This window comes from Tasmannia lanceolata, unplaced genomic scaffold (genome assembly GCF_043159265.1).
Source record: "Tasmannia lanceolata isolate RefF3 unplaced genomic scaffold, GAP_Taslan_0.1 ptg000015l, whole genome shotgun sequence".
Lineage (NCBI taxonomy): Eukaryota > Viridiplantae > Streptophyta > Magnoliopsida > Canellales > Winteraceae > Tasmannia > Tasmannia lanceolata.
The window spans coordinates 41739715-41794040 of record NW_027518692.1 but is presented as its reverse complement, the minus strand read 5'-3'; the positions used below and the strand labels follow the sequence as shown (position 1 = coordinate 41794040).

At 39.2% G+C, this 54326-nt stretch overlaps 3 protein-coding genes across 4 annotated transcripts; 2 read left to right on the top strand and 1 right to left on the bottom strand.

Annotated features, from left to right (window-relative positions):
* Window positions 1-12831: 12831 nt before the first annotated feature.
* On the bottom strand, window positions 12832-16454 carry LOC143845524 (UPF0481 protein At3g47200-like). Its single transcript, XM_077353901.1, has 2 exons — window positions 16021-16454; window positions 12832-14834 (listed from the first exon to the last, which is right to left on the bottom strand). The coding sequence occupies exons 1-2, from the start codon at window positions 16396-16398 to the stop codon at window positions 14088-14090; spliced, it is 1125 nt and encodes a 374-aa protein (XP_077210016.1). The 5' UTR covers window positions 16399-16454; the 3' UTR covers window positions 12832-14087.
* Window positions 16455-23967: 7513 nt separating this feature from the next.
* Window positions 23968-36432, top strand: LOC143847313 (snurportin-1 protein). 2 transcript variants are annotated; one of them, XM_077356107.1, is made up of 8 exons: window positions 23968-24504; window positions 28456-28642; window positions 28755-29005; window positions 30308-30422; window positions 33471-33563; window positions 33977-34120; window positions 34585-34847; window positions 36234-36432. In XM_077356107.1, exons 1-7 carry the CDS (start codon window positions 24149-24151, stop codon window positions 34699-34701), a joined length of 1263 nt encoding a protein of 420 aa, XP_077212222.1. In that variant the 5' UTR covers window positions 23968-24148; the 3' UTR covers window positions 34702-34847; window positions 36234-36432. The 2 variants fall into 2 exon arrangements, with proteins under 2 accessions (XP_077212222.1, XP_077212223.1); XM_077356108.1 differs by lacking the exon at window positions 36234-36432 and adding an exon at window positions 34934-35151.
* A 1950-nt stretch (window positions 36433-38382) lies between these two features.
* On the top strand, window positions 38383-51242 carry LOC143847312 (mitochondrial import receptor subunit TOM20-like). Its single transcript, XM_077356106.1, has 6 exons — window positions 38383-38630; window positions 38946-39024; window positions 40848-41017; window positions 41206-41253; window positions 44476-44559; window positions 50806-51242. Exons 1-6 carry the CDS (start codon window positions 38532-38534, stop codon window positions 50929-50931), a joined length of 606 nt encoding a protein of 201 aa, XP_077212221.1. The 5' UTR covers window positions 38383-38531; the 3' UTR covers window positions 50932-51242.
* Window positions 51243-54326: the final 3084 nt, after the last annotated feature.

The window sequence follows — 54326 nt, the reverse complement described above, 5'->3', positions numbered from 1 at the left end:
GAGACGTTTCTATATTATGCCCTCCATTTTAAACCTTTATATCATATGGTTAGGTTCATCTGATAGAGAAGATTTTTGGGACACGAACAAACTACATTAGAGTCCAAATAATCCCGTTTTTAAAGTGTTTTCCTTTCATGTATCCAACAGGTCCGTAGTTTTACATGCACGTAATATAGGAAATAGATTCTTGTTTCTTCACTTTCTAATTTGATAGAAAAGCGAAACAGTAAAAACAGGCTTGTCTTTAGAAAATTCAAATGTGGTCGAGATGATCTAAACCATTCATTGTTGTGCCTTGACGTAGATATGATGTGACCCCGAAATATATCCATAGAAAGAATCTGAGAGGTTTCTATGTGACTGTTATGCCGTTCATTTTAAACCTCTACATTTCATATGGTTAGGATCATCTGATAGAGAATTTTTTTTGGGAATAATCAAATCTACGTTAGAGCCCAATATATTGAATGGTCTGTATCAGCCAATAATGTAGGGAAGTCCTTAAAACCACTTCCCTCGTTGGGACGTTCCCGTTTTTGGAATATGTTGGGGGCTCTAAGGGGGGTTAGTCCCCCATTAGTTCACGACTAACACAGAACTTTAAAGTCCTGATTAGTTTGAAATCCCTACCAAAGTTCCTGTTTGAAGAGTCCCATGCATTCCAAGAAAGACCCTCGATCCACTATACATTCCTAGAGTGAACAATAGTCCAGAAATTCCTCAGGGATTTAAAATCCCACGCGACCAGAGACTAAGTCAAGGGGCCAATCCTCCCCCGGCAAAAATAGGAAGGATTTTCCCCCGTAGGTTAGGGTTTTTTCATAAAATCCTTGTATTTGCCCCCTTCGAGAAATAGAATTTTGTCGTAAATCCCCTATACTGCAGGGTTTTCTCCACCAGTCAGCTCAAATTAAGTTTCTATATTACATTAATTCCTAGATTACGGATTTTTTTTTGTCCATGACAGCAAACATGCAACCAACAATAATAGCAGCCCAAATTAATGTGGAGTAAAATGGTGGGGCCCACCCCTTGAAAATGTAAGGTTTAATGCATAACGTCACTTAATGAGGAATGATAGATGAATGGGCGACCTTGCATAAAGAGCTGGAAAAGGGCCCTTGATTGGATCCACGTCATGAAGTGTAACCTTTTAAAATCGGTTGAGAAAGTCAATTAGGTTGCATTTCATGATGTGGATCCAATCAAGGGTTCTTTTGCAGCTCTTTATGCAAGAGCGCCCTTGCTTCTATCATTCCTTCTTATTGAGGAATGATATAAATTTAGGGGAAGCGATATATGCGCCCCTTTTGATTACTTGGGACACCCAGCAACAGTGTATCAATGACTGCAGAGGGAGTGATGTACTTCACGTCATAAGGATTCAGTGGGGCTGATTGCCACGTACATTGCTGTTGGGCGTCAACAGGCGACATCAATCTTCTCTCGTCTCCCATCTACAATTTTGAGGAAATCCAAGATTCTAAAATTCGCATATCCAAACGGGGCCGTTTGGATACACGGATTTTAGAATCCAAGTTGTTAGTTTGAAAACAGTGTAAAAGAGGGTTCATAATCAAGCTGTTCTATGTTGTCAAAACATATCATCCCATGTTTCAAGGTTTTAGAAATCTTAGGATGCGGGAGAGATTTCAAAAATATAGTGAAGTCGTCTTTCCCAGTCTTTCTCCGGACCTTGCTACTAAGAAAGACGTTAAGAAGTAATTGATTGAGCCCATAACAGGTGATCCAAGGAGTTATATAATAACTTCTTCGGAATGCTAAAAAAAAAATACTTGATTTTGTTTTCTTTTATCTAAGAAATGCCCATAGTACTCTTCCTCCAGTGATTATTTTCAACAAGAAACGATGTTAGGACAACATATATCAGCTTGATCATGAACCCTCTTTTATACTGTTTTCAAACTAAAAAACCTGGATTCTAATATCTGTGTATCCAAACAGCCCTGTTTGGATACGTGGATTTTAGAATCCGAGATTTCTTCAAAATTGTAGCTAAGAGACAAGAGAAGGAGCGGACCAACCGTCATTTTTTACTCGTTTTTTACTTCTTGCCCTTCTTTCCGTCAGCAAGAGAGTAGCAGATCCTCCCATATTTCTAGGTTTTAGAAATCTCAGGATGCAGAGAGATTTTTAAAACCTGAATTTCTCACCTAAAATCCAAAAAACGTTGTCCTGTCAAGACAGCATACAGGAGCTTGATCATGAACCCTCTTTTACATGGTTTTCAAACTAAAAACCTGGACTCTAAAATTCGTGTATCCAAACAGCCCCATTTGGATATGTGGATCTTAGAATCCGGGATTTCTTCAAAATCGTAGCTAAGAGAAAAGAGAATAAGCGAACCAGCTGTAGTTTTTTACTCGTTTTTTACTTCTTGCCCTTCTTTCTGTCAGCAAGAGAGTAGCAGATCCTCCCATATTTTCAGGTTTTAGAAATCTCAAGATGCAGGAAAGATTTTAAAACCTGAATTTCTCACCTAAAATCCAAGAAACGCTGTCAGGACAGCATACAGGAGCTTAATCATGAACCCTCTTTTACACGGTTTTCAAACTAAAAACCTGGATTCTAAAATTTGCGTATCCAAACGACACCTTTTAGCCATTACGTTTACCAAATTGCCTTGTTCTAATGATTTCTCGGTACCATTTGTAAACCTTCTTTGGGATTTAGGAAGAAAAAGAATTAACAAGAGAGAGAATTGCTATACAAAGTGCAAAAATTGTGAAAAACACAACTATGCAAAACCATACAAGCACTGTGGAAGAAAGGTTGAACTACTCGCTGATAAAAACGTGAAACGAGCACTCTAAATTTTTATTCACGTCAACCATCTTCTATATACATCAAGTAATTTGATTTGTTCGTTTGGATAACCACAACCCTTTATCCCAACCTATAAATTATCTCTAATAGTTTCCAAGATAAATAAACCTTTTACTAAGCTATTAGAAACCCAACACAAATACTACTCTATCTAATAGCTATCCGATTCAACCTATTAAACCAAAAGCAAGGACTCTTAAGAGAGAGTCGGTGGTGAATAGTTCACAATTCTCCCCCTCAACACCGACTCGCCAAACTACTCAAACCCGTCATGAATCAACCCCGTCGGCCCGGCCCCTCCGACGCCATGCACGAATCAGTGATGACTCTAGCAATCCCCTTCAACATTAACTCTTCACAAGCCACGCTAAGTTGCTTCTGAGAAAATTTTCACGATCTATCAATTCGCCACTCCTTGACATGTTTTGTACCTTCTAAAAATGTTGAATCCTCCACCTCACAAAAAAGCCAAATTTGCTAACTTCGGGTTCGCCTTTGGAATACGCGTCGATCTCCGTGGCTTAGACGCACTAAATTCATGCAATTCAAAATCTTCAAGTTGCGATGGTCGCAACTCTTCTGGTGAAGCTATAACATCTTTTTCACGCGACGGACTTTTTCCATTCTTCCATGGACTAGAGCTCTTGTTCGTCAAACTGAAATTTTGTGGAATTGCCGTCGAACCTTGACGTGGTGCCTCATGTTCCGACTCTTACACATCTCCATCCATCTGTGAGAGATCAACCGTGCTTTTCACCCATTGGATCGAATCCGGATTTGTTACACCATGATTTTCCTATGGTAGCACAATCGAAACCAATCTCTCTTCCAAACTGCCAATCAAATCTGTTGAGTCTAGCATTGCGGTGTTTTCTACGGACCACCAAGATGACGCTTCATCGAACACCACATCTCTTGACACATAGACCCTTTTCGTACATCGATCCAAGCTTATAACCAATGAACGTGGTTCGAACTGCCGCTTTCTCCATCTTTGTCCTCATTTGCTTTGGCACAAGCACATAGCAAACACAACAAAACACTTTAAAGTGTCTAATTGATGGCCTTTTCCGGTGAGCTTTTGGTAAGGCGACTCATAACTAAGTCGTTATTGCGGAAGACGATTAGTTACATATACGGCCACGCGTATACACTCCGTCTAATATTAAGGACGGACATTCCTCCAATGTAACATACTCCGACACGTCTCAACTAAGTGCCTGTTCTTTCTTTCTGCAACTCCATTCTGCTGTGGAGTTTCAGGACAGGTGAATTGCTTTTTAATTTTGTGATCCCTCAAATAAGTGGAAAGTAACTGAGAAGTGTATTCTCTACCATTATCGGTTCTCAATCAACCGATCTTAAATCCTATTTCGGCTTCTACACATGCACGGAAATCTTTGATCTTTTCAAAGACTTCAGATTTCTCTTGTAGAAAATACACCCAAACATATCTCGAAAAATCATCAACGAATATAAGAAAATAACGGTTTCCACTTACAGACTTCTGCTTCATTGGACCCCATACACCAGAGTGAACCAACTCCAATGATCTTTTTGAGTGAAACTCTGATCGAAGGAAAGGTTGATGGTGTGCTTTTCCAAATTGACATCCAGCACAAATCGTATCTCCCCCTTCTCGAGAAGTGGTACACCGTCTCCATCCGTTTCCCACGCATGATCAGATTGCAAGAAACATCCACTTTCTCGAACACCTTTACATCATCACGTCTAAATAGCACATATCTGCCTGCTAATGTGATCTGCGCTACCGACACTAGATTCTTCGCCATACCCGGTACATGATACACATATTTGAGAATGCTATTTCCCTCACCACACCGCGAGGTAACCGTCACATCACCCACATCCTTCGCAGCATGGACAGAATTATCCGTCGTGACAACCGCATGATTTCCATCATATTTTCGTAACCGCATAAACTTATTTTGATTTCCAGTCATGTGGTGCGAGCATCCAGAATCAATTAACCAATCATTCTCGTAGTCAATACTTTTCTTTCCTGAAGAACTAATTGCACACACTTGACTCTTCACAATAGGAGATTCTGTAACATTCTCGTAGTCATATTCCGTAGCAGTCTCTTCCACTGCCACATCACAAGCAAAAGAAGCTTGCATATCCGATTCACCATCGTCATCCTCCTCCTTGTCTTTGGATTCGACGATAAAATTCCCATCATCGGTCTCAATCATAGCCCTATAATTTCTTCTAATATAACCAGGCTTACCACATCGATAACAATAAAAGTCACATTTTTCTTGTGATTTTTCATTGTTATTAGCCCGGTCATCTCTCTTAAAGCCATCCTTTGGCATCCTATTTTTTCTGCCAATTCCGCTTGCCATTCACCGCAAGTGCTTCCTCACTTTCTTTCACAGACAATCCGGCTATCTGCTTTGCCAACATCTCTTGATTAATTAAAAGATTCTCCAACTCCAGAAGAGACAGTTGTGTTGGCCAACCACGAATAGCAGTGATGAAACCACTAAACTCAGGCCTCAAGCCGCGGATAATCATTCTCCGCATACGGCTTTCACTAATCTTAGACTTCTCGTCTAATTAAGATATCTCATTACACAAGTTTTTAGCTTTCATAAAATAATCAGAAACGGATAAATTACCTTGTGTTAATGAGCCGGTCTCGTTCTCCAAGAACTGCAACCGTGCATCATTCGCCCGTGAAAAGAGAGATGAGAGTGCATCCCACGCTTCTTTCGGAGTTTTCACATATCTAATATGCTCAATCAACTCCTTCTGTATTGACACCTTCAATACATTCAACGCTTTTCTGGCACGAATCTTCCACTTCCGTAGCGTATCCGCTCTCTCTTATGTTACCTCGGTGTCGTTGCCATTCACTTTCTCTCATAAATCCTGGCCTTGAAGATACGACTCCAAGCATGACTTCCAATAGATATAATTGGTATTGCTGAGCTTTTCAATCCCGACCAACATACCAATACTTTTCGTCATCTCTTCTTCCAACCTTGATATCACCTCAAAGCAACCAAAGAACAAACCGGTATTCCCACTTCGATATCCCCTCGAAGCAAATCTAAGAACACACCGGTATTCCTATCGAACACCTTGCTTTGATATCACTTGTAAACCTTCTTTGGTGTTCTAGGAAGAAAAAGAATTAATAAGAGAGAGACTTGCTATACAAAGTGCAAAAATTGTGAAAAACACAACTATGCAAAACCGTACAAGCACTGTGGAAGACAGGTTGCACAACTCTCTGGTAAAAACGTGAAACGAGCACTCTAAATTTTTATTCACGTCAACCATCTTCTATATACATCAAGTAATTTGATTTGTTCGGTTGGATAACTACAACCCTTTATCCCAACCTATAAATTCTCTCTAATAGTTTCCAAGATAAATAAACCTTTTACTAAGCTGCTAGAAACCCAACACAAATACAACTCTATCTAATAGCTATCCGATTCAACCTATTAAACCAAAAGCCAGGACTCTTAAGAGAGAGTCGGTGGTGAATAGTTCACACCATTGTGGTGGGCCAATCCTTATAATTATCATCATATTGGGTAGTCTGAGGCAGGTGTTTTCATAGAGATGACATCAAGGCGGATATGATGTAATGTTAGGGTGTGTTTGCCATGTAGTAAAATAATTGCTTCATTCTCTGTTTTAGGTGATGGGGAAAAAAAGCTAAAGAATCCCTAAAATCACGTCTGGCATCCCCGACAAGCAAAGCCTGATTTCAGATTTTCTCAGTTTTGCATGAATAAAAGATGACAAGATTCTATATAGCAACTTGGAGTCACTTGCCTTGACAATCACGCTGGACCCCACCTTCTGTCTTCATTCATTGCCCGCCTGGAAGGATACTATTTGTGGGTCCCATGAGATGATTTTGATGTGTTGTGTGTTTTTAGACCGATGGCAAAATTGGGAGTATCTGAACCTTGGGACATATATCACACACATGATCCCAAATCCTTATTCCATAAACAAAACCATGAGGTTTGAATTAATTTTTGGTTTGCAAAATATAATCAACGAGTCACATTTTTTTCTTTCTTGCGTAAGGTATTAATTATTGGGATTTGCTAGGGAATTTCACAAAAAGGCATTTGGCGGCTGATTTTTGCATGAGAGAACAGCCACACAGGCTCACTTTCGAGCAAATTTTCACTTATTCATTTAATTCATCTGAGGTGTCTGTTCTCTCATGCAAAAGTCTGATAGTATATCTTTTCATAAATTTGTATTTTCAAGTTTTTTTCTCGAATTTTTACTACACATAGTTTTTCCCTAATCCAAACTTTGTAACTATGCATATGAAAACACCATTAGAACTAATTTTGTGGTTGTGTCTAACTTTTGTTTGTAAAAGACGGGATTTGCTAGGGTCCATCACAAAAGGCATTTCTCAGCTGGTATGTCGCATGTCAGACCAGCCACACGGTTAATGAACACAAAAGCTTTTGTCTTCATTCACTCTATGGCTGGTCTGACAAACTTGTTGTCTTCATTCACTGTGTGGCTAGTCTAACATGCGACAGACCACTGTGAAATGCCTTTTGCGATGGACCCTAGAAATTATTATTCTGTTTTAATCTCATGTATTCATTGAATCAAACTTCAACCAATGCGTCTACTACCAGCTTTGTCACGATTGAGGTTGATTCTTTTTATCCACTCATTTTAGTAGGAAAGCTGGGTTTTGGCAAAACTTCGTACAAAAATCTTTACGCAATTAAATTATTACATTAATTAAGGCCTTGTGTGGCAACCATGAATTTCTTTTTCATTGAATATTAGTTTAAGAGAGGGGGGATAGGTCGAGAATTGAGAGAGCACGAGTGAGGAGACGGTATGAAGTTCTTGAAAACAAGTAAAATTATTTTTCCCTAAATAGGGAAAAATATTTTCCCCTCAACTTTCTTAAATTTCCAACTATAAGCCTGACTTGTAAAAGTCACCAACTTCACCCCCTGAGTTTCAATTTATATAAGGTAGATCCCCTCAGTTGACGGTTCGTCCACAGATAGAATGATTAGGATGATCATATGGAGCTGATTTTTTGGGCACACCCTATCTATATCGAGGGCCATCAAATGAATGCTTTGGATCATCCAAACAATGTGGGCCCACTGTGTTTTTGGTAGTGTTTGGATTCAGGTATGGGGTTTGAGGTCTTCCTTAGCATTGATAGTGTATCAAAAGAGGGGGTCTACCTTATACAAATTGAAACCTTGAGGGTGTAGTTGGTGACTTAATAGTCAAGGTTAGAGTTGAAAATGTCAGAAAGTTGAAGGGGTGTAAGGGGTGTAACTGTATTTTTCCCAAATAAATAAACTATTTTGAATAGCATATTTCTTTTCCTTGATTTTTTAGCCAATTCTACTTCTCTCCTCACTATGACTTCTCAATTTTCTTCCTCTCTCACACCATTGGATAAACTAATATTCCATGGATAAAATTTTCAAGCATGGCCTTAGGGTCTGCTCCAATGACTTAACAGAGTTGTATACCATTCGCTTATTGTCAAAGTAAACACTTTTCCTCATTGATTACAACACACTTTTTTTTTTTGGGTAATTTTGGGTTAGGCAGACCCCCACCAGATATATTGAAAGAGAAGAAGAGAATTACAAGCGAAGGTAAGGAACCCCAGAAGAGTCCTCAACAATAATTACATCCAGCACAAAAGGAAAATCAGAAGGAGGGATGTTGGTCTCTTGAGTGGGAAAGAGATATTTTTTTTATTTAGTAGGATTTAGTTTCTTATTTTCTTTTATATTAGATGTTGTAATATGTGAGTATCAATCAATCAATGGAATAATATCAAAGACAGTTTTGTCTCTCTATCTCTCTTTTCTTCTTCCTCCTAGTGGATTCTAGGGCCTACTTCGGATCGTACGCTTCGGCTGCGATTGTCGTTCGGATCGTACACTTCGGGTGCGATTCCATGTTTGATCTGCTGCGTTAAAATTCAAATGGCGTCGGGTGAACTAAACCATTCATTCGTTGTGCCTTAGACTTGATTATTATGCTGTGAACCCAAAAAAATCTGCATAGAATGATCCTCACCCTCTCATCAGAGAGGTTTCTATATTATGCTGTCCATTTTAAACCTCTATATCATATGGTTAGCTTCATCTGATAGAGAAGCCTTGTGGGGCATGAACATTCTACATTAGAGTCCAAATAATCCCGTTTTCAAAGTGTTTTCCTTACATATATCAATAGGTCCGTAGTTTTACATGCAAGTAATATAGGAAATAGATTCTTATTTCTGAGATTTTATATGGTGTAAGGCCTTACAACAATACGGTAGGGGTACCACCCTTGATAATTGATCCAACAGCAGCTCACTTTTTGAGCTTTTTGAGGAGCTGCTGTTGGATCAAATGTCAAGGGTGGTACTTCCACCGTACAAAGGCCTTATTGTTGTAAGGCCTTACACCATATAATTTCTCCTTATTTCTTTCTTTCTTTTTTGAATGGAAATAGATTCTTATTTCTTCACTTTCTAATTTGATAGAAAAGCCCGACAGTATAAAAAAAGGGCGTGTCTTTGGAAAATTCAAATGTGGTCGATGTGATCTAAACCATCATTGTTGTGCCTTGATGTAGATATGGTGTGACCCCAAAAAAATTTCCATAGAAAGAATCTGAGAGGTTTCTATGTTATGCCGTTCATTTTAAACCTCTACATTTCATATGGTTAGGATCATCTGATAGAGAAGATTTTTTGGGCATAATCAATCTACGTTAGAGCACAATATATTGAATGGTTTGTATCAGCCAATAATGTAGGGAAGTCCTTAACACCACTTCTCTCGTTGGGCGGTTTTAATTTGGAATATGTTGGGGGCTCTAAGGGGGTTTAGTCCCCCATTAGTTCACGACTATACGCAGAACTTTAAAGTTCTGATTAGTTTGAAATCCCTCGATCCACTATACATTCCTAGAGTGAACAACAATCCAGAAATTCCCTAGGGTTTTAAAATCCTACGCGACCAGAGACAGAGTCAGGGGGTCCAGGGGGCAATCATCCCCCGGTGATGATAGGAAGGCTTTGTTTTTACCTTTTAAAATCGGTTGAGAAAGTAAATCAGGTTGCATTTCATGATGAGGATCCAATCAAGGGCTCTTTTGCGGCTCTTTATGCAAGAGCGCCCTTGCATCTATCATTCCTCTTGGGGAATGATATAAATTTAGGGGAAGTGATATATGCACCCCTTTTGATTACTTGGGGCACCCTGTAACAGTGTATCAATGACTGCAAAGGGACTGATGTACTTCACATCATAAGGATTCAGTAGGGCTGATTGCCACGTACACTGCTGCTGGGTGTCAACAAGCGACGCCAATCTTCTATCATATCTCATCTACAATTTTGAGGAAATCCAAGATTCTAAAATCCACGTTTCCAAACAGGGCCATTTGGATACACGGATTTTAGAATCCAGGTTTTTAGTTTGAAAACAATGTAAAAGAGTGTTTATGATCAAGCTGCTATATGATGTCCTAACAGATCATCCCATGTTTCGTGGCTTTAGAAATCTCAGGATGCGGGAGAGATTTCAAAAACCTGGATTTCTCACTTAAAATCCAAGAAACGTTGTTAAGATAGCATATAGCAGCTTGATCATGAACCCTATTTTACACTGTTTTCAAACTAAAAACCTAGATTCTAAAATCCGTGTATCCAAATGGCCCCATTTGGATACGTGGATTTTAGAATCCGGGATTTCTTCAAAATTGTAGCTAAGAGATAAGAGAAGAAGCGGACCAGCCGTTGTTTTTTACTCGTTTTTTACTTCATGCCCTTCTTTTCGTCAGCAAGAGAGTAGCAGATCCTCTCATATTTTCAGGTTTTAGAAATCTCAGGATGCAGGAGAGATTTTTAAAACCTGAATTTCTCACCTAAAATCCAAGAAACACTGTCAGGACAGCATAGATGAGCTTGATCATGAACCCTCTTTTACACGGTTTTCAAACTAAAAACCTGGATTCTAAACTCCGTGTATCCAATCGGCACCTAAGTATTTCAGCCATTACATATACCAAATTGCCTTGTTCTAATGATTTCTCGGCACCATTGTGGTGGGCCAACCTTATAATTATCATCCTATTGGGTAGACTGAGACATAGGTGTTTTCATAGAGATTGACATCAAGGCGGATATGAGAATGGGAAAATAATTGCTTCATTCTCTCTTCTAGGTGCTGAGAATGGGAAAAAAAAAAGAAGCTACAAAATCTCTAAAATCTCGTCCGGCATCCCCGACCAGCAAAGCCTGATTTCAAATTTTCTCAGTTTTGAATGAATAAAAGATGATAAGATTCTATATGGCAACTTGGAGTCACTAGCCTTGACAATCACGCTGGACCCCCCCCTTCTGTCTTCATTCATTGCCCGCTGGGCCAAATATGCCTTTTAGACCGATGGCAAAATTGGGAGTATCTGAACCTTGGGACATATATCACACACATGATCCCAAATCCTTATTCCATAAACAAAACCATGTAGGTTGAATTAATTTTTGGTTTGCAAAATATAATCAACGAGTCACATTTTTATTTTTTTTGTGTAAAGTATTAATTATTGGGATTTGCTATGGAATTTCACAAAAAGGCATTTGGCGGCTGATTTTTGCATGAGAGAACAGCCACACAGGCTCACTTTCGAGCAAATTTTCTCTTATTCATTTAATTCATCTGAGGTGGCTGTTCTCTCATGCAAAAGTCTGATAGTATATCTTTTCATAAATTTGTATTTTCAAGTTTTTTTCTTGAATTTTTACTCCACATACTTTTTCCCTAATCCAAACTTTGTAACTATGCATATGAAAACGCCATCAGAACTAATTGTGTGGTTGTGTCTAACTTTTGTTTGTAAAAGACGGGATTTCCTAGGGTCCATCGCAAAAGGCATTTCTCAGCTGGTATGTCGCATGTCAGACCAGCCACACGGTTAATGAACACAAAAGTTTTTGTCTTCATTCACTCTGTGGCTGGTCTGACAAACTTGTTGTCTTCATTCACTGTGTGGCTGGTCTGACATGCGACAGACCACTGTGAAATGCCTTTTGCGATGGACCCTAGAAATTATTATTCTGTTTTAATCTCATGTATTCATTGAATCAAACTTCAACCAAAGTGTCTACTACCAGCTTTGTCACGATTGAGGTTGATTCTTTTTATCCACTCATTTTAGTAGGAAAGCTGGGTTTTGGCAAAACTTCGTACAAAAACCTTTACGAAATGAAATTATTACATTAATTAAGGCCTTTTGTGGCAACCATGATTTTTTTTTTTCATTGAATATTAGTTTAAGAGAGGGGGGATAGGTCGAGAATTGAGAGACCACGAGTGAGGAGATGGTCTGAAGTGCTTGAAAACAAGTAAAAATATTTTTCCCTCAACTTTCTTAAAATTTCCAACTATAACCCTGACTTTTAAAAGTCACCAACTACACCCCCTGAGGTTTCAATTTGTATAAGGTAGATCCCCTCAGTTGACGGTTCGTCTACAGATAGAATGATTAGGATGATCCTATGGAGTTGATTTTTTGGGCACACCCTATCTATATCAGGGGCCATCAAATGAATGCTTTGGATCATCCAAACAATGTGGGCCCACTGTGTTTTTGGTAATGTTTGGATTCAAGTATGGGGTTTGGAGGGGGGTTTGGGGTCTTAGCGTTGATAGTGTTTCAAAAGAGGGGGTCTACCTTATACAAATTGAAACCTCGGGGGTGTAGTTGGTGACTTAATAGCCAGGTTAGAGTTGAAAATGTCAGAAAGTTGAGGGGGTGTGACTGTATTTTTCCCAAATAAATAAACTATTTTGAATACCATATTTCTTTTCCTTGATTTTTTAGCCAATTCTACATCTCTCCTCACTATGACTTCTCTATTTTCTTCCTCTCTCACACTACTTGACTCTCTCACACCATTGGATAAACTGATATTCCTTGGATAAAATTTTCAAGCATGGCCTTAGGGTCTGCTCCAATGACTTAACAGAGTTGTATGCCATTCGCTTATTGTCAAAGTAAACACTTTTCCTCATAGATTACAACACACTTTTTTTTGTGTGTGGTAATTTTGGGTTAGGCAGACCCCCACCAGATATATTGAAAGAGAAGAAGAGAATTACAAGCGAAGGTAAGGAACCCCAGAGGAGTCCTCAACAATAATTACATCCAGCACAAAAGGAAAATCAGAAGGAGGGATGTTGTATCCCTTGCAAGGGCAATCGGATTTTGAAAGGAAGTCAGCTGCCCTGTTCCATTCCCGCCAAATATGAGTAATTTCCCAGGAATGGAATTTCTCCAGGTTTGCTTTGATAGTTTCTAGGGTCAGCATCTTCTTCCATGGGCAAGGAATTTTGTTTAGGATGACATTGACTGCAATCTGGGAATCAGATTCAATCCATAGAGATTGAATTTGGAGATCTCTTGCAAGTTGGATACCTGTGTGAATTGCATCAATTCCGAGGTCTTGAATGGCAGCAGCATAGCAATTCAGAGAGTATGAGGCAAGAGGATGACCATCATTGAGTCTTAGGATGCCTCCAATGCTACCTGAATCGACTGAGAGATGCGTCAGAATTTAGCTTGACAAAAGGGTCCGCGGGGGGCGCCGGGGGGGAGGATGCCAAGTGATAGTTCTGGGCTCAGTGGAACTGTTGTATAGAGGAAGGTTCAAATGCTTTGCTATCCTTCTATTTTCTTATGTCATGGTGTCTCCAATCTTTAGGAAAATGAGTCTCTCTCGGGCGGCTCTAAGATCAGATTGAGAGTGAATTTTTTGTGCTTTTTGCGGCCTTCATGAATTCTAGTGTTCCTTTCCAACCAAATATGGTGAACAGCAGTCAAAAGAGTGAGGACTAGGGTAGATGATTGACCTTTAGCTTTGAATTTACCTCTGATCCAAGCTTCCTCTTCATAGAGGGATCTTTTCTGCTTCTTCCTCGATGAGATGCGCCAGAGAATGGATCTCTATATCCAAGCGGAGTAACCACAAGAAAAGAAAAGATGAACAGTACTCTCTGGTTCCGCATTACAGAGGGGGTATAAAATATTCCTCGTTGGCCCAAGGAAATGAAGTTTATCCATGGCGCTTAATATGTCTTGAATAGCAAGCCAAGATTACAACACACTTGAATCTTGTTCAAAGTAAGAAGAATAAAGAGTACGAAGCATTAGAGATGGTAGGTATGAGGAGTGAATCATCCAGATTTGTAGAAAGAGAGGGTTGTGTAAACCGTTTGTGCGGCTGTGAAGGCCATAATAAAAGCTGCTGCGACAAGGGCTGTGAAACTCCAAGGGCTATCGAAGTACTTTTCCCTGAAGTTTGAACTCCACTTACGAAATCGCATCTGCCACTTGCTTGTTCTCCTTTCGCAATACTCATCCAGGGGGTTAATCACATGGAACAATGTAAACTTGGGGATGAACCCCATGTCATGTTGGAGCTTTTGAATGAGCTTGACGATCTCTTCTTTATCTTGATCGGAACAGAAGATATGTTTATGCCGCATCAAGTTAAAGTCATTGACTGATTGGATGAGACCTCCATTGTAGTAAACATAGGAAGAGACATGGTGGCTTATGCCAGCATGGAGATGTTCAAAGGCTATGAGATTGAGTAGTATGGACTCGGTGCAATCATATATGTTGATCACTGGAAGATAAAGGATGCCTTTCTCTTTGTCGAATGCAAATCCACTGAGGTCGTTTTTTTCGCTTAAGTTGAACTCAACTTTGGCATCTCTGTTAAGAAATGTCGTAGACATCATATTGATCTCGAGTTCTCCTTCATGAGAAACCAAGTCTCCAACCATCCACTTCCTAGCAAGGTCCAACATGTGCATGCATGGATTGGAGCCCAAGTCCGTTTTTTCATTGACATTGAAGACAAAAGTACCTGTTGCCCGAATGAACCCTATCACGAGTTCATTTATGTACTTGGTACTCTGCATGTTCAAGTTAGAAATATGGGTGAAACACAATAAATGAAAATAAAATGGTAAAATGACCGAAATCTCCTAGTTTCAAAATTTATCAACGAAAATATTCCATTCAAATTTTTTGTCCTTTACTAAATTTACAAGCTAATTACCTTAAATAACTTTATAATACTCTCTCTACTTGTTTTTTTTTGTAAACAAGATTATTAGCATTAATAATTAAAATTTCTTAAAATCTCACTGCCACTCTAAATAGAAGTCGTCCTTCTCATCTAGGTTTACTATGTCAAGATAGTCTCCGCACGAATTTGCACACATATTTGTTAAAAAAGTGCAGTGAGGCCCACATGATTGGGTCATCCAAACCATTCATTATTTGTCTGTAGTTAAATAGGTTGGGCTACATAAATCATCTCCATAGGATGATCTTAACCCTCGATCAGAAGAGGTTTCCGGATCCGTACTGTGCCATCCCTCAACAGATCGGATGATAAGAATCATCCTATGGGGATGATATCCTGGGAGCAACATATTTAAGTTAGGGCAGAATAAATGAACGGTTTAGATGATCAGGTGATCCTAACTATATAATCAGGCACAATTACCTTCATAATTTTTACATGACAATATGAAGAGGGAGGGAGAGAAGGAGAAGAGTTCACGTCCCCTAATTTTTTGGGTCTGAAAATAACACTGGTATATATAAGAAAGAGGAAGGAGGGTTTTACTGCTCACGCTTACTTGGCATGGACAGCCCCTCACCTCTAGTACTTACATACATACTTTTATATATATATATATATATATATATATATATATATATATATATATATATATATATATATATATATGGATTTGCTAGTAACCATCGCAGAAGGCATTTCACGAGGGGCTGTTGCATGTGAGAGCAGCCACCTTAGATAAGTTTAATGAATAAGACAAAATCTGCTGAAAAGTGAGCCTGTAAGGCTGCTCTCACATGCAACAGCCCATCTGTGAAATGCCTTTTGTGATTTTCTCTAGCAAATCCTATCTCTCTCTCTCTCTCTCTCTCTCTCTCTATATATATATATATATATATATATATATATATATATATATATGTATGTATCTGTGTGTGTGTGTACGTACATATGTATAGATGGACAGATATAACGCGAGAAATTGGGTGTTGGTTTAGAGTAGGTCTTACCTCATCCTGTGTAATTCCTTTTTCAACTACTACCAACTTGTTGAGAACAAGCAGAGGCACTTGATTTTCAATCTTCAACATGTCCTCAAGAATAACCGTATCGATTTTATACGATCCGTATTGGCTAAAAATGGGGTCATTGAGAGCGTAATACCCATAGTTAATATCGGCGAATTTGCGCATGACTTCTAGTAAGAAACTTCCATCACGGAACATCAACTCCAAGAATTTGTCATTGTCTCTCCAGTTGTAGTCAATCTGGTCATAACAGTCCATCAATTCTTCCATGACTTCCTCTAGTGCGTTCATGTAATCAGTCATGGTTTTACCTGATATCCTGAGTAAGTGAATAACAGATCTAACCTTATGTTCCTCCATGGGAATAAGCTGTGGTTCGCCGTGATGATAGGGGCCGAAGGAGACAAAAAGAGGGTCATAAAAAGAACACGAATCAATTAATCCTCTTAAGGATCTCTCAATGGAAGGAAGGGTCAGGGCAGCAGATGTCTCGGCCCCAGATCAAGGTGAAAAGCAGAACTCTGGCAGGGTGGGGAAGTCTACGAAGGCCTGGGTAACAAAATCATTCTCCGATCGAAGAGATCCAGAGGACACCAGAACCATGCAGGACAAAGAGAATATTGATCAAATGGTTACAGGATTGGAAGAGACAAGATTTAATGAAGAGGAGGATTTGATGAACCAAACAGAATTTTTTGCAGATGAAATATCAGCAAGGATAGCCTTCAAGGAAGATATGCAAAGACAAATTCAGTTCACCCAAATAGAGCCATCAGGCACCCATGAGGAAGGAGAACAGTCTCTGGCACATTCAGCATCAGACCAATCTCTAGGGACGGAGCTAGCTGAGGAAAGTCCTTTAAACCATGAATCAAGGGAAGTTAGACCCGAAAATTCAGAGATGATCCTAGAAGCAGGAGAACCGGAGGAGGAAATTCCAAGCCGTGTTCATTATAGTGAGGGAGCAGAACCCGGGAGATTAACAAGAGAGTCGTTAACCCCATCCTCGGAGAAGGAAACTAGCACAATCGTCGAAGACGGTTCAGAGATTCATCTCTTAATTTCACCTAGAAATCAGGCTGGTTCGAGTTCTGTTCCATTACAAAATCCAAGAAGGGACATTGAAGAAGGCACAGTCTCGGCTGGAGCTAGTCCAAAGTCAACAGTTCCTAGAAGGGAGCTAATCAAATTAGGAGTTAATGTTGAAGCCAGAATTCAAGCAATTATGGACACAGTTAGGCAGGAGAACACGGGAAGTGCTCTGTTATTGGAGAAAGATTGCCTGGAGATAATGCTTACAGAAGAATCAGCTAAGTTGGGAGTTTCATCTCAGGAATTAGCCAAAGCTCAATCTGAATTTACCACCAGGTCAGGAAAGAAATGGGGGAAGCCTTCAAAATGATTTCAGGAATTATATGGAACATAAGGGGAATTAGGAGCAGGAGCTCCCGTAGCAGGTTAAATATGATTAATAAGATGCACAAGCCATGCTTCATCGCAATTTTGGAACCATTTCTAAACGAAGCAGCGATTCAAGGGGTGGCCAATCTGTTAAATATGGATTATCACATGACAAACTCAGACTCAAACTCAAAAATATGGCTGATGTGGAATAATATGATTGATATAAATATAATATCTTCGTCTCAGCAAGCTCTATCAGTGAAAGCCCGCCATCGGGATTCGGCAAAGTCTATTTTCATGACATTAGTATACGCAAGTTGCTCAGTAGTCGAAAGAAGACTTCTTTGGAGCTACCTGTTTGACTGCAGTCAATACTTTACTGATGCGTGGATGGTGGGTGGGGATTTCAATGCCGTATTAAGTGCGGAAGAAAAACTGGGATTACATCCTCCTAACTGCCGATCTACATCTGACTTCCAAGATGCAGTAGAAGGAGCAGGATTGATTGATGTGGGATACTCGGGAAATAGGTTCACAAGATGTAATAATCAGATGAATGAAGGGTGCGTATGGGCTAGATTGGATAGGGTTCTTGTTAATGCATTGTGGATGACAGAATTCTTAGCATTAAAAGTTACTCACCTATCTCGAACCAATTCAGACCATTGTCCGCTACTTGTGAGCTTCAGGTCCAATGCCAATCCTCCTGTGGGGTCGTTCAAATTCCAAAGAATGTGGTGCAGGCATGAGAACTTTCAGGAGGTGGTCAGAGGAGCTTGGAGTGTGCCGGTAGATGGGAACGCCCTTGAGATCTTGTCCATAAAGCTAAAGAACACAAAAAGAAACCTAAGAGCTTGGAACTCGCAGCATTTTGGTAATGTTTATCAGAATGTTAAAGATGCGGAAGACTCTGTAATAAAAGCGGAAAGTATTCATCTGGAACTTCCAAACCAAGTAAACACTGCAAGCCTTGATGGGGCTAGGGCAAAGTTGAACGAGGCCATTCTCCAGGAAGAAATATTTCTAAGACAGAAATGCAAAGACAAGTGGCTTAAAGAGGGGGATCGAAACACAAAATTCTTCCATGCCTCAATTCAAATGCAAAGGAAATACTGTGGAATGAGGAGGATTATGGAAGATAACTCTTGGGAGGAGGACCCTCAGAAAATACGTGAGTTGGCTGCTAAATTCTTCCTCAAAGCCTTTCAAGAGGAGGGAGTTTCAGAAGATGAAGAAATGCTCGAAGCTATTCCTTGTCTTGTATCTGAAGAGGTCAATGTCTCGCTGATTCAAGCTCCCTCAGAAGAAGAAGTCAAGGAAGCCGTGTTTGGCTGCCCAGAGGAGAGTGCTCCTGGCCCAGATGGTCTTAATGGGACTTTCTTCACAGCTTGCTGGGAGGTAATTAAAGATGAAGTGGTGGAAGCAGCAAAAGCCTTCTTTGCCGGAGGTAAGTTATCGAGACACTATACCTCCACTCTAATTACGTTAATTCCGAAAGTGGAAGACCCAAAGGACTTTTCTGAATATAGACCAATCAGTTTGTGTAACTTCTGTTATAAAATCTTTGCCAAGATTATTGTAACAAGACTTGCCAAAGTTTTGCCTAACCTGATTTCTCCAGAACAGGGAGCATTTGTTAAAGGAAGATGCATTTCAGACAATATATCAATTGCCCAGGAAATGATGGTGGGAGTAGGTAGGAAAGTGCGAGGAGGTAATGTAATGCTCAAAATTGATATGGCCAAGGCGTATGATAGATTAAATTGGGATTTCATGCAAAAAGTGTTGGCGCGATTTGGATTCTCGGAGTCTTGGCGAAAGCTCATCGAAGAAGCAACCCAGAAGTGCTGGTTCTCAGTGGTTTTGAACGGGGAACCAAATGGATTTTTTAAATCTTCGAGGGGTCTCAGACAAGGCGATCCTTTGTCTCCTTGCCTCTTTATTATTGCCGAAGAAGTCCTAAGCAGAGGAATATCTAAACTGTTCCGTGAGGGTAAGGCTAAGTATTTCTTGAGAAGTAAAGATAGCACCCCAATATCTCATTGTCTGTTTGCAGATGACACCGTGATCTTTTCAAATGGAGGGAAAGCAAGCTTGAACCAGATTATGAGATTCCTAAAGCGGTATGAAGCTATGTCAGGCCAGCTAGTTAACGCTAACAAAAGCAGCTTTACCACATCAGACAAGATGACCCTCAGTAGGCAAAGAGCTATTGGCAAAAGTACAGGGTACATGCAAAAGAAGTCCCCTATAATGTATCTAGGAGCTCCCCTATTCACGGGTCGTCTTAAAGCGAGTTTCTTTGATGGGCTAATAGATAAAGTTCGGAAAAAGATTGAAGGATGGAAAGGGAAAATGTTATCCTCTAGAGGAAAACTTATATTAATCAACCATGTTCTATCAAGCCTTCCCATCTTCATCCTGTCAACATTATCCCCTCCAAAAAAGGTTCTCCAGCGCATTGACAGTATAATGGCCAACTTTTGGTGGGGGAATTCAGAATTTGGGGCTAGAAACCATTGGGTTGCTTGGAAGAAAATTTGCAAGCCAACAGACGAAGGGGGATTAGGCATAAAAGCTATGGAGGACCTATGTATTGCTTTCCGAATGAAGGCTCTTCATAGGCTTCACCAATCCCATGGGCTATGGGCCTCATTCTTGAAATCTACCTACAGCAGGGGTAAACACTTAAATTTAGTGGAGCCAAATGCAGTCTCATCAAAACAATGGAAAAATATTATTGCTACAAAACCCTTGTGGCAAGAAAATGCGAGGTGGACTGTTGGAAAAGGAGAGGTGTTTTTCTGGACAGATATTTGGATAGGGAATAAGCCATTGGTGGAATATACAACAGGATTCCAAGGAATCGATCTTAAGGGAAAAATCAAAGACATGATCAATGAGAATGGAGAGTGGAAGAAGAGTCATATATTGCCTTTTTTTCCTGGTGGTTGGGATGCAATTATGGACAAGGTTAAGATCGTCATCAACCGATCGCCTGACAAGCTCATTTGGGCAAAAACATCGTCAGGTAATTTCAGCTCTAAATCGGCTTGGGAAGTATGTAGAAGGAGTGGCCCTAAAGTGAGTTGGGCGCAAGGTATTTGGGATTCCATCCCACCTAAGATGGGTTGTTTCTCTTGGAAACTTTTCCTCAATGCCATTCCAGTGGACAGCAGAATCAAAGATCTCAAAATCCAGATGGCATCCAAATGTGAATGTTGTAAGCACAGTAAAGAAGAATCAGTTGATCATCTGTTAGGTAACAGTGGCCTAGCAAGGGGAATCTGGGAGTTCTTCGCAGACCTCTGGGCCATGAAACTTCTTCCATTGCAACCAGTAAGGAGCAGGATGCTTGCTTGGATATCATATGGCAGGAAAAGGAGCACCCAAGCTGGATTTCTCCTTGGCATGTCAGCTTTGATTATCCCTTGGGAAATCTGGAAGGAACGTTGTAATAGAAGAATGGAAGGTAAAGAGAGAAGTACAAATTGGGTGATTCAGCAAATATTAAATAAGTTAAAAACTGTGAGCTCTAGCCAAAAATTCACCAAAGAAAACAATATGGTGGAGTGTTTAGCTTTGGAGCAAATCCAGATTGATCCGCAGAGGCAAAAGATCAGCAGGGATAATTGGATTTGGTGGGAACGTCCGATGATTGGTTCGCTCAAATTGAACATTGATGGAGCAGCCAAGGGAAACCCAGGAGAGTCGGGAGGCGGTGGAGTTATGCGAGATGCCAAAGCAAAAGTTATATTTGCTTTTGCGTTCTTCTACGGGACATCTACCAACATGGTGGCTGAAGCGAGAGCTCTATTGGACGGCCTTAGGCTATGCAAAGCCTTTGGGTTCAAGAATTTCGTAGTAGAGTCAGACAGCAAAGTTCTCATGGACTTCATCTCTAAGAAAGGAAGCCACCCCTGGTCCATCTCTTTCTTCTGGCCCGAAATTATAGACCTCATGGACTTCATGGGCCCTCATCATCAGCACCAGTTTAGAGAAGGTAACCAAGTGGCAGATGCTCTTGCAAATGAAGCTTGCAAAGCTAGATCTCATCAAATTTTCCATGGATGGTCAGAAATGCCTCGCATAGCCCGGGGGGCTGCAAGATGCGACACTAATGGTTTTCCAAATATTCGCCCAAGCAAATGAACGAAGCAGGTGGTGTTGTGTAGGGTCTTTGGTTCCCCTTTGTTTGTCGCGGTCTAGAGGGCTGGTTGTTTGCCCTCCTTTTGTATTGTGCCTTCAATAAATAATATGCTGAGGCCCGCCCCGGGGTCGCATTCCTTTCCGGGTTAAAAAAAAAAAAAAAAAAAAAAAAAAAAAAAAAAAAAAAAAAAACCTTACTGCTGAGATTTCTAATAAATGATGGCACTTTATAAATACATCGTTTCTTCCAAAAGTTCTCATTTCCAAGATCAATAGAATGATATTGCTCCTGAAATTGTACATCCCAATCCCTTCTTTTTGCTATCGTTCCTTGTTGTGCCATCCCTGCAAGCTTCTATGTACCAGTGATCTATAGCTTGGAGCTAGTCTTCACTGTCTAATACTTAATACGAGAAGCTAAATCAGTGCGACATATATAATCATCGAGGGATTTGCTAGCTTCCATCGCAAAAGGCATTTAACGAATGGGCTGTTGCATGTGAGAGGTGCCACCTCGTGAATGAAGACAAACTCTGCTGAAAAGTGTACCTTTGTGGCTGCTCTCAAATGCAACAGCCCACCGCTAAATGCCTTTTGCGATGGACACTAGAAAATCCCAATCATCAAAGGGGGAAACAGAAGAAGGATGGCAAAGGAAGGAAGGAAAGAATGATTCATTCCCCTTTAAGAAAAGTAGGAAAAAGAAAAAGAACCACCGTAGACAAAGTAGGAAAATGAAGGATGGTGGTGAAGCAAAGAATGTTTAATTCGCCTTTAAGAAAAGTAAGAAGAAGATGAAGAAGCAACACCATTTGGCATAGGGATTATAAATTTGACTCAGTTCACCAAACATTCTTCTTTGGAAAAGAAAATCGTACAATAATTTGAAACCCGTAGTTTATATATATACAGTGCTCGGCTTTTGAGGTTACAAACACCTAATTAGAGAAATCGAATAACCAAAAACTTATACATGGGATTTGCTAGCGTCCATCGCAGAAGACATGTGGCGGATGGGCTGTTGCATGCGAGAGCAGCCACCTCATGAATGAAGACAAAATCTGCTGAAAATTGAGCTTGTGTGGCTGCTCTCACATGCAACAGCCCAACGACAAAATGCCTTATGCGATGGACGCTAGCAAATCCCCTGGTGCATTATGCATTATGCCCACTTTGGCTTGAGGTGCATCAGTAAAGTTTTAATTAGTTTGGTTGTCACCACACCTTGTGGGTAAGGCCAAGAAAGGAACCCAAAATCAAATTAGTTGCCTTACAACGAAGACAAGGCATAAATGTGACTCAAAATCAACATACTTGCCTTGCAACGAAGACAAGGCATAAATAAAGTCTTTTTCTTTTTAATCTTTTGATTTTTATCTATTCTTCATCATCGGCTACTCTCTTTCAAAGATTAGAATATATTCTTTTTATTGATAACGACATTTAATGTTAATGTACAACAAGGAATCTAAAACAAACGCATTCTGTGAACAAACAAGATTCATGCAAAAGATATGTGCTCTTATGCCCAAGGTTTTTAGGAGATAAAAAATAGGAAAGTAAAGAAACTGAGCATAAAATAATTTGGACAGTGATAAATCGACCACCCAAATATCTTAAATCCCCTGTGTGCCTCTCTCTCTCTCTCAGACAGTAGGGGTCGATTTAAGATATTTGGGGAGTTTGAGAGAGAAAGAGACATAGGGGTCGATTTAAGATATTTAGGGGTAAGGGTGTCAATTTTGGCTCGGGCTCGGAAGCTCGCTCGAGCTCGGCTTGGAAAAAGCTCGGCTCGAATCCTTAATGAGCCGAGCAGAGCCGGCTGGCCAGGCTTGTTAAGCTTAACGAGCCCGAGCTAGGCCAGGCTCGTTAAGAATTTAATATATTTAAATATATATTATATATTAATATATACACTAAATGGGTTGTCCAGGGAGTGAAATGGGGAGGCAAAATATGTCACTTCTTTTTTGAAACCCCATTTGTTACTTGGACCACCCCCTAAGTGTAAAAAGAGTAGTCAAATTATACTATATAGGGCTGTCCAAGGAAGATGAGGGGTGTGAAGTTAATATAACCCGAGCTCGATAAGGCTCGTGAGCCGCTTGAGAGCCTGGCCGAGCCTGACCAAGCTCGAGCATGGTTCGAGCCCGAGCTCGGCTCGTTTACACCCGCTATTTGGAAGGTCGATTTATCAATCCCCAATAATTAATGAGCATACCGCCCAGAAAGAATAAGGGAAATGACATTCCAACCCCCCTAACATCGTGAAGTTTTAACGTCAAAGAAAAACGTTAAGGGGGTGAATTTATCCTCAAGCAATGAACTATTCTCACAGAAACCGTTAAAGGGGGGATTTTATCTGTTTATGGGGTATATCATTTCCAAGAGAATAGTAGTATTGTAACCGATTTGGGGACCAAGAGTGGAACCTGAACAAATAGCTTCTTAGAAATCTTTCCCTTGATTTTTGGTAAGGAGAAATTTAGCCAATTTTTCTTCCATTTCTCCCCTATTGCCACCCCCCCCCCCCCCCCCCCCCCCCGCCTTATGAAAGATGTCACCACCGGAGGCTCGCCGGCCGTTCAAACGTCCGGCCATCTCCGACCAACAGAGACGGCGAGAGCAGGCCCTCCTCCGTCAGGCCCAAAACCGCCGTGACGCCCAACAAGAGGCCCGCTTGTTAGCATCCTCCGTAATATCTCTCCCAAATCAAAACCAACCCGAACCCACCTCAGTACCCGAACCCGAAGCCCGGCCCGAATCGGATGAGTCCGAAACACTATCTCTTCTACATCTCAACGTGATCCAGGCCTCCAAGCTGCCTGGGTCCGAAGCTCGTCGCTGGTTCGCGCACCAATTGATGCTTCCCGAGTGGATGATTGATGTTCCTTCGTACTTAAATCGCGACTGGTTCGAACCCCTTTACACATTCTTCGCTTTTTCTTTCTAATTTTGAAAATTTATGTGATTTTTTTAAATCTTTGTGGGGTTTGTAGTGGTGGATTTGTTTAGAACTGAAATTGGAGTAATGGGTTTTTTTGTAGTGGGTGTGAGATTTTGTCGGTTGTTGTTGATTGAATTATATGTGTTAGGGCTTGTTTTGGGTGATATTTGTAATAGACAAATATCTGAAATTGGAGTATGGGGTTTTTTGTGGTGGGTGTGAGAATTTGTGATTTGGGTGGAAAATTGGGTTGTTGTTGATTGAATTATATCTGTTTGGGCTTGTTTTGGGGGATATTTGTAATAGAAAAATATCTGTAGAAGAAAATAGGCCCATGTAAAACCATGAATGTAGTAGGCATAGTGTTTCATATGAAAAGTATTTTTCGTATGAAAGATATCTATACAAGGGAACTTCAGCCTATTAATGATGTGGTTATGTGCATATTAGTGGTTTTAGTTAGAATGTAGTTATTAATGATGTGGTTATGAGTGTTAGGTTGTGGGTGTTAGTTATTGCCAATGTGTTATGTAAGTGGGTTAGTGATGTAAACCTACCTTTATGCTTGTAAGTTTGTATTTCAATGAAAGGAAGAAGAACAAAAATTTACAGCAAAGGTAACTTTGTTTTGGAGAGTCATGGCTCCTCTCGAATTGAGTTGTTAGGAGGTCCGGTTCCCTTGAATCAACCCCCACCCCCCTCTTTTCTCTCTTTTTTTTGTTTATTTATGTTACGGCCGATTAGGCACGTAACACAACCCGATTTTCCCTCACTAAAATGCATCTCTAAAAACTTCTATTGGAAATGGGTGAAAAAAGAAATTAGGCAACGGATGGCCTAGTGCGAGGTGTGTTAGAGAAATAATACTGAGACAGTAGCACCTGCGAGTTTATTGCAGCAATTGGCCATACCAAATCAGGTGCGGACTGATGTTTCTTTGGATTTTATTGACGGGTTGCCAAAGTCACAAGGATGTACAACTGTAATAGTGGTAGTAGATAGAATGATTAAATATGATCATTACATTCCACCTACTCACGCATATACAACAGCATCTATGGCCCAATCTTATGTTGACTATGTTGCTTAATTGCATGGCATGCCAGAATCAATAGGATCTGATCACCTGCGTTGTTTTAGTGGCCATCAGCCCAAATAATAGTCTAAATGGTTGTCTTGGGCTGAATGGTGGTATAATACAACCTATCTTTCCTCCATCAAAATGACCCCCTTTGAGGTGGTGTATGGAAGAGCTTCTCCTACAGTTCATGCATATCTACCAGGAACCACTAATGTCAAGCAGTTGGACAGGGATTTAAGGTATCGAGATAAAATTTTGGCCTTACTTAAAAAAAACCTCAGAGCTGCCCAAGATCGTATGTAGGCACAAGCTAATAAAAGACATATCGAGGGGACATGTGAAGTGGGTGAATGGGTGTTCGTACGGCTTCAGCCATACCGTTAATCTATGGTGGCAGTTAGAACCAATTTGAAGTTGAGCCCAAAGTATTATGGACCTTTTCCAAATCCTTCAGAAGATTGGCTTGGTTGCTTATGAGCTTGATCTGCCTCAAGAAGCTAAGATACACCCCTAGGGGTGTCATTGGATCCAGACAGTCCGATGGACTATCTGAATCCGAAGTTAAATGGACAAGACATAGGCAAACTACTAGGATCCATGGACAGATTTCGGATCCCGATCATAGGATCCGAAATAATTACCGATTGGATCCAGGCAACTAATAAAAGCCCGCGGAATAATCCTAAATCCTATATTATTATATTATTTTATGGAAATACCCTTCAATTTTTATAACTTAAGTATTATTTCTGGGGCATTTTAGTAAAAATAAGTCATATCTAATTTTCAAGTGATTTTTATTTTCAGTATTTTGTCATTCTTCCGTCTCAAGTCTTGAGTCAGCCTCTTCTTTTCCTTCTCTAACCCGCTTTAAGTCTCTAATCCGATGCATCACCTCTCCCTCTTTTGAGAATTTTAATCATGTACAACGTAAGTAGGACCTACTGGGACACTCCGATGGACGGTCCGATTTGAAATGGATCGTGACCAAGACATGGGAAGTAGGATCCGAAGGACACTCCGAATCCGATCTGACCGATAAGGGATTTGAATGGATAGTGACTGAGACATAGGTGGATCCGATCCGAAGTGGATCCGTTGACACCCCTATACGCCCCGTCTTTCATTTCTCGTGCTTGAAGAAAAAGGCTGGAGAATTAGTGACTGTTGAGCCTTCCCCAACTCCTATATTCGAAGAAGGAATGCTACAAGTAGAACCTCAAGAGATCTTGGAACGAAAGATGGTTAAGAAATATAATAGATCTGTTACAGAAGTAAGAAAAATAACAGATCTGTTACAGAAGTGCTTGTTCGCTGGACCAACTTGCCACCGGAAGCCGCTACATTGGAGAACTTTTCACAGTTTCAGCAGCAGAATCCAAATTTTCAACTTTGAGGACAAGGCAGGTTTCAAGGGGGAGGGAATGTTGAACCCTTATTTGGTGTGCGCGCGTTTAACGCGTGACAGGTTTCAATGGGGAGGGAATGTTGAATCCTATTTGGTGTGCACGTGTTTAACCCATGACAGTTTGGGTTAGATTTGATAAGCTTATGGTCTGTCGTGTGGCCTATTAAATAGGAATATTAAATAGGAATTGATTAGTATTATTTTTGTTTTTTTTTAGTTTAATTGAGTCTAGAAATGTTTGGAGTCCTGGTTGTTTAATTGGGTTAGATTTGATAGCTTATTGTGGACTGCTTCAGATTTACACTTTTTTCTTGTGTTCTCACTAGAAGGACTGGGTCACCTTGACAAGCCATTAACAGTAGTACAGTACCATATTTCTCTTAGCTTTCTTCTGCAAGTACCTATCCTATGAGGATGTGGAAAGATGAATGGAGACAGTGATACTAGGATGGAGGCATACGATCTGTTAACAGGGAAGTTAAAAGATGTTAGTTTTGTTTGTTCCACCATCAATTTTAAATTTTTAATGCAGTGAGTGTCAATTGGTGATGGTTTAGATGGCACCTATGGTTGTGGATGCAAGTCTCAAGCTGTTTTTTTTTTCAGTGTTCTGCTCAAGCAAAATGACATATTTGATTGACCAGAGGATCATGTGATAAAGTTGGGGCCCAATGTTTGGTGATCAAGACCATTCTCCGGCAAATTTTATTGGCGTACGCCCCATATTCAGTGAGGCCACCCGATTAACGGTCTGAATCACGGAACTTGGCCTCACTGGTGCAGTTGCTGGACTGACAGAAAGGCCATTTGTTCAGACAAACATTGGATAATTACTTCTATATTATTTTTTAATGAATAAAAGGTACAAGTCGTTGAGAAACTAGAGCCATCAGAACTATACAAACAACGATCTGATGGATGCAATTCCAAGTATAAACAATCCATATATAGAAGTCATGGCTGACTAACTCATCCCGGATTTGGATTAGCCTCTATCTGAGCTTGTCCAAGGTACTGATCGGTTTGGATGCCACTATTCACTGTATTCACTCACTGTTAGCCTATTGTTCAGATTTGGTAGGCGTGCACTCAGTATTTTTACCTGTTTTCTTCCCATGATACTCATGTTGTGTTAGTATATGTTTCAGCTCTGTAAAATCTTCCTACCATGCACCATGGTACAGTTTACTTGCTCGTGAATATTTAGTTTTCTCCGTCCTTTTGTATGCCGTTATATTGTCTAACAAATGGCAAAAGCCAACGATGGCGGGTTCATTAATGGGTTCCCTTCATCCACAACTCCGCATTCTAATGAATGGTGATTGTAGAACCTTTTTTTTTTTTTTTTTGAGAAAGTATGATTGTAGAACATTCTTCTCTGTTGTGCATAGAAGACTAGATTTTCATGACAAAATGAACTTTTTGCAGGTATGTCTTTGCAAGGCCCGCTGGAAAGCGGTGCTTTGTGGTTTCATCTAATGGAACAACAGTGAGTAGGCTTCGGAATGGCTCTGTATTGCATCATTTTCCATCGGCTTTGCCCAACGGTGCTAGGACAAAGGACATTTCGGGTCCTGCACATATGTTTTGCATCCTTGATTGCATTTTTCACGATGTGAGATATCTTAATTTCTCAAGAATTGAATGACGAGATTTCTGATATTTGAGCTTGGATTTCCAACTTTGTATTCAATTGTTAGTTTTCTTTTTCTTTTTCTTTTTTGCAGCCAGATCAAACTTACTATGTGATTGACATGGTTTGCTGGCGAGGATACTCGTTATATGACTGTAGTGCCGAGTTTAGGTTCTTTTGGTTGAACTCAAAGCTTGATGAAACCGGTGCTTGTAAACCACCCTCGTCATACCATAAATACAGATTTACTGCTGTCCCCATCTATGACTGTAATCAGATGGGTATACAGGCGGCATATACGGGTTGTGTCCCTTACATCAAAGATGGGCTGTTGTTTTACTACAAGTAAGGTTTTATTTTCTTCATTCTTGAATGTAGATATTCTTGATATGGAAAAGATACAGATTTTTTTAAGTATATTTTTTGACATTATTCTTGGTAGAGATTAATCTGAAGAAAGTACAAAGTTATATGAAAGTATCCATTAATTTTTATGGTGCTTTCTGGAAGGTTGTTTCTGAGAAGTTCAGTGCAGGATTGATGGTTTAATTGTTATGTGAGGTTGTTCTGATGTTGAAAGTGTCCTGTGATGTGGCTGTAGGAAGCTTATGTGCAGTTTTTTTATTTCTTCCTTTATGTTTCTTCTTTTGGGATTCGGGAATATGCTCCTTGATTATCATACTATGTAATCGCTAGAGGGACTACTGGTCCCCATGTATATTTCATGGTATGAATATATCAAGTCATTTTCAAAAAAAATAAGTTAATAGCAACTTGATACTTGATAGGTTTGATTGGCAGCACTGGAGTTCAGCACTCATTGATGCATATATTTAGTCATATTTCCTATGCTTTGAAATTCAAATGAAAATTTCCTTTGTTCTATATCATTCTAACATGGGCCAAGAAACCTACACTATTACAAATTTTTTCAAAAATCCCCTGTTTAGAGATGACGTCAGACCCTTTAGAACAAAAGAAACTTCTTATTCTATCATGCTATTCAAGTAAGGGTGTCAATTTTGGCTCGGGCTCGGAAGCTCGCTCGAGCTCAGCTTGAATCCTTAACGAGCCCAGTCGAGCCCGATTTAGGCCAGGCTTGGCTCGTTAAGGCTCGTTAAGAATTTAATAGATTTAAATATATATATTATATATTAATATATACACTAAAAGGGTTGTCCAGGGAGTGAAAGGGGGAGGCAAAATATGTCACTTCATTTTTGGAACCCCATTTGTTACTTGGACCACCCCCCCATAGTGTAAAAAAAGTAGTCAAATTACACTAGATAGGGCTGTCCAGGGAAGATGAGGGGTGTGAACTTAATATAACCCGAGCTCGGTAAGGCTCGCGAGCCGCTCGCGAGCCTGGCCGAGCTTAACTGAGCCGAGCCGAGCCTGGCCAAGCTCGGCTCGGCTCGGCTCGTTTACACCCCTATATTCAAGCTTTGTTTGTCTAAGTGAAAAGTTATCATCTTTGTTAAATAGGCTTGAAGTCAGTGTGTTTTACTTGCAGTTCGCTACCATATTTTGATAGTGGCGTTATATATTATATGTATCAGTGCCTCAAAAACTAAGTACGGACCTTTGATTTCTTTTTCTAGTATTTGTATCTCTTCCTACTAATCCTTCAATTGTTTGTTTCCCTAGGCATGCACACTACCAAACCGGTAACACACCATTAGCATTGGTGTGGAAGGATGAGAAATGTAGCCAGTATGTTCTTGATACAGATAGCAAGGGACAAGTTCCCGATCAACAACAGGTACACCCATGAGGCCTAAACTGCATTTTTTTGGATTTTGTGAGGGTTATTGAGTTCACTTCTATATTATAGGACTTGTATTTTGCTCTTCCAACTTCCTGGTAACTTTTATTTCTTATCATCAATCTCTGAATGCCTAACATATATTTTTATGCCCTTCTTGGCATTAACAACTGATTTCCTTATGGATCTATGAGATCATTTTGTAATGAGTTCCCGGAGACCCCGGAAATGTCTGGAACGTATTGCTGACATCCCTAGTGGATCCCACAGGCCTCTGTTCGCCATGAAAATTAGCTAACGTAGTTATAACAATTTATGTGGATTTTTAGTGATTTTATTTAATTTGTAGGCAAAGTTTCAGTAGGATTTGGTGGATCCTATGTAAAGAAAATGTGAATAGTCATTTTAGGACAGCAACATGTAATATATGTTTTCTTAGTGTGCTCTCAAAGAGATGTGAGGCTGAATTTGAGCCAAGGGCTGAAATTGGTCCTATACTGATGGGTAGTATTAAACTAGCATTTTAAAGTGTTTTGGGACCATAAATATAAAGTTTGGATGTACTTTTCAGTTGTTTAATAAATTGTTACAATTTTTCCTTCTTCTTTAATCCTATATTGTTCATGTTTTGATCAAATATGTTATCGCTTAATGATGTCTCTCTCTGGCATTGCTTGTAAATATCTATTGGATTATTTTTGTGATTGTTCAATTCCCAACAAGTTTTCTACTTTTGGTGTATTCCTAGTAATTTACTTGTATCAATCTCCCTCTCTTTTTTCCCTTACCTCTTTTCTTCTTATTCCAAGTACATGCATCTCCTCACCTCTTTCCTTTTTACATCTTCTTTTGACATATGCCAATTTCTTTTAGCTTATTTTGACCCATCTTTGGTTATTCTCCGTCCCCACATATTTCTCTCATCAAAATCCCTAATCTCTCTTCCCTATGTTGAAAAATTATTCTGCACCTCTTATTTTGAGGCTCACATTAACATACAACTAAAGTAACATGTAAGAAGAAAAGAGATCCCATTCTCATAGATAATGTACGAGTTTTATTTTTTTGACAAATAATACTTAATGCACATGTTAGCCCCTCAATTTAAAATTAGGCTCTTTAGCATTCTTCTCCCTTTCTTCCCCTTTCCTTTGGATATCCCAAAACCCAAACCCCAACCCATGCAACCCTTGCTCTTCGTTTCTATTCCTTTTTCCATCTTTCCCCCCCTCCTTCTATATTACATATCCCTCTCTCTTCATGTTCTTGTCTCATTTTTCTCCCCTCTCAATACTTTATTCTCCTTTTGCAGTAATTAATTTAGTGCAACTTACCTCTTTTCCTTTCCTTTTCTCCACATAATTCTTTTTCGCATGGTTTTCTCTTCTATCTACGCTCCTTGTTCTTCTTCTTTCCCCTTCCTTAATTAGTTACAATCAAGCTTTCACATGACAAATTCCTCCTCTGGACGGGCCAGATTCTACTTGTTGCCTGTGCTCAAGGGATATTTGGGCATCTCAATGAGAGCATTCACTTCTCCAATGGTGGAATCACCACCTCCCTTTTAACTGTAACCAGTAGAAAGAATCAACTTGTCATCATTTGGTTCAACTACTGACACGGCTTAAATGCTTCTTTTTTCTTTTTTTTTTAATGGTCAAAGATTTCATTAATGGGATCAAGATGGCCAAAGAATACAAATCTACAAAAAAAGAGACACCAAATAGGATCACAGAGGGAGAAAGTCAAATTGTTCAAGGGATCCCAACTGAACACTGCTTTTAGCTAACTTATCCGCCTCACCATTTGCCGATCTCCTTATGTGGCGAAGGAGATTGAAGAGGAGCCTCCAATATAAAAAATCTCATTGGTGGAGGGCGATTTACGGCTTAAATGCGTGCACATGTTCTTAACATTTCCTCCTCTTTGAGGCAGAGTACATAGCTATAACTTATGCGACTTGTGAACTTATGTGGCTTTAGATACTTAGAGAAATGGTAGTAGAGAGCCCTCTGAAGCTCTATTATGGGTACCAGATAACTATTCAAATAACCTCTAACCTTATATTTCATCACAAAACCAACATAGATGTTGACTGCCACTTTATCGTGGAAAAAGTAGATGCCAAGTTTATTACTATTGCCCAAGTCAAATCAATGATCAGTTTGCTGACATTCTCACCAAAGTTGTCCCGTATAATTGTCTTCAAGACATTCTTAGAAAGTTGGATATGTTCAACTTGACGGGGAGTTTGAAAGATACATTAGTTACATATTTTTTTTGGTATTGTCACTTAAGTTATATGGTTTTACTCTTTTATTTCGCATGACTGGTTGCATGTGAAATACATCTTTTCTCGTGTTCATTAGGTGACACTAAATCATGTATGCATATTAAAATTTTCTCTTGTTGGAACTTTGGCTGTAAAAATTTAAGGCACCAATGGCAATGAGACGCTAAAATCCATGTTGGGCGCTGGGGAATGTTTTACCTAGGACATGATTTTTTTTTCTGCTTTTGATTATCTGTATCCTTTGACTAATTGACCATCATAAGTCCTTAGCTATGATGCAAAGTGGTCAAGATAAGTATTTGCATCGTCTAAATATAGCTTTGGTTAGTTATCTGATATTGGATATCCAAGCTTGGAAGCATTACTTTGTGCATTTGATTACCCGTAGTTATTGAACATCCTCGGGTGCTTGTTATGAACATATAATGCAAACCAATTAAGATAAGTACCCACTGTGGAAATTGTCTGAAATAATCTTTAAAATAACATATTATTAAGCAAGAAATGTGTTTTTTTTTTAATGCATGTTGCATGAACTGAAGAATTAATAAAATAGAGATTTCTATTGTGTGACCATGAGCCTTAAGGGTACTGAAATTCATTGTGGTCACAAAAATTTGTACACCATGAATCTCATGCCAATCAGCTTTCTCTTGACATTTATAACTGCAGTTCTCTGGTGTGCTTGTTGACCAGATGTACAGTATGAACCATGTGCTTCAGTGTACTAATGTTTTGCTTTGAATGGTCAGGTGGTTTTGGAGTTGCAAGATGATGGGAAACTGACTACCTCAGATGATCCTCCCATTATCATTGGTTGCTTAGATGGGGCGTTCATACAAAAGGTATGATCCATGGAACGTAGTGCATATAGACTACTAACAATGATATTCTACCGATCATTCGGCTATAGCATCAAGCTGAGCATTATAGGGGTGCAACTCGGGTTAAGGCCGACCCGACCCGAGGAACCCTTTTTTCCAGCCCGAATCCGACCCGACCAGAGTTCAACCCGACCCGACCCAACCCAACCCGACTTTTTAAGCTTATGAAAAAAAAATTGATAAAAATGTCGGGTTTCACTTGGGTCGGGTTGCCCAAACCCTCAACCCGAACCCAAACCCGATTTTTTTTCGGGTTGAACCCGATTCGAGTTGCACCGCTACTGAGCAATACCACTTGAGTTTGATACTCTTGATTTGCATTGAACACAAAAAACTTTCTCATAGTTTTAAGGTGAAGCTCTCTGATCCTGCAGTCAGCTTTACGATCAGGAAATCTTCTGCGCTTTGCCATCAATGATGGAGGGATGATATTTGTTGATGGAAAGCTCGAGAAGGCTGATATACACTATATTGGCAAGGTCAACCGTGCACGCACTTTTGCAGATACTTACTCAAAGGTCAGTAGAAATATATACAGTGAAAATGATGAGAAGTTGAAAAATATCTATGTTATTACTAAATACTAACATCCCATATACTCATTGGATGCATTTGGCAATTAATGAATCTCAGTGGCATTTCTTGCCTAGAAATCTATGGGTGATAAATTATTTTGCCAAACATGGTGAAAGTATTAAATTAAGAGATGCAAAATTCCTGCAGTAATCTTTCTAAATTGTTATATGCCTTTTCCTTTTCCTTTGTACATTATACAGTTGAATGCACAGGTTTGTAAAATTACTGCATGTGTGTGTTTGTGTGTTTTGTTTCCTGCATGTGTGTTTGTGTGCATGCTCTGCTTTAAATATTAACCACTTAGTTTCTATCCGTTACTTTTATTCATCAAATCGATGATTGTACCTGCCTGGGCTCTTGGAAGCTTTTACTGGATAATTTTATCCCTCATGGGTTATTCTTTCAGGTTCTATTCCAGTATACTGCCCGGCATTCTCCACTTAGAATAGAGGATCTGATAGCATCCATCCATACATCTCCCGATCAAGACCGTGAAACTATGGACGTTGAGATGGTTGAATGATGATCAGGAATGACAGCGACAATGATGAGAGCAATCATAGTTGCGAATGACAATGGTGATTGTTACTTTGGCTTTCTACTAATTGCCAAATGCTAATACCTATCTCATTTGCAATGGTGGCGAAACCTTGTGAAGATGAATAGCTGGTAAGCTTTGTAAATGAAGAATCATTATAACTAGAATTTCAACTGTTGGTTTCCTGACATTTAACACATCAGCCACTGCAATACAGGTAAAAACAACCTCAGGTCTTTTTCTTTTTTCTGAAAGATATCAACCTCAACATCAAGTAAATCGGAGATATAGATATTAAACAATGGCAGACTACTCTAGTAATACTGAGTGATTGACTTGAATTTACACCTGCCTTTGTAATACATCAGCAAGATGTTTATCAGTATACTTTTCTGTAATGTAACGACAAGGAATAGTGAGAACATATTCCTCCCATATTTTACACAACAAAACTAGGAGTCTATGGACTGTTTCCTTAAAACTGGCAGACTTTTTTTGGGCCAATAAGTGTTATCTTTATCCCACACATTGCATATTTATACATTTTTAAATTGCATCATCCCAGCATTTACATGAAATTGTAGTTCAATACACTCATGAAAGTGAAATGTGATTCTTAGGTGCTGACTAAGAATTAGACTCTAGCCTCTTAACATAATTGTATAGCACATACACCACCAAGGGGATTGGCCACACTTGACATTTATGTGTTGTTGACTACATGCAATATTGACGATGATCACAGGAAAACATTACCTAGAAAGATGGGAACATTAGACAACACCTATGTTTATACATATTTTATCCATGCCTTTGTATCATTTTTTTGCTAATCTGAAACCCATTTCCTATCTGTTCTTTTTTCCAGCAGATTTCCCTGTTTTTTTTAAAACAATTTTTGTATGCCTTTTTCATTTTTTGAAGATCTGAACCCCTTTAATTTGATCATGCCGTGCCTCATTTTAGCCCATTGATAAAGTCCTGCCTTATTATTTTTTTTCCTTGCATCATATTGAACATATAAATAGTTTCATTTCATAATTAGTAATGCCCAACGAATGCACCCCATAAGCGAGTGTTAAAAGGAAAAGTAAAGAGCAATCAATGGAAGGGGTGCTTATGTTGGAAGTTGGAAGCTTATGTACATAGACTAATATTCCTCCGAACTTTGCCTAGACCCATTTCAACATGTGTTTCTATTAGGCAGTTGTTTTGCTCCTTTAATGTGTGTTGGTGACTGATCTGAATTGTCATACCTCGTAGCTGTATAAGAAAGATCTCTTGAAAGAAGCTAATGTACAATAAGTTCATATCCATATATCTTCATAGAAGAGATCTATTTTTGCACTCCATTTTGTTTGTCTTGGTGTCTATGAATGTCTTTTTCTTTTTGAATTTCTGGTTGTTGTTACTTGTAGCTCTTGTCATTTCTCTGCTTAGGAATTGTGGGAAACATATGTGGAAGTAACTTCGGAGTCTAAAAAGTCTTTCATTGCTGTGCATCTTATCAATTTCAGGAAGGATGGTGTGATAGAACAAGGGAAACTAAAAGAACTTAAAGCTACTGATGAATTCAGGGGAGCAATCAGAAGATAGGCGTAGTGCTGATGTTACTGCTACATTTTGTTTCCATAATTCTTCTTTTTTGAAATCTTTAATTTTGGTAGAACCAATTTTGGAGTGGTTTAAACTTTAAATCTTAAAACTTGCTAGTCAGATTTTGTCTTATTCATTTAATTCATGTGAGGTGGCTGCTCTCTCATGCAACGGCTGGCCCACGGAATGCCTTCTAGGATGGTGCCGAGCAAATCCCTTTTTCTTTCCTTATTTTTGGAGCCACTTGGCACCATCTCTTCTGTCAGGGGTGCAACTCGGGTCGGGTTCAACCCGAACTTGTCCGGTTCAACCCAATAAAAAGTCGGGTTGAGTTCGGGTTCAGGTTGAGTTTTCCCAACCCAGGGTGAATTCGGGTCGGGTTCAGTTTGAGGGAACCCAACATTTTTTATCAATTTTTTTTTTTTTGTGTAAGCTTAACAACTCAGGTTGGGTCAGGTTGAACTTGGGTCAGGTTCGGGTTGGAAAAAGGGTTCCTTGGGTCAGGTCGGGTCGGCTTGAACCTGGTCAGGTTGAAATCAGATCAGGTCGGGTTGGGGTTGGGGTTGGAAAAAAAGGTTCCTCGGGTCTGGTTAGCCCCCACCTGACCCGAGCTGCACCCCTTAGTATTCCTTCACTCATGCCCTCACAAATCTATCCTCTCTCATTCTCCCTGTTACTCTTTCACCACTTGGTAATCTAATATTCCGTGAAAAAAAAATCAAGGTTGCCACTTGCCACAAATGGCCTTAGAGGTTGGTAGGCTCTGTTTCTTTCCACTTAAAATGGGCGTAAAAATTGTTTTATGTTGTAAAAATGAAGAAAAAACAAATTTTTATGAAAGAGAGAGTAGAGGAAAAAAATGCAAATTAGACAATGTCCTTTCCGTTGATTGCCACTTATCCCATCAGATGACCCCAACCATCAATAAATTATGATTTTGTTTGGTTGATTGCATCCGTTGATCTATTGGTTGCATCTGGATTGCAGTAAATGTAATCAGGTGTTGGAATCGGCATTTGATTCTGATTCCTGGTGATTCTAACATTTGGTTGAAAAAAAATAATGTAATAAAATGAGCAGAGTTGATATTGGAGTGGAATTAGATGGGGAGAATGCCGAAATATGTTTCCCACTACGAGAATTGGTATTCTAATTCTACCCTGGTCGGAATGAAATTTTTTTTGAATTAAATTTATTATTATTGTTTTCCATTCTGCTTAGGGAGAAATGGAATAGGAATGGGATGCAGATTCTGATTCTTGATTCTGGGAATCCAAAAATAGCCTAGGGTGCTGTTATCATAATCATAAACGAACAGGGCCAATGGGTGAGTTTGGATTGTCGGAATTAAGCGTTGGGATCAGGATTTGATTCCAATTCTGCCTGATTCCAATGTTTGGTTGAGAAAAGAATAGAGAATCAATCAAGGGTTGGAATTGAAGCCGGGGTGTGGAATTAGCTGGTATTCTGACTCCACCCCAGCCTGAATAGAATTTTTATTATGATATTTTGAAGGGAATTGCTAGCGTCTATCATAGAAGGCATTTCACGGCTGATCTGTCATATGTCAGACCACGTGAATGGAAACAAGTTTTGACATACGACAGACAAGCCGCGAAATGCAAGCTTGTCTCCATTCACGTGGTTTGACATACGGCAAACCAGCCGCGAAATGCCTTTTGCGATGGACCCTAGCAAATCCCTATTTTGAATTAAAAATTTATTTTAATCCTTTCTCATTCCGTTTACGGGAGAATCGGAATTGAAGTCCAAATATGAATATGATGTCAAGTCGATTCCTGATTCCAGCAATCCAAATGCAGTGCGGACGAGAAAACAAGAATAGTGATTCTGGTCAACCGCACCGCGAAATGCCACTCATGGACTCACCTCCCCAATTGCACTTACCGTTCTTGTGAATAACAACAAAAACATAGGAAAGCCAGGGTCAGGAATGAGGATATCCCCATTTTCTATTCCGTAACACAACCAAACAACGGATAGTAGCTCAGGAATCCACATTCCCACTTTCCACCGTCATAACAATCCATCCATCGGTCCCCAAAGATACGCAAAACTTCCTCTCCAAACTTCGTTTGCTTATTCATAAAAGGCCCCCTTGCTAGAAGTCTAGAACAGCTCTCTAACCCTAGGAGAGAGAGGGAGAGAGATTCAAAACCCTAGAATCGGTTTCAAAACCCTAGAATTTATCGGCAGCCATGGAAATGCCACAGAACGAAATAGAGCGCTTCTTGTTCTTTGATCTCGCTCGGAAGACGTCCGAGGCGAGCTACGCCAAGGATCCTCTCGATGCAGATGTACGTTTATAACCCCACCCCCTTTTATCTCTTTCTCCTTTCGTTTTTCCACTCTCAACTGAATTCATCACATGATCTCTATTAAAATTCCCATTTGTCTTAGCTCAGTTTCTTTCATGATCGCCTCTTTTTTTTCTCACTGTTTTCTCAAACCCTAACAGCTTCAAGACTTCACCAGTTGTGATACGTTTTTGGAACCTGAAAACATGTGTAAAACCTTAACACGGAGGAAAAGACCCATTTTATTCAGATTTTTTACTCACACATTTGATGAGGAATTTTGTGGGTTTGATTTTATTTATTTATTTATTTCAGAACCTTACAAGATGGGGAGGAGCGCTTATGGAGTTGGCGCAGTTTCAGACCATGTCTGAGTCAGGGAATATGGTAAAAGGTAATAGTCTTTTCGTCGCCGATATAATTTGTGCTTTCATTGTTTGGTGGTCTTTGGGGGGGTGGGGGGGGGGGGGGGGGGGGGGGAAATCCAACTTCCCTTTGATTTCTAAAGTTTTTTCTTACTATCATCAACTTGCTAGTGGAAAAATGGACGGCTTTTTTCTAATGTAGATTTTCTGGGTCCATGATGATTTCCTTTTTTTTGCTTGGAATTTAATCGCCCCCTCCTGAAAATATGTGCAGATTACATACTTAATAATTCATTGAAAATGTCTTGTTTATGCGTCTCTCTACGTGGATGTTGATGAGCATTGCTACAATGTTCAAATTCAATCTCTCTGATCAAATGGAAGATGTTTCGATTAGCCAAACAAAAATATCATCCTAGATTGTCAAGATTCAAAATGTATCCATATCACAACTCAGACATACACGTCCGTGATATGAGAATGTACATGCTAAATCTATACTGGGCTTAGAATGCTTATACACGCCCTAGTTTCCCTTCCCCATGGATGTCTGAATGTGATCCTCTGCCTAGGAAATAAAATATATGTTCTATTCCTGAAATTTTGAATAGGAAACCAGGGAGGGAAAAAAAGGCCCATAACAATCTAAGGATGCCCATTGGTTCACACTCAATGCAAAGTGAGGTAGTCTCTTATTCTAAAAGAAGCTAAATCCCATCCCCAAGGCCCTGTTTGGTTGCGGGAGCTTGGGTGTGATGGGAGAAGATAAGAAGTCAAACGGCATTTCCAAAGCCTGGCAGTCAAGGGGGAGATGTTCGGAACTTTGTCCAAGGGTTGTTTGGTTACAAGGCTCTGGTCAGGCATTTGGGCGGCATATGATCCACTTTGGAAGTTTGGTTGCCGGAATTTGTTCGGAACATGTGTAGAAAAAACTCTCGGGAAGATGAGTAGCACGTCTCCGTCATTTCTACATGCTAGGGATCTCGATATTCCAGCAAAAGAACTCCAAATATGTGGATTACCATTTGGCTTTGGTTGGGCGTCCACGTGGGCAGACAAGCACCCGACAAAACCCGGTGGTCAAACATGCCAATGAAATGCAAATGGCAACCAAACGGGGTTCGGCATTTCAAAATTCCAAACATATTCCCGGGAACATCCAAATGCCCACAACCAAACTGACCTCAAGTGTTTGCATTTTAATGGCATTCGAGTAGCCAATAGGTCTAGCATAAGCGATGACCACCTCGTCTTGTCATTCAAGATACCCTGTATCGATCCCTCCTAGTCTGCCTTCATTTTTTGCATGGATCTATACATCAACCCAATTTGAATTTCGATTGTAAAAGTTTTTACTAAAATTATACACTGTTAGTCCTAATTACTAAGTAGGCTATTAATGATAGGGAATGTAGTTACACCGATAGGGATTTTACTCCAATAGGAATTTTCCTTTTTGCTGGTGAAATAATTCAACAAAATGGAACAAAAAAACCATCAACATCCCAACTTTTTTCTATTCCCTTGATTAAGAAATCAGAGACAATAAACCCATTGAAATCGGTCATTATCTGGAAGCGATACATTTTTGAGAATCGGTCAGTGAAACAGCTTCCGAGTGAGAGAGCCCTTAGGTTGGGCATATATATGTTTTGCTGAGCCTATTTCATAAAGATGTTGGTGAGGGTGGAGACACTTTTCAAAAAGGTATTTAGATTATTATTTTTTCAATAAGAACACTAACTTGGTTATTCCTCAAACTTATCTCCTTTTTGGTACTTGGGGGCAAAACAGTGTATTATTTTGGTAAATAATTCTTTTTTTTTGTTTGCCTGTTTAAATCTTTATGCAGATGCTATTTCAAAGTTGGAGGAGGCATTAGAAATTAATCCACGGAAGCATGATACTCTTTGGTGCCTAGGAAATGCCTACACTTCTCATGCATTTCTTACCCCCGATTCTGATGCGGCAGGAGTTTTTTTTAATAAGGCATCTGAATATTTCCAGCAAGCGGTAGATGAGGTATTTGCTTTTCATAGGCATCCCCGAAGCCTTCTGAAATTATATATTGATGTATTAAATCCTTTATCTGTTTTTGTGGCTCATAGAAACTTTCATTCTACCTTTTCAAAAATAAATAAATAAAATAAACCTTCATTCTTGCATATTTTTTCTGTCAAGGAACTTAAAAGTAGTGTTTCTTCTTGTAGGATCCTAGCAACGAGCTTTACCGCAAGTCTTTAGATCTATCATCAAAGGTATCTCACTGTCCTTATGGGTTTATTGTGATGCTATGTAGTTTATTGTGTAATCTCTGTTGGACTATATGGTTTACATGTTGTAACACCAATTTCCTTTGTGCCACTCCTAGTTTAATGTTACTCCATGTAATAAAATGCTTCTATGTTATTAGATCATGCTTGGCTTACCAAATATTACATGCTTGAGACGACGAACTTTCCAAATGCCTTCTACTAATCTTAAATGTAAGATATACTATTTTTCCACCCCATCTTCATGGCTGGTTTGCGTCAGGACTGCATGTCTGCGCTTGCAAGATTTATCACTTCATATGTTTTTTTTTTTTAATGATAGCCAATTTTATTGCAAAACAAGGAGGACCAAAATGATTAATGTACAAGAAAAGCCAAATTCAATATAGGGAAGACTAATAAAAACAAAAAGCAACAAGGCATCAAGGTGGAAGAGAGTCAGATAGCGCCAAAACTTACATGGAAACTCCATCTCTAGCTAGACCATCTGCCATCGAATTGGCGGACCTATCTATATACTTGAAAACAATCGATGAAGATCCCATCCAATCTAGCATCTCATCAAAAAGCCGATCAAATCTCAAGGGTGTTTTTTCGATCCATTGAGCCATCAAATTACATTTAGGGAATCCCCTTCATCTGCCACATTTTCTAGCCGACCTCTAGCTGTCAACTTTATGCCTTGATGAGCTGCTCTCACATTGGCCTCTGTGGCATCCGCCATCCCTAGGGGGACCTGCAAAGGCCCATGAAACCTCCTCACTCTCATTCCTCAAGACACCTCCAATACAGGCTGGGCCGGGATTCCCCAAACTAGATCCATCAAAGTTAAGCTTCAAAAGCCCAGGCGTGGGAGGGGACACATTCTGATAAATTTATCACTTCATTTGCTGATAAATTATTATTGGCTAATTTTCTACTTATTGGATATTTTATTTCCATATAATGTGGAGTGACATTATTGGTTGTACAACTATTATGAAAGTACGGGGGAGGTTGGTGTGGCTATTAGAGAGGCTTAAGTGATAATTTTTTCTTTCGTTAGGGTTGTGAGTGTTTTGTCTTTATCATGAATTGAATTCAATTATTAACATGGGATCGGTGGCGAGTTAATGTTGGATTCAGAAATTTTCTGCTTGGTAACATAGCATTTGGACGTTTTTGTCAATAGAAAGCAAAGGGTGGGTGGGAATCGTTCATGCTGATTACATGGTACATGACTGCCAAAGTTCTCCATCAATTGTAGATTTAAATATATTATTTATTTGTTTTGTATTGGAAACATCCATTGTTATTTCTCTAGTTACAGCTGAATTGATTGATGAAAGTGCATGGGCAAATGGGTAATTGACTTGCTTGAAGATGTGAAACGCATGCCGTATGAGCTGTGTAAGATTTGGGAGAGTTGGGTGGGACAGGCTTCATATTTTTTCTTATTGAGCATTTCAAATTAATGTCATTTTGGTGTTTGACAAGTTGTTGTATGAGTTGTTGATAAGCTCTTGAATTTGGTCTGGAAGTTTCGTAGAGTCTGCAGGAGTTGTGCCCCTGTAGATCTGTAGAGACATAATTGGTGCACATGCTATGGTTATGTGAGTACAGTCTGGTCACGGGTGAGCTTGCGTATATTTGGACTATCATGTTTGAATGGAACCAATGTGGGATTGGCAAGGTTACTTGGAACACGGTTCGTTTCGGTACGCGGTACGGGAACAGGTACGGGGTATGATGACAGTAGGCTAAGTCGGTTGGCTATTTCAGCTCGCGGGTAATTTGGAGTGCAAATCTGGGTTGCTCTAGTATTATATATATATATATATATATATATATATATATATATATATATACATATTCTTTCATATATTTTTACAAAAATATCATTATGTAGTCCATAGTACATACAATTAATAAACAAAACCAAAAACCTCGTGTATGCCATTGATATATATTCAACATGAAAATTCTAGTTCCAATCCAAGCCATAATATATAAAATTTGAAGATCTCCAAATATCACTAAACTAAGTACCAGCATATATTGCATTCTCGATCTTAAATGCAAGCAAACACTACCCGATTTTGAAATAAGAACATAAAAATATAAACAAACTAATAAACTATTGTGCAACTCTCTTTTCGTAGTCCACCGAAGTGTTCCCTCTATGCATCTTTCCCTTTCGCGCGGGTCGCCCGGGTCGCAAACGGCCCACGTTTCGGGTCGCCATTTTTGGTGATCTGGGTCGCAAACGACCCACGTTTCGGGTCGGCGACCCCCAGATCGCGGGTTGGAGGGCGATCCCGGTAACTTTGGGTATAACTACAATAGTTTGAGGGTTTTGGATGTAGCATAACTTGTAGCTGGTTGAGGGCTTCTATAGCTTCTTGTGTGGCGGGACCAACTTAGGTGTCGTTTTGTTTTTTTATTGCTGGCAGGGTGATGCAGTTCATCCTCCTAGAAGATTTAAAAGAGCAGACCCGAGAGAGAGAGAGAGAGAGAGAGAGAGAGAGAGAGAGAGAGAGAGAGAGAGTTACATATAATCATGATTTGTGGACACAGATTTGTGTGCTGGGTTTTGACACGGATACGGGGTATATGACACTTCAACCCCTAAAAATATAGGAATAGTAGCACACTCATACACGCACATGCATGTAAAGTTATTGACACTTCTAGCAGTACATTTAAAAGTGTCTAAAGGAGTGTCGACACGTGTGGACACGGGTGTCGTGTCGTCCGACACGACACGCTTGTCGGCAATAAATTCAAAGTGTCGGCCAACTCATAGGTTTAGATTTTCAAACAAAGTGAGCCCCCCTGTATTAATTTTAAAAAATAAATGTGCATGTGCCCTCTATAGATAGGAGGGTTAGGAACATCATCATCATCATCATCCTATGGAGATGATTTTTGGGGCACCTAATACTGATTACTTGCAAACTTTTTTTTTTCTTGCAGTTTGCCTCAATTCTTTGCCTCATGATATCACTACATACATTTTTTTTTGAATGGTTATGTCTCTACATACATCGACACGTACTTACGCATTTGGGGAACAAGCACACACATTATACCCGTCTATTACCACTCAATAGCATTATGGACTTGACCTAATTACTCTGTCATTGTTACATATTTAATCCTTGTTGGAAACTTTTTTGCACCTTCGATATTTCAAATTGTAATTGACCTGTACTTTTGTCGATTTAGACTCCTGAGATGCATTCAGAGATTCAGAGCCAGCGTTTTACTCAACAGGCTGCAGCAACAGGATCTTCTGCTTCAAACGTGAAGGTAAAAGTTCTGTGCTGATCTTTTTGTCCATGGCAGAAAAATCCAATAATTTGAACCTTAGAAGTTAGTTTTTTTTTTTTTTTGTTGCTCAGGCCCATGCTTCCGTGTTCTTGTACATTTGTGTGGGTGTCAATGTGTGTCCATGTGCCTTTTGCAAATGGCGTGTGTATGCATGCCTATCTCCCACCAAGTAACTACTAAGTTTTTACTGCAATTTTTTTGAATAGTAATTATAATATATTAATAAGGACCCAAAAGGGCCGAAAAGGTACAAAGAGGAGAAAAATCAATACACAGAAGGGAAATTAAGGTGGCAAGTGGTCAAACATCGAAATACTATTCCTAGAGACTCCATCCTTAGCTAACTTGTCGGCTACACTATTAGCTGATATTTTTCGCATGATAGGCTTGAATGTGGAAGTCACCAATTATATCTTGTATTTCATTGAACCATGCAGCGAATCTCCACGGAGCTGTATGAGATCCGTTAAACCAACTGATAACATTCTTCGAGTCCCCTTCAATTTCCACTCTAGGCAGTTCTTCAGAGGATAGTAATTTGATGCTATAGTGAATTGCATGAACCTCTGCCTCATTAGAATCCGAGACCCCAATAGGGCCCGAGTAAGCCCAAAACACGCTCCGAAGTTTTTACTGTCAATGGAAGATACATCTTGGTGTTTTAGAGCATGTTACTTTGATGCGACTATCTTGAGATCGTTCTTGGGACTGTTATTCATTCTTAATTCCAAGAAGTGGTATGATAATTGGATAATGGTTTGTTGGTAAATACTAAATACTCTCTTCGATTTTTTTCGAACATCTATTATTTATATTTTAATAAAAAAGGAGATCCGTACTCACCAAAAAAAAAGGAGATACAAAAGGAACCAAAAATAAAAAATAAAAAGAGACTACAAAATTTGCAAGGTTGACAGCTCTTGGATTTCTTTCACGGTCGATATAAGAACAAATACATTCCCCTTAATCACATCACACATCTCTCTGAATATGCTCCTAAATCTCCGTGGAGTGGAAGACTCCTACCATTGGATAGTGTTAATAGAATCATCCTCAATCCATATCTGGAAGGGATTTAAACAAGATGACAATTTATTTAAACAAGATGATAATTTAATCTCATTGGAGTCATATAACACTCACTCAATGTCAATCAAGCGTATTTAGCCATGATAAATATGCGAGAGTTTGATATTGCCATCAAAATTCAGCTTAATCCAACTGTCAGGAGGAGCACTCCAAATGTTAGGGGCTCACCTTTGAAACAGTAGACAACGCATATTACTTTCCAATTGTTATTAAGTCCTGTAGAGGAATGTTTTCACAAATAGGCTTTATAATAGCACACTCGGCTACTTCCACTATGACCACTTAATGATTTTTTTCTCGAAAGTATTGCCATTCAGGTAAAAAAATGTGATTGTTAAAATCCCTTCCAAACTACACATTGGGTTGTGGGGAGAAAAATGTTCCACAGCTGTGAAAGATGCTTGTTTCCTCTGGGCTTATGCCACCCAGACCAGAAAGATCTCATATTAGCATTGCCGTAGGGCTTGGGAACGACTTTGGGTAACCCAAAGAAGTAACTCCAAATTTGAGTCACACGAGGGAAATGAATGAATCTATAAATGTGAGGTTTCCTTTAATTATCGAATGTATATATATATATATATATATATATATATATATATATATATATATATATATATATATATATATATATATATATATATATATATATATATATATATATATATTGATTGGTAAGCTGGGATCGAACCTGCAACCTCAAGGTTGAGAAACAAAGCCTCAACCATTGAGCTACAGGCCCAACCGAATATTATATAAGTGTATTATCAAATACCGCACATATAAACATCTCGTATACATTTAAGTTTCTTATATACATTGTACTTCCTTATCTTTATACTGTACTACTTCATTATGTTGTACTTTATTTATGGAATTAGTTAACGAAGTGGTTTCCTACATTTATATGGTTGCATGCATTGATATTAGCATGATTTTTTTTGTTCCAAATAGGCGCGGCAACACATTTCATTAGGTGTTCGATGTTGTTAAACCATTATGGATGCCTATCTCAAGTGATGGTTTCTAAGAGTGTATTCGTTCTATTTTAGCATTTTCTGAAGTTTCAACTTAAATTTCCGTCATTTGCATATTTTTCCAAACATTTTCATGATTTTACAAGATTCCTCCAAATTTTCTAATCGAAATCGTAATGTTTTTGTTTCTTTGGCTGCCGGAACACTTATCGATACCAAAACCTGGATCCTTGGTCTTCAATGGGGTCGAGCTTCCATTTAATTTTTTTTTTTTGCTTTGTTTTGAAGTTTTGATTATGGATAAAATTTATTCAACCTATTCAAATTTAAAAAAAAAAAAAAAAACATAACTTGTCTCGGGATTGCATTTTGGAAATTTTCCATAGACCAACTACTACTATGAGGTAGCAGAAGTTGATTCAGAAAAAGAGAGTGGCTAACCAAACTTATGAAACGAAGAAAGGAATGGGAGAATCCATTTTTAAATATTTCTCTATGCACTTCGGATTGGATGCTCCACTCTTGGAATTTTTGGATATGCCTTTTCTTTCTTTGGACAACAAATAGACTTCGGAAATAAATTTTCTAAGGAGGTCAGAGTGGCTGTTTTCAACCTCTAGAAGGAGAAGTTCAGGCCTAGATGGATTTATGTTGATTTTTTTTTCTAAAGATTTGGAATTCGATCGAGTCTATGTGATTTTGGTTCTAGCTGAGTTATTTTCTCACCTCCACTTTGATAATATGTTCAATGCTTTATTTATTGCTTTGTTTCCAAATATCTGAAGCAAAAAGAAATGATAAATTAGATTTGGAAAATACCTAAATTACAATCGAATGGTTGCTTCTCACATTGATGCTTCCAAAAAACAAAAAAACTATTCAGGTTAAAATGGAGGGTGTTGGTGGAGGAGCGTATTTCTTTAGCCCATATTTTTTTCCCATTTAAAATGGTTGCTTGTTTCTATGCCTCATCTTGGGGCCAGACAGGGAATCTCTTACCCCGTTCTTTTTCCTTGAGTAATGGGATTCTTTACCTTTTTGGGAAGGCTTCAGAGGTGGGCCTTCTGAGCAAGAAAATTGGCTGCTGGAAGCCCAATGATGTCCATACTCCATACGCCAATATGAAGTGACTTGATTGTTCTAGTCAAAGCCATGGTGGAATTGGCTAGAAATATCAATATGCTGATTGTTTGCTTCGAGAAATCCACTAAAACAGTAAGAGGTTAAAGAAAGCGGTGAAGGAGGGATGGAGGTATAACATGGGGCATATCTTTCGCCCAGATAGCCATCGACTCGTGACATTGAGAATTATTTTTGGAACTTGAGCAGTCTGAAGGTAGCAAGAGCGATGTGGCTGTGGTGGGGCTGTTCACTGTGTCTAAATCAGTGGCACCGGAGGATTGCTTGAACACTGTAATGTCTCGAATCTTGCGGCGGCCAAGTTGCCTCTTCAGGAGATAGGAGCTTTGGAACAAATGGCTGGTTCTTTGGCCATCAAGATCTGGTGGGAGATCCGAGGAGTGTCCGCACAAACCTAGGCGACGGAAGCTTTCATCGAGCTAGGTAGGCGTGTCAGGGAAATTGTTTCCTTGGAAAAATCATTCCAAGAGGGTTTCAGATGTGAGGTGGTAAGGTTATGTACTAGAACTGAGTCACCGTCACCTTCACCTATAAGTGAGCCCTCAAATTCCTTTTTCAAGTTTGATGGTCAAATAGGATTGCCACAAGCTGTGCCGTGTTCATGTCCTTTGATACCAAGGCCCAAGGGTATCGGAATATGCTTTAGCAACCGTCCTAGAGCATTCTGAAGACTCTTCAACACTTATTAACCCCAAGCTACCTCTAGAAATTTTGTCAAAATTTAATCTAAGCTAACCCTATAGCTACCACCGTCTCATGTGGGGAACAACTTCTAGCTATTACTTTCCAACCGTCGCACACCCCTGCCGCCAAGCCAGTGCCAATTGATGATGTCAAGCTTAATCTTTTACCAACGGGATTAAGGTTGATTAGATCCCACAAGCTTTGGATCGACAACGATTCTCTCAATGTCATGGATGGAAGAGGAGGGCTAGCCTCCATGGAAACTGAGACGTTTCTTTAGGGAGATGAACACAATTTTGAAAGGTCAGATGTAAGTTTTGTTTAAACACCCACTGAGGAGGAAATTCTAGGGAAGACGTGCTGGCCAATTATGGAGTATTATGTATTAAGTAAAGGGTGTGCTTTATAATTTCCCTCCAGTATTTTGGTTTTTGTTCATGCTTTTGTAGTTTCAATTTTTTTAATCCTTTGATGATATTTTGTTGCTTTCGGAGGCATTTGGGCATGTTTACGTTGATTATTTAAATATTTGTTCAAAAAAGGAAAAGTTTAATCTACATGAACAATTTCCGTCGAGATCATAGTTTTGAAATTCCCCTTGTTATCATAGACTCCCCTGAGTCGACTCCCTTTTACCTTAACCGTGTTCCATGTTTTGTCGCCGCGTTCCGCATTTTGTCCTACAAAGTCAATTAAAATTCCTTTGACTCTCCCGAGTTATGACCGCGTCAACCAAGTACTCAGCCGTGTCAACTGAATACTAGACCGTCATGCCGAGTCGGCTAGAATTTTCTTCGACCGTGTTGTGACCCCCATCCGCATCGGGATTGATATTTCTCTTCAAGGGCTATCTTGTTCCCCCTCGTTCCAAATGTGCCATAATTCTAACGTATGGAGTTATCTGCCAAAGAATCCAATTGTTCTCTCTACAAAAGACTCGTAGACCTTTCCAAATGCACCATAATTCTGTTGAATGTATCCACCAAAGAATCCAATTATTCTCCTTACACAGCCTCTTAATCCATCTGATAAAAGATCAATTGCCAAAAATGGTAGCACCCAAGATATATTGAACCACTTGAACAATGATGCCTACATCTTTGAGGCCACCGAATAAGTAAATTCCTCTGATCTAGACATAATGCATCAACTTGCAATTCAATTTTTCTCATTGTTCCACAAACATCCAAATTATTAGCAATAGCAATCCCACAGAAAGCCTCAACATGTGGTGGGGCCAAGGTGCCTCACACATCAGAGACAAGAACCTGGATCCATAAGGAGTAGCGTAAGCTCTCTCGAGAATTTCAAAGAATCAATCTTCCCTCGCTTAACTTCCTGCTTAAATCCAATTCACCCCCTCCCCCCCCATATACAAACTTCGAAAGGTGCGCACATGCACATGCACACACAATGACATTCTTTCATATTAACCTCAATGAAACACTGGCATATACAAACTTCGAAAGGCATGGCCCAATGGGATGACACTTAACCAAATTCTCATAACGGATAACAGCCTTACACTCTTCTAATCCTATGTTCTTCTTGCTAGAAGCACTAATTTTTATTTAACATGGACAATTTAGTACCCCTGAAAAAATATTTCCATCCAAATATGGTATTAACCGAACACAAATATGTGAAACTGGTTTCTTTGTCAAAATTTTCACCACAGAAACATCTCATAAATTGTATGGCATGCATACTTAACAATGCATTCAGCTTTTTCCTCTGAGACAGAAACATTTAGGCATATTTCGACAAAGTTCCACCCTGTTCACTAGGAGCAACCTATTCCAATACTCGGACATAAATAAACATGAACCGCGCATGACAAATCCGAAACCTATGTGAATATGGAAATATGCTAAGACCATGTACCAATGTACGTTCTTGATAGTTGATACATGATTACAATGATGCCAGACACGAGGAAATAGTTCATCTCTACTTAAAAACAAAAAAATCTCAACACATGAAAATTGATCAATAAAACATCTTAGCCATACAATGCTATATCTTAAGAATCATGGAAAAGGTCACCTCTATTTAGTGATATCTCATGCTGTGAAATAGGGTCACAAATTAGGCAATTCCAAGCTGAGATACTAATTTCAGCCTAGCTTATTAAGAAAACTATTGGAACTTTCTTTCGAAGCATTGTCAATGTAATTCCTTAATGGGTTAAAATTACGTTAATTTTGGTTACTTGCATAGGCCCCTATACCATATTGCATTTCTTCCCTGTGGGCGTATTGTCTGTTATTTCATGCCTTGGTTTGTATTCAGTTCAGACATCACTGTAATTGTTATTCTGATTGTTCTTTTTCAGGGTTCCAAGAAAAAGCAAAACAGTGATCTTAAATATGACATATTAGGGTGGGTAATCCTCGCCGCTGGCATCATTGCATGGGTTGGGATGGCAAAATCTCATATTCCACCACCGCCTCCCTCATAAGAACACCAAACTCCGGATCCAATTACAAGTAAGTTAGTAGGTTTTTGAGGTATTCATTGCCGGATTTGGTTTCATCAAAAAGCTCAAGGAACCTCCATTGAAGTTAACCAATACATGTAGCCTCCCTGTCCATATGTTGATGATGATTCAATAATATTAGTTTGGATGGATGAAACTCAATTAGACATGGAGAATTGATTAATTTGGTTTTCAGTACACAATTTAAGTTCTTTTTTGTGTTAGTGGTGAGATATTGTTATGGAAGCCATAATTCATTTATGATTATCCAAGAAGAGCTATGATTTGGTTGACACTTTGAATTTATTGCACACACACGTGTCGTGTTGGACACGACACCCGTGTCGACACTCCTTTAGACACTTTTAAGTGTACTGCTAGAAGTGTCAGTAACTTTATACATACGTACGTGTATGAGTGTGCCACTATTTCTAGAGTTTTAGGGGTTTCTATGTCAGATACCTCGTATCCGTGTCGAAACTCGTCACACGAATCTGTGTCCACAAATCATGATTATATGTACTTTCTATTTTAGCCGTGTCCCTGTTTCTAAATTTTGGGAGTTTGCCGTGTTTGACACTTCGTGTCCGTGTCGATACGTGACATTCGTGTCCGTGTCCACAAATCATAGAAGAAGAGAGTGACTTGACCATGCCATTGATTGTTACAATGGCCACTACAAAAATCAGAAATTTTGTTTTTTCTTTCAGAGATGTATCTGCTTTTCTATGGAGGACTGAGGCATACAAGTCAAGTTGAAATGCATGTGGTTAACTACTTAAAAGTATGTCTTTCTTTTCTATGTAGAGTCACATAGTTCAGATTGGGAATAAAGTGGCGAAAAATTCCGGAACAATTTCAGAAAAATAAAAAGCAACAGAACTATGTATAAAATTAAGAGAACAAAGAATTCATAACCATTCTAACATCATTTTAATCAATAAAATATATGTCACAGATAGAAAGGTGGTGTGAATTCATTTTACATGTCTTCGATGTAACCCTTTATATTGATCATTTGTACTTTTGTTGGATCCATTTCGGTCTGTTTTAATGAAATAGCCACCATTAAAAAAAAAGGAAGTTGGGGCGAATTCATTCTTGCGAGAAGCGATGGACGGATAATTGGAATATTGGGAAGAGCTTTTTAAACCGAGAATGAAGGGGCATCAATGCAAAACATCTAAAAAAATGTCTTTGATTAAAATCTATTCATAATGACAAGAATAATCTGCGGAGCTTGTTTTGGCGGTCAAACAATGGAAAGACATATTAGAAGTTGAGGAGGATTGGATTCGGGTTGTAGATGGATCATTGGGGAGGAAATATTTGGTTTTGGACAGATAAAAGGTTTGGACATACTGGATTTTAATTAGTAGATGGATCATTGGGGAAAGTTATATTTGGTTTTGGACGATAACAAGGTCCTCAGATTGATCATGTTTCTAATTCTATAGCATTAACTTGGCAGTGTTGGTAAAGGATACCCTCTGTTTGGTTGCACGTATTAAATGGTAGGGTAGTGGTTTAAGTAGTCAAAAGGAAAGAGACAAGCCTTGGATTTACTTGGAACTTACCTCATAGAATAGTGGTAAGTAGTGTTTGGTTGTCAACCTCGTAGAGTAGTGGTAGGGAGTGTCATTACCAATAGAGAGAGGCCATTGTTCCCAAGATATCTAATCAAAATTTAACCTTTTTTGTGGTCTTTCGGTTTAGATTTCTTTGGGAGGAGACAAGGGTGACACATCAACAACGGACATGAAATGATTAAGCAAGAGACATTCCGGGTAGTATCCAGGGATTTCAATGTTATATTGGCAACCAAACAAGAGATTTTGCTGACATGGCACCCAAGTGCCAAGCAAAACCAGATATCCGAAGCTATATTGACATCAATCTTGCATACCTCAGCTTTTAATTTTTTGCAACGAGAGCTCTTTCTATTTGTCAGACTTTTGTCTTTATTTTCCTAAATTGAGTGAGGATTGGTCTTTGGTTTGATTAAAACAGTTTGGCATGCTTCAATGATTGTCATGTGTAGAATTTGATCGAGGCATGATCTGGTGTGAAGTGTTGGTGGAATTTATAATTTACAGTAAATCTAGAAAAAAACTACAAAATTCCACATCGGATCAAGTTACTATATTATAGTAGATAGATTGGCTTTATATAGGCTACTGATAACGGGGCTAACTCACCTTGTCCCCGGTTTCAAAACATGGTTTTGCAAATATCAGTAGACCTCTATATAATATGCATATCATATGAAGGGTGCTACAAGTCCTAAACAGCTCTCAGCAGCCAATTAAAAAATATTAGAGTAGAGAGAGTGAGTGACTACTGACTAGTAACTTGTGTGGATTTGTTTTATTTAAAGTTGTTTTTGTTAAGGCGAGAGAACTTGTATGGAATTTGTTATTTATAGGTGTTTTGGTAGGCCATATGTAGGGCTCCATCCCAAGAAAGTAAAGGCCATTATGTTATGGTCCTAGATCTTGTTGGGATTCCTTCTTTCCTTTTTTGCACTGTACGTGTCACTATCCAATTCACCCTAGCATCCTTTTTGAAATTATTTTTACATCAAAGGTACCATGACCCCATTTATTCTAAACCAGCTTCCTAGAGACTGGAGTGGAACCGCACTAGTGGTTCCCCTCTTGGTCATCAGAATTTTTACATGGTGCCCAACCATCAAGTACCCTCATAGCTGTACCACCATTGATATTTGCTCCAACAGCATCACACTTTTTATTTTAAGAGGCTGCTGTTGGATCAAATATCAAGATGGTACTTCCATCGTACCACCTTCACGGGACTTGACGGTCGGCCACCATATAATTTCTCTGGTTACCACTTACCATATCATTTTTCTTCAGAGAGAGAGAGAGAGAGAGAGAGAGAGAGAGAGAGAGAGAGAGAGAGAGAGGCTAAAGTGAAGGGTGTCCTTGAAAAAATCCGATCCATGTCCACCCAACCACATTTATCACTCTTTTAATTTTACATTTTTTTGTGCCTTAAATGCCATTGGATGATGTGGATCCAATGGCCACCCTTGCCTCTGGGTTTTTTCAAAGCCACCCTTCTATTTAGCTCTCCCCACACATAGTATCCGTCACAAAGCTTGGATTCAGAAAATTCAATTTAGTGAGTCAAATGTTCAGAAAAATTCAAAAAAAGTTATGTTGCGGTGAGAAGAATGCATGTAACATTATACATATATATACTAGTAAAGCACCCTATCGCGCGGTCGAGAAAAAAAATTTAATTGTTATAAAACGACGTCTTAATAGTTATTTAACAAAAAAAAGTAATGCATTGATTATAATTATTTCAATCAGAAGTTAGTTTTGATTTAGAGAAGTTAAAAGGGCGCAAGG

Coding starts and splice junctions, on each gene's coding strand:
- LOC143845524 (XM_077353901.1), bottom strand. CDS start 16,398: ATGGAGGAACATAAGGTTAGATCTGTTATTCACTTACTCAGGATATCA. Junction 14,835..16,020: donor AAGGAATTACACAGGATGAG/GTAAGACCTACT, acceptor TTGAACATGCAG/AGTACCAAGTACATAAATGA.
- LOC143847313 (XM_077356107.1), top strand. CDS start 24,149: ATGTCACCACCGGAGGCTCGCCGGCCGTTCAAACGTCCGGCCATCTCC. Junction 30,423..33,470: donor AAGTTCCCGATCAACAACAG/GTACACCCATGA, acceptor TTGAATGGTCAG/GTGGTTTTGGAGTTGCAAGA. Junction 34,121..34,584: donor TTGCAGATACTTACTCAAAG/GTCAGTAGAAAT, acceptor TTATTCTTTCAG/GTTCTATTCCAGTATACTGC.
- LOC143847312 (XM_077356106.1), top strand. CDS start 38,532: ATGGAAATGCCACAGAACGAAATAGAGCGCTTCTTGTTCTTTGATCTC. Junction 39,025..40,847: donor GTCAGGGAATATGGTAAAAG/GTAATAGTCTTT, acceptor ATCTTTATGCAG/ATGCTATTTCAAAGTTGGAG. Junction 41,018..41,205: donor TCCAGCAAGCGGTAGATGAG/GTATTTGCTTTT, acceptor TTCTTCTTGTAG/GATCCTAGCAACGAGCTTTA.